Consider the following 72,089-nt stretch of genomic DNA (forward strand, 5'->3'; position numbering starts at 1 on the left):
AATCAAAATGAATACGAGTTCAGCGGAAGCAATCAAAAGAGTTATATTATTTTCTTTCCAGGTTCCTTTTCTAAAGCTAAATAATGTTTTTCATGAATCTCTAGAAAGGGGGTCCTCTAGTTCTTCTCCATTCGTTGAGCGACCTGTCTAACCACTTTTCGTCTCTGTCCATCAATGGGTGCGATAAGCGCACTCCATGCACTCGCAGGAGCTCCCACACAGGCTATCTCCATTTCCCATTGTCGGTGCCACATCCTCTTCATACGGGAAGGTTCCTTTATAGGAAACCAATCCATCTTCCGACACAACTCCCCCATCTGTGCAGGCTAATAAAACATATACAAATAAAGGAGTGAGTTCTAAGGAACTCAGTAAGAACAATTACAATTCCCATCAATTATCCAACAAAGCAGAAATGCATAAATGATATGAATGAGTGCAAAGTATGAATGATGCTATGATTCTAACTATGCAAATCTCTAACAACTGACATGCTTTAAGATATACACCAGCACTCCTCTGGGTAAGTCTAGTCACTCTGATCTGGCAAGGACTGGTTACCTCTGTAGGGATCCTGAGTAAAATGGAAGCTCCACACCTGGCTCTCAAACCATGGCTGGGGTTAAGTCAACACTCTCTCACCACGACCATTGGTAATGAGTACTGGCACATGTCGGGGTTTCTAATCCAATGCAAGGTAATACAGGTAACATGTCTACATGAAGTCCAGATACATCCCCTATGGCACCAACCAACTCGGTTCAGTATCCTTCGCAACCTAGGAAAGAGAATCCTCATGGACTGGCTACTATTGTTGGACTTCATTCCATAACCCTATGGTCATCCACATATTGTTAGGGCGCAATGCTCTCATGACTCCTCACGACACTCAGTCCGTTCCTTGAACGCCCATGAGCCCAACCCTAACATATGAAACCCTACCATTTACATGACTAACAGTGGACCAACGTCACATCACTGTCATCACGGGTCATCCGGTTTCAATCCCCCTACCGAAAGGGTAGTAGCATGTGGGGTACCTAGCCATGCAATTCTAGACTCTACCTAAGAATGTCATCTAATAGTCATGACAGTGCTAGAGACATCAGCAGGCATGTGTCCCATTCCACAACCTTCTGATATCTCAAGCTAAGATATCCCAAAGGAATACCTCATCCATCAGAACCTCATACTAAGCATCATCAGTATATGACATCCATTATCAACAAAGTATATATGTAAACAAGATAAACAGCAGCAATACAACAAGATTAGTATGTAAAACATGATTATAGCAGCTTATATAATGAAAGACTAATTCTAACAGACACTGGACTAGCATGTTTAAGTCTATTCATAAAGATAGGATTGAATGTCCTTACCTGCATATAAGTAAATCGTCTGTAAAACGGAATCCGTAAACTATTATAAGACTTTCTCTTCAAACAAAGAACACCTAAACACAGGGTTACAATAATGTATAAGTCAATTGAATCAAAGTGGATCAAAACCAAAAGTCATTTGGTCACTATTTACCAGCCGATCGCTCGTGCCGGTCACTTAAGTTGAGCGACCGCCACTAGTGACCGCCCCAAAAATAGAGAGTTTCAATCCAAAACTCAGGCTTCTGATCATCCGTTTTCAATCTGGATTTCGAGTGATCATGGCCTAAATCTCAAATCTAACACTCCTATAGCCAATGGGTGAAAGGAAACCTAACAATTACCATCATTGGATTACCCAGAACTCTCCCCTTGACTAGATCTATCCTTTTCACGAAAGCAGGGTTTCGTTTTCGGATGAATCACATCAAGAAGATTGGAAAGAGAGTTGCGATTGATCAAAAGGGTAACCACCATGATGAGGGGATGGGTTAACACGAAATTGAAAGACAAAGGAGATAAAGGATGAAGGGTGAATCCATTACCTCACCCGAATACGGAAACGAGGGAAGGATTGATCTCCAGATCACTAACAGCACTTCAGATCAGCTTTCGGCACTTCTCCGCAGCCGTCTAACCTCCAAAAACTGGACGAGGGTTACCTTTTATAGAAGTCAGGGGGAAAATAGGGCAAAACCCCCGAAAACAGACCAGGCGTTCGCTTGGTTTGATCGACCGCCACTAGCAACCGCCCCCATGTATTTTGCCATACAAGGGTGCTTTTGCTAAGGAGTTGATATCCAAGTACAACCTAGCCCTAAAGAAGAGATGGGAGAGATCTTTACCTTCATTCCGGACATCTCCAGACATCACTTGCCATCCAGAAGACCAACTACCAAGCAAGGCAGGCTATTCAGACAGAGGATCCAGATCCATGGGTTCAAGGTATGGATCATGGACTTCTATCCGGACACTCCACAAATTTACCCGACTAGACCTTCGGGTTCTCGGACCTGCAATACGGATCTCGGGTTAGAAATACGGGGGTTGTTACAGCAATAACGTTACAATACTCCTGGCCTTCACTCCTAGGATTTTATGTGTCACTTGGCAATGATCCTTGAGGTTGAATTCCTAGCTGTCCAACTTGATTCTCCAAATTTCTCAATGAAGATGCTTAACTCTGAATCGTTGCATCATTCTTTTGCCATATACTCCTTCAATAGAAGCTCTATTGATGAAGAGTGTTTCATAGGCTGAATGTTCACTTATGTTGAGCACTTGGAAGCTGATGAGGTCGAGGTGGGATGGAAGATGGGCCTACATTTTGTCCTTGAGCATTCCAAGAGTAGTTAGGGTGCTGCCTCCAACCAGGATTATAGGTGTTGGAATATGGGTTATTGGCATTGCTGAAATTACCAACATAGTAAACAAATTCTGGGTTAGATGGACAGCTATCAAAGACATGCTCCCCACCACAATATGTACACGAGATTGCTGTATTTTGTTGAGTTTGTACAGCTATAGCCAAGTTTATGGATTTTAACACACTAGTTAGGGATGACACTTGTGCAGTTAAAGTTGTCACTGCATCTAACTTATAAATCCCTGCCACTCTCTTATTTGCAGCACCTCTCTCAGCTGGCCATTGGTAGTTGTTGTTGGCCATTCTCTCCAAGATCTCATAAGCTTCATTATAAGACTTTGCCAATATAGCCCCATTTGCTGATGCATCCACTATGGATCGAGTTTGTCCACTTAAACCATAGTAGAAAGTCTCCATTTGAATCCAATGAGGAATTCCATGGTGAGGACAATTACGCAAGAGCTCCTTAAATCTTTCCCATGCTTCATGCAAAGATTCACTATCCAGTTGTTGAAAACTAGTGATATCATATCTGAACTTGGCATTCTTTGTTGCAGGGAAGTACTTCATCAAGAACTTCTCTACTAAATCATTCCATGTGGCTACTGATTGTGGAGGTAAGGAGTTCAACCATGCTCTTGCTCTATACCGCAATGAGTAAGGAAATAGCTTCAATCTCAAGGCTTCTTCAGTTGTTTCAGGTATCTTAAAAGAATCACTTACTTCCATGAAGAGTCTAAGATGGAGGTGAGGATCTTTTGTTGGCATCCCACTGATTTTCCCACAATTTGAAGCATTTGGAACATCACCGGCTTAAGTTCAAAATGTAGTGCTTGAATATCTGGCCGTACTATGCTTGGATTCAGCTCATGTAACATGGGGACATCACATGCTCTGATGGCCCTATCTCTATCATCACCCTTAGCTGCCATATTATTCTTATTATTATTCAACCGCTTTCTCACTGCTTCAGCCATTGTTGGAACTACTACTAAGCCTCGCTGCTCCCTTCTTCTAGCTTGAAATGTCCTTTCTATTTCGAAGTCAAAGGGTACCAACTCTTGATCAGGCAGCGTGTTCATACAAGGGTAAAAGCACCTGGGAATAAAAGAAAACTAATATCAAAGTAAAGAAATTTTAGTAGATAAAACAAAAACTTACTTCTACACTAATTATTAATGACAAAACTCCCCGGCAACGGCGCCAAAAACTTGTTGCTTGTGTACCAAGATGTTACGCAAGTGCATGTGTCGCAATCAAGTAATAAATGATAAGTAGAGTATCGATCCCACGGAGAATTCTAACCTTAACTTTCAATGTAAAAGTAAAACTGATTTAAACAAGATTAACAAGATTGATTTGTGATTGACTAACTAAATAACCAAATGACAAGTAATTAAAACTAAGAACTAAAATGGAGATTAAGCAATAGAAGGAACTTAGTGAGTGAAAAGAGTGTTGTGAATCAAGTTTCCCTTCCCCTAAATTTTATAATGCAAATATTAAAGTAATACTACAACCCCAAAATATATCAAGAACCTGGAATGAATGGCAATGTGGTATTTTCCAATACACATATGCTTAACATCCTAATTCAACATCTGCATATTCCTATGAAGAATTGAAATCTGAATGCAATTTAAACCCAATCCCAACCATGGCAATGTGAGGTAATTGGGTATTCCTACCCAACCTACTAATTAACACAAACTAATTAAAGATTATGCTAACTCACACAATTCAACAAGCATCTAGACTACATTAACTTCCCAGTTAACTCAATCATAGCAATCGTTCATCAAAGATTCATCAAGAACCGAAATTAATCAATATATATCATGCTGAATTCATTGAAAAAAGGTTGTATTGCAATAAAACTAAAGAACACATGATAGTTATATCTCAAAATTCAAGTTTATGTACTACTATCATCCCAACACAACACAAGTTTAGCCCATAACAGACATTAAAAACACAGCAGTAGTTATAGTTAACATTAAGTTAGAAGATGAGAAGATAAAGTTATAAAAATGAAAATAAACTAAAGCTTTAATGCTTCCACAAGAGCTCCAGCCTTCTTCTCCAGCAGATCATCTTCTCCAGTAGCCTTCCCTTGCTTCCGCACGAGTTAGTTCTGCCTCTCCTCTCCTCTCAGCCATGTCCTCTCTTTTTCTTGGATGTGTCTTGCAATCTCTCCTCTTTTGCCCACGTTTTTGCCTCCTTTTCTCCTCTTTTATTCCCTTCTTCTCCCCCAAAGTCCTAGGTTAAAATTGGCTTGTAGTATTAGAACATTTTCCTTTGATATCAACGGCTGAGATCTTTCATGGAATGACAAGAAGAAAATCCATTAAGTTAGCCGTTTTTGGTCATTTCCACTTGAATTGGATCTAAGAATATTCTGCTTCGTACTGCTGCAGCAAACTCTACAGCAAAGTTAGAGGACAGATTCTTCTTCTATTATGGATCTTCACCAACATTTTTCAAGAGAAAGAGGATTAATCAAATTCATCCATTAATTTGAAGGGAAATTCATGTAAGAGTGACAATAATGACCTATACAAGATGCAACATGTTAAGACTCAATAAGACAACATCTAATGAATACTAACACTAAAACAAAGATAAAATACTCCTAAATCAAGCCATCTCAAGTATAAAGTTACCAATCTTAACTCTATTTCATAGAGTTATCAATCCACCACTGACAGAGTCCTTCGAGGGACAGGCGGGAGAGGACACAAAACGACATGGCGAAATGTGTTCCTATGTTGACTGTGCCTGCGGTGTCTAGCCCTTATGAAGCTGTGGAGATATCATGGGAGAGGTAGTCGCTTTCGTGACCATTTCTTATTTGCTTTATTGGTTTATAAGGTAGAAGCGATACTTAATTTCTAATTTTTCCTTGATGATATTAGACTTCTTCCGTTGAACAATTACTTTTCTTAAACTCTAATTTGACTTCCAACTGACTTTGAATTTCAATTTATGGATGACTATAATAATAAGTATTACATAAACATTTGATATTATATTTCCCTTTTCTTCCTCTTGGATTTTGCTGTACCGTATTATTGTTAGGCATTTTCTTTGAGCTTGATCATGTAATGTTATCACCCCCATGGATATTCGGGTGAGTCTAGATCCGGCTGGGTGGGGTGTAATACCCGGCCCTAGACTTCTTTATGGTTTCTATATCGGCACCCACGTGGCCAATTGTGTTAACCACCTTCTCATCCTTCTTACCAGTGGCAATCAGAGCCTTCTTTCGGATCACAATGGGTTCCCAATCCTGCGTCAATGGACCAACTCAAGCCATTTTTTAACGAAAGACTGATATTTATTTGCTGAAAGAACATTAATTTTGTATGTACAGTAAACTGCAATGATTGTTTTGAGAAACTAAGACCACTCCAAATCTCTTATGCTCAGAATTGAAGCCAAATGAAAAAAATGAAGGAGAGACTTGGAGACGATAACAACTGATCTCAGACAAGACCGCAGATATAGGTTGCTAACCCACATATCATGGCATTCCAAGTAACCGTGTTTTTCTCATGCATCTTATCAAACAATCTTTGAGCAATTTGTATTGCTCCAATCTTGGCATACATATGTTGGACCAAGGATCACTACCAAATAGAAGCCAGAGTTGCATCTTTGGTTTTAGCCCCTTCTGACGCATACCCACTAACCGTCGTAGTCCAAACTACCAAAATTTTCTCAAGAACTTATTCAAACTATTGCCCGGTGTTGTTGATTTGATAGGGAGTGTTTCCGCGGTCTCAACCTGTTTTGGACTTTTTATTTCTTTTAACTCGTTTTAAATAGAAATAGGTTTTATAAAATTGTACCAAACGCTACATTTCTATTTAATTGGGTAAAAATAAAAAATGAAAGTCATACCAAGCACTGCCTTAGCCAAGATTTAAAATAGCATATGTGGGCAATGCATTGGACCGCTTCAATGGGAACCACCTTTCCTGCTATGGAGAGGAGTTTCTCTTTTCACCTTGCTAGTTTATTATCGAGTTTGTCATACAAGTACAAAAATCTGTCTTCGACTTACTAATGACAATCCCAAATATAGTCACCTCCTTGATATTCAAGAGAGAAGAGACATACCTATGGGTGTGTCGAGGTATAGCTCTACTGAACATGATAGAAGACTTCTCATGATTATTGTGTTGTCCTCAAGCCACCATGTATTCTTGAAGGATATATTAGATGATTTCTGCATTGTTTTGCTTGACTTGCAATCATTTGCAAAAAAATAAGTGATTGATATTAGGGGGAGATCTGGAAACTTTTATCCTACATAATCTAGGAATTCCAACAAAGGAGGTGAATCTCTTGGACATGGTGTCATGATATTGAATAACTTAATAAACACCCTTGTCTTAGACTCCTAGAAGGAGAGAGGCTGTTTGAGAGATGAACTTAAGAAAGGCAAAGAGGGATCATGTAGAAAAGAGTTTCACACTAGGTTTCATTGGGATGTAAAGTGATTTCAACAAGGGGGTTGAAATTGTAAATTTAAAAATAAAAAATCTTAAAAGTAAAAAAAAATATTTATATTCACATACATGCCTTACTTTTTTAACTCCTACTTAGGGGTGTCAACAGTGTGGCTTGGAGTGGTTTTGAGCTAGAGTTAACGGTTTCGGATTGAGAAACACTCAGTCCAAACATGGCCCATTAGGAAAATAACGGTTTTGAGCCAGTTTCGGTTTGGTGTGGTTTGGTTCAGGTTGACTTAACGGGTTTGGACTTGGTTTGGGTTAACAATTTAGACTAAATTAAAAGATTTTGAAAACAATTAAACTATAACAAACTATAAGACAACAAAGACATATAATAGAGTGAAAAAAGAAAATCATATATCTAACTAAGAAGCAGAAAAAGAATACACATCTGCATAGTTGGATAATTGTACTAGCAAGGGTGCTTAGAAGAGTAATAACCAAAAACACTTTAAATTGCATTTGAAAGACAACTGTAATCAAACATTTTTTGTTGTAATACTTGAGAATTTGCTCAGCAGTTTCAAATTCTAACACCTCCTTAAAATCAACATATATGATTCTTGGAAATTCATAACACAAGAGAAGCATATAAACAACATAATCACATAACAAATAAATAAAAAAATAAACAACTCTAAAACAGGGATATCCAAAAAAGTTATTCATGACAAGATGCATTCAACCAATAATCCCACCACCCCCCCCCCCAAAGGAGAAAAAAGTTACAACCCCCCCAAAGGAGAAAAAAGTTACAAAGAGAGAAAATTTAGTACATTAACTTAACCACAATACATGGAGCTCACACATAATAGTAGTAAACCCTGTGGTGTGCTCTTCTTTTTTGTTCTTTTCTTATTTCTAATTTATCATGCATAGGAAGAACTATAAAACTATAAAACTATAAAACGGACTATAACATGGGTTTTAATGGGTTGCAGTTTGGGTTAGGGTTGTTGTGGACTCCGCCCCCTCAGCCCAAACACAACCCATTTAAGGTTGTTTCGGGCTATAACGGGCCGATGGAGTTAGGTTTTAATGGTTCGAGCTGTAAATTGATATCCCTACTCCTACTGTTTGATCCAGTTATTAATACATGACAAACATTTAATGGTTCCATAAAAAAGGACAAACATTTAACAATAGGAATTGAAGAAAGAAAATAGAAAAATAATAACAGTATTTTAGTTGCTAAAATAACGTTACGTCCTTAGATTATTTTTTTCAGAACACTGGCGAGGTAAATAAATTTTTTTTTTTTTTTTTTTTTTGAAAATGTGTTAGGATCAAAACCTCAAAGGTCCAAATAAAAATTAGCCAAAGTATATTACCTTTAATTCGTACTGGTTTACCAATATTGCATGCATTAACTTCAAATTGAGATTTTTGTTTTTTTTGAAATAGGCGATTTTTATATTTAGGATGGGAATATTTTATATGCCGTCTTTAACCCCATGACTTCACCGTTGAACCCCAACACTTCTTTGATAAGAGATATCAGTCTAACCAATCGACCACTCATGCATTGGCTCAAATTGAGATTTGTTGTACTTCTTTAAAAATAAATTAATTAAGATTTGAGATATTAAATGGAAACCATATATATCATTTGAAGCTAGGAATAGGATACCCATCCTTCAAACGATAATGCAACGGTCAAATTCACCCACATTAGCAATGCAGACGTGAAAAGTTAGTGTTGGGATAACACCAATGTCTCTTAGTAAATAGGTCATGGTTTGACTTTTGCCGATTCATATGTAATATTTCTGTCCACCAAATTATCATATTATAGCATATTGCTATTATTAAAACATGAATTAAAAAACTATGGCTATATTTTTTTTTCTTAAAATAATCTTGCATATTCAATTAATTAAATCTTTAAATTATTTAAGAAAGGTATCAATTATAATTATCATTCATAAATATATTATTTAATTAATAAAATAATAATTATCGTTAATTGCGCATGAAATCAAAAGACGTATTTTGCTTTTCAAAGTACCCATGACACGTGTTCAATTCATTAGATTTTTAAATCATTTAAATATTAAGAATGACGTCCAGTAATTATCACTCACAGAGCCGCCATTTTCACTCCTCTAAAAATACTAATTGACGATTGACGGTTGGGTTTTCCCTTCCAGAGCTCTTACTTCGCACCGAAGAAGCCACTGAAGGACTGCTCTCTCTGTTTGTATCTGTCCGAATAACCACCAGAATCGGCAATGGAGGATTCGATGAACAGGGGTTGCTTTCTTTTTCTCAATCCATGGATACTCCACTTGCAGAAGATGCGTCTAGAACTCAAGTGTCTGCTATGGTATCGTTCGATTTCTTCATTTCCTGGATTTTGCTCTATGTAGTGTGATGTTTTTGGCTGCGGAAGGGATGGGCTTCAGATAATTTGTGATGTTTTCTGTTTCTGTATTTCTTTTGTTTTCCATTTTGATACAGTAACTTCGGTGCCAAATTCTCTTGTTGCAGCTTGAACTTGCTGGACCGACCATTATTGTTGCCATGCGATCACATTTTCTGCAGGTCATTCATCTTTTTTTTTTTTGTTAAAATCTTTTTTTTCATGAGTTGTTTGTGTACTTCTTTACGTTATAGTTTCATTTGGTTCTTATTTATCTCTATCTCTTTCCCTAGTTCATGCGTTCCTAGATCAACAGGGTTCGGTTCCGTGTGTCCCGCATGTAAATCACCTTTTGTTGATAAAGGTAGAGTAACGAGCGAGTCCCCTCCTTTTTTTTTTCCGGTTCAAAATTTAGATTATGAAATCTACAGGCATTCTTCAAATGATGTGGGTGAGAATGGTTGTTTGCAGATTTAAGACTTGCTCCTTTCGTGGAAAATATGCTTTATCTCTATAAGAGTATGAATGCTGCCTTCGGCGCTAATCTGTTCCACTGGATACCTCAAAGTCAAATTGATGCGGCTGGTACTGTCATGTTTATTCTTACTATTATATTCCCCCAAAAGAAAAAAAGTTCGTCCTTATGGGATTCTTTCTGTTACTGTCTATTTGCACTTCAAGTTGGTGATCTTATTAGGGTGTTCTTATGTGTTTTGCATTTTGATCCTTGAAGATATGGTAAGGGCATCGGACCAATTCCCAGTTACATTTACTACTCTTATAGAGGATAGGTTGAGGAAGGAACCGGATAACAACAGGCAAACGGGTACCTCTTGCAACCCAAATTTGTCCCAGACATTACGTGATAATGAAGGAGCTAAAGTTCCTTTGCAACATTCAGAAGTCAAAATTGAAAAATCTACAGTTCCTGATGAATTTCATGTACCAATTAATGGTGGGCTTCAGAAAGGATTAATGCAATCACTTGGGGAACAGAGGACCCTTCAAAGGGAGGGCAATGCTACATCATCTCAGGCTCAGCAGCTTAGAGATGAGCTACATGACACAGGCAGAGCTCCAGAAGGGTATTTAAGTCCATTCACACAAATACCTCTGGACAGCCCTCCATCTTTTGGTGTTGGGAAGGATTCAGATGATGATAGCAGTTGCCATGGTAGCCAGCATGTATGTTATATAATCAAATTGTGGCCTCCAGGGTTGTTGGATATTTTATTCTTGATATATGGAAAGTACATGAATCATGAGCATATGGACAAGAATCTATCATGACCAATAATTTACCACTAATTATTGTGCTCTCATTTTTTGTGCTTAGCTTTTTCATGTTACAATGTTCATTTTGAGATTGTGTCTTCTCTTTTTCATATTTGAAGGCTGCTTTTGGGACTTAATAGCCTGTTTTATGAGATAATTATTATTTTTGTAATATTTTGTAGTTTGCCAAACTGGACTTTGTTTATAAGATGCGCTTTTGGTAGACATGTTGATTCCTAGTGGTTGAAAAACACAAGAAAGTTGAATCAGGTTTTATGTGAATTTTGGTTGCAGTTTGTAAATCATAAAATATGCTATTTACCTTTTGCCTCTTGAATCTATCATGTACCAACCGAGTGGAATTCTAGGAATTCTGCTACAAATGTTGAGGTTGTTAGATGAAACTTTCATGAAACAAATTTCTGTGAGATACTCCCCTCTCCCTGACAGTAAAAAGGGAAATAAATTATATAAGTTATCGGATAGGCTTTTCATGAAACAAACATGTGTGACAGACTCCCTTCTAACTTGAAAGAAAGAAAGGAATTGAGATTCTATCTAGGTGATAAGTTTGTGCATAAAAACCCAATCAAAGCTAATTTAAAACTATTTTGGTGGGTCTTTAATCTGGGAAACATGCAACCTATTGTGTTTTGGTGCTGTTTTTGACTGTTATTTCTTTATTTGTTTCAAAATATATTACTTTAGGAAGGTAGGAAGGAGGACATTGTTCATTAAAATGAAATGGAATATCATAGTTCATATTTTCATCATAGATTATTCATATCATTTTCTCTTCTTTTTTAAACTTCTGTAGGAGATTGGAGTTTTATGTGGTAAGTGTGAATTTTTTGTGTGGTAAACCTTGTGCACTTAGAGCACTCTCAGAGTCTCAGATGGTTTGCTTGTGATTATAGGCACATTACTGAACCAAGTAAATATGGTGCGTCTTGGGTGTTCCTTCAGCATCTGTTCTTTCCTTGCTACTGATTATATTCACAATAGTCTTGACAAAATTGTGAACATTAACTACCCCCTCCTCTTTGTCCTAGCAAATATGATCTTTTGTTAGAAGTCTGAGAGACTCAGATATTCCCATTGTCTCTGTTGAGTAATCTTCAACTGGTCTAGCATTGCAGCGCGGGGGATCTAGCTCCTGTTATATCTCATTTGTTCTGACTCTCATATCTGCTGGAAACTTAAGTAGGCAATTTTTTCAGTCTCACATATTTATTTTGTGAAAGATTTCTTTATTTTCTTAATTTGGCATAATTTAGGTATATGTGCCTTTATCATTTCCTTCCCATTCTCCGTGTGTGCCGGTGGAACTTGATCATAATGCATACCACTTGTTGACAGCCTCTTAACAGTTAACTTTAGGTTTTCTTTGTAGATTGCATAGCTAGTCCACATAATGGCTTCCTTGATATTGCTCTAATAGTTTTAATCAAATATTAGCTGGCAGTTACATGTATTGAATAATCAATACCTATTCAAGTATGTATTAGGCTGTTCATATTTCTCAGATTTGTGGAATCTGTAAACTTCTGCAGAGTGTTGAAAAATTCTTTGCAAAAAACATGTGGAATAAGGAATCACTAAATGGAATTGAAACAGAGATGGGTCAAGGACCATTAACTCAACCTGGAGGAGAACATGATAGAGGATCAAAGAGAATGAAGTTGAACTATGAGGCTAGAGATTTTGCCCCAGAGAAGGACATTCATAAGTCATCTTTTATTGGTTCTGAGAGTACAATGACGTCTAAATCCATACCAACAAATTGCTCATCTCCTACCATGGAGTCATCAGTTCGTCTGGACGGTTCAGATTCAAAATCAACTATGATATGTGCATTTTGTCAGACATCAAGTTTGTCACAGGTAATCATGAAATTTGGATAGTGCCTTCTTCTTTTTTTGCCATGTTTCCTAGAAATCATAAATTGGTTTAATGCAGCACTGAACTCTATTTTGTACTGTAAGGATTGGGGTAGTAGTACTTGATTGGAAGACCAGCATGACCATTTCTGAAGGCCCAAACGCAGACAGCACTGGTTCAACAATGGCTGGAAATATTTACTTAATTTTTGTCTTTATTTGCTTTGCTAGGATATGAGGTAGGAGTGGCTGGTTATTTTATTTAATTTATAGTCAAGTTTTCGAGTTGGATTAGGAGATACATTTACATTCCTACTAGGATTCTTTTGATTTACGCGTATTGTAACCTGTTTTTTACACTGACTTGATAGAAATTTGAATTGGCATCTGCTCTGTGTGAGTGTGTGCCATCTCCCCCCCCCCCCCCCCCCCCGTTTTCCTTTTTTCTGTCTGCAGATGGGATCTTCTCTGGAATCTTCCATCTGTGCCCTCCACCATCAATAGAAACATTGACCATACAATGTCTCAGTTTCAACCCAACCCTCCCCTCCCCTCCCCCCCCCCCCCCCCCCCCCCCAAAAAAAAAAAAAAAAAAAAAAAGGCGTTTAATTCTAAGTCTTGTTGAATTGGTTTCTTCCAGTATACTGGTCCAATGATGCATCTTGCCAATGGGAAGGAAGTAGTGGCAGATAATGTGGCACAACTCAATGTTTTGCATGTACACAGGAGGTGCCTTATATGGTAAGCCTTTGTCCATGATTTCTGATTATTATAATTACAGGTGCAAATTATTATGTCTTCCCCCTAACATGTCTTCGTGTATCTTTGTCAGTTTTCTTACCCTCTTAGTTTAGAGACAAGCTCAGAGGAGTGAAGCATTTTCTTAAGAGAGATTCACTAAGTGAATAACTGGTATAATAATATGGTGGCTGTTAAGTACATGAAGGGTGGATTATGAAGAAATGATGTCTAAATGATACAGGAAAAAATCTCTATCTGATTTTTTTGAATTTTTAAGAATTTATAAACACAAATAATTAATTTTATGTAGTTTAGAACAGCTTGTTACAGTTGAGCATAGCAATCTTTAAGGATGTGCTGATCCACATCCTGATAGACAAATTCCATATTTTGATGTGTTGGTTGCTAGTGCTTTCCTTTCCTTATTTATCTTACTGCATGTTATTCTGTGCTTGCATAAGTTGGCTGATTCCAAAATGCTGTGGGGGTTGGTCATCATACACATTAATCTTTGTTGTCTGTAGGGGGATTCTCTGGTGACAACACCTGGTGAATGTTTTTTGAGGGGTATGTTGTTGGGTTTTGCCATATACTTCATTCTCTGTAATATGTAGGGAAATGTATGAGGTCAAGAGATATTTTTTTCTTTTGGGGGGGGGGGGGGGGGTGTGTGGTTCTGATTAGGGTTTGAGGATGGTGGGATGGGGCTGTAACTTGTATCAAGTAAGAGGATAGGTATAGGGTGTATGTGGTTCCAATCTTTGAGGTTTCTAATGATTGGTTGGCTCTAGATCTAAGTTAGAAATTAGGATTTCTTGGAACATCTGAAAATTCAAGAAATGTGCTAGTTTGTATAGTTTTAATAATCCAATGGGGATGACAGGGCTTCAAGGGAATGGTGTGCTGGCCTAGGGGAAGATGAATTTCTGTCTATTCTGATGGTTGGATGTGAAAACCTAAAAGTTAGGGTTGTTAGAGAAGAACTAGGAACAATAGGTCAATGGGGGTTTTTAATGGGAGTTAGGGGCTGCATTTGGATCGAGTGATAGGGTTAAGATGCTGTAGGATTCCTCCAGAAAACTTCAGATTCTAATGGTGGATGGCTGAGATTGATGGTGGACAGGTTAGTATTAGGGTTCTCTGAATGGTGCAATGTAATTTCAAGCAAAATAAAGCTGAAAAAATAAGGAGGGATTGAAGAAAGGGGAGGGGCACTGGCTTCCCAAGTCAGTGCTTGCTTTGCTGATCAGCTTAAGAGGACTGTCCAACAGTCAGTCAAGGAGCTAAGGTTCCAAATGTTCAGCTCCAACAGTATGAGTTCAACTCTACTTGCAACCTCTCCTAGAAAGACAAGGGCAATAGATGAAGCTTTTGAAAGCTATCAAATTAATAATCAGTTAACTATTACATCCCATGAGTGGGGTTTATGTATAGGCTTATCAGCCTTACAATCTCAAATATAAATGGGAGAAAACCTCTTACTAGTAGCAAAAGTTTTTTATTTATAGAACAAAATAAATTCATTATGTAAGAAAAAAGGGGGGCGGGTACAAGTGGACCAAAGGGCAATGCCCAAGCAAAGGCAAAGAAACCAACAAGAGCCAACGGTGTATGCTGTAGGGCTGACTGGCACCAATGTAACTATTTTATCTGTCATTGTGTTTGCTCTTTTGATTCTAGTAATTAAATCTTATTAGTGTTTCCCATATTCGATTTATGGGTCCCTGACAAATTGGTATAGTTTTAGGGCCTTGGGATCACTCCACGTGGAGGAGAGAGAGAGAGAGGGAACCAATTGCTGGCTAGTGGGTTATAAAAGGGGGGAAGATGTGAGGAAAGGCATCAAATGTCTGTGTGAGTGTTTGGGCAGCCTATGCCTGAGGGCCAGCATGTGTTTTAGGGGGTTGACTGGCACCAGAGTACCTGTTATTGTGTTTGTTCTTTTGATTGCAATAATTAAATCTTATTAGTATTTCCCATATTTGATTTATGGGTCCCTGACAAATTGGTATAGTGTTTGGGCCTTGGGATTGCGTCATGTGGAGGGGAGAGAGAGGGAGCCAATTGCTGGTTCCTGGATTATAAAAGGGGGGAAGATGTGAGGAAAGGCATCGAATGTTTATGTGAGTGTTTAGTCAGCCTGTGGTTGAGGTGCATCAAATGCTGTAGGGGGTGACTGTCACCTGTGTAACCAATTTATCTGTCATTGTGTTTGTTCTTTTTGTTCCAATAATCAAATTTTACTGGTGTTCTCGTATTCGATTCGCAGGTTCCTAACATCCACCATCAAAAGTAGGCCAGAATATATGGCAAATCAAACATCCATCAAAACGATCTTGAGAGATCCTCAACATCGTCCATCAATTGTGAAACAAACCAGAATCTCCTACTGAGGCATAGTAATAGGTGAGTAAGTGAAACCAGAAAATTAGAGAAGAAGAAAAGAAGAGAAGACGCAAGGGGTAGAGAATGCTTCAGTAGTCTGCGTCTTTGTTCCAAGAGCTTTATTTATACATGAGAATTACAGCTTTAATCAGTTACTAATTTGAGTACATTCTAAAAATAAAACACTGCCTCTCTAAGTTTCTAGAAACAACTCTCAAAAAGGAAAGAAAACATAAACTAAAGCTATTAGAAAATTAGTAACTTTCTAATTTTATAAGCACACAGTACTTTCAAAATCTGTAACTACTTTTCTTCAAAAACAGAATTTTCTATTTCTGATATAACTTGTGCACCAAGAAACCACAACTTGCTCTCCAAGTTGCAAACGAGTGATTGTAACACCCCCTCAAGTTGGAGAGTATTGATCACCAACTTCCAACTTGCGGCATCCTTCTACAAAGGCTGGACTAGATAAAGACTTAGTGAAGATGTCTCCAACTTGTTCATCAGAAGCAGCATGTGGTGTAGCTATAACTCCTCTCATGACTGCATCACACACAAAATGCAAATCCACTTTCACTTGTTTGGTCCTCTCATGAAACACTGGATTACTAGCAATATAGATGGTTGTCTGATTATCACAAAACATTTCAACGGTTATTCAACTTCAATCCCTATTTCTTTCATGAAAGACTTGATAAAAAAAACTTCAGATACTGTATGAGCCATAACATGATATTCAGCTTTAGCACTAGACCAAGCCACTGTAATTTGCTTCTTACTCTTCCAAGTAACCAAATTCCCTCCAAGGAAAGTACAATGACCAGAAGTTGACTTCCGATTATCTTGCGATCCTGTCCAATCAGCATTTGAATAAGCACATGACTTTAAATGAACATTTTTTTGGTACACAAGCCCTTTTCTTGGAGCATTTTTAAATATTGTAAAATATGCATCACGACATCCCAATGAGCTTCTTAGGTGAATGCATAAACTGGCTAACAACACCTATAACATATGACAAATTTGGACTAGTCGCAGTAAGGTATATAAGTTTCCCTACAAACTGTCTGTACCTTTGAGGTTTCGTTAAATCCTCTTCTTCATCCTTAGTGAGCTTGAGATGAGGGTCCATGGGGGTATCAACAGGTTTACACCCAAGCATACCAGTTTCGGTCAGCAAGTTCAGCACATATATTGATCCCATGACTCCTTTGAAGAATTTAAACTCCAAGGAAACATTGCAGTGCCCCAAATCCTTTATCTGGAACCACGCACTCAAAAACCTCTTAACCTCATCAATGCCTATATTATTACTTCAAAAAACAATTATGTCATACACGTAAACAATTAGTACCACAATTCCAGACTTTGTCCTTCTTACAAAGACAGAATGATCCGAATAACACTGGGAAAATTATACTTCAGATAGTACGGAATTAAAATTTTCAAACCATGCTCTTGGCAACTGTTTCAACCCATAGATGACTTGTGAAGTTGATACACTTTGGTGGATTTCCCTTTTGAGCAAAAAACCCAAGAGTTTACTCCATATACACTTCTTCTACCAAGTCTCTATCTAAAAAAGCATTTTTTACATCTTACTAATGAAGAGGCCATTCTAAATTAGCTGCCAAGGACAACAAAATATGCACAAAATTTAAACGAGCTATAGGAGAGAGAATCTGAAACAAATCCACAGCATAAGTATGAGTATACTCCTTTGCAACCAACTGCCCTTTAAAGCACTCTACAGAACCATTAGCCTCATACTTAACCACGAATACCCAATGACATTTCACAAGATCCTTACTTGGAAGCAAATCCACAAGAGTCCAAGTATCCCTAGAGTGTAAGGCCCTAATTTCAGATTCCATACAACTTTCCAACCCGGATCAAGAGAGAGCCTCGAGTATGTAGATGGAACAGAAATAGAAGACAAAGATGTGGTAGGGGTATGATACTGATCCGGCAAGTGAAGAGTAGTAACATAATGAAAAATAGGATATGCCACATTAGACCGTTGGGAACAAGAACACTTACCTTTCCTCAAAGCAATGGGAAGATCTTCAAGATTACCAGACGGTGGAGGAGGATCCGTAGAAGAAGTGATATTGACAGCTGTATCATCTAATTGTTTTTATTTCATTCGCTAATGATAGACTTACATTGGTGGAAATTGATTGGCACCTCATCTATGCCAGGAAGTACGACGGGTTCCTTAGGAGTTTCATAGTTTGGTTCTTCCTTAGGCATCATAGAAGGAAACGATACTACCACAATGGGGGGGGGGGGGCTTAAACCTATCATCTTCAGACAACTGACTAGGGTCATAATACGGTGTATCTTCAAAAAGGGTGACATCCACTATGATGAATTGACGTTTGGTCAAGGGATAAAAAACTTTATATCCTTTTTGGGACCAAGAATAACCTTAAAAAAATGCACTTATGAGCTTTGGCTGAAAACTTATCCTTTGGTTTGGGTAAAACATGAACATAACATACACAACCAAACACTTTAGGTGAGACAAAAAGCATAGGTAAACCTGGGTACACATTTTGAAATGGTATTTCATCTTGCAACATTGAAGATGACATTCTATTTATTAAAGTACTATATTTCTATTTATTAAAGTACTAGCTTTAAGGACAACATCACACCAATATTGCTTAGGTACACTTATATGGAACATAAGGGATCTTGCTACTTCTAACGAGTGCCTATGTTTCCACCCAACTACACCATTTTTTTTTGGGGTGTGTGAATAATTGGATTGATAAAGAATACCTCTAGAAGAACATAGATCAAAAATCACATTTTGCACATACTTCAAAGCATTATCAGTATGAAAAGTCTTGACAGATGTACTAAATTGAGTAGAAACTTCAGCAAAAAAAATTTGTTATAATTTTTAAAACTTCACTTTGATCCTTCATTAAAAACAACTAGGTAAATCTGGGGAAGTCATCCATAAAAATGATAAAATACTGAAAACCAAAACGATTAGGGATACGATTGGGTCAAGAACATCCAAATGTACTAAAGAAAATAAACTTGTACTCCTAGGTTCAATTATAGTGGGAAAACTTGTTCTATGATGTTTACCTAACTCACATGCCTCACACTTTATTGACTTAATATCCTTATAATTAGGAACAACCAACTTAAATTTACTAGGAGAAAGATGTCCCAAACGATAGTACTAGTCCAACGGGGACACAATGTATGTTTTCGAATTGGAAGTGTCAAAATCAGTGAGATAGTACAATCCATCTTTCTCAATTCCTCCTTCTGGTCCGAAGATTCTTGAAATTCAAAAAAAGACAGGAAAAACAGCACAAGACAATGTAAGTTTCTAGCGATACAATTGACTGAAATAAGATTTATTGGAAAATGTGGAACATATAAAACAAATGAAAGGTTCAAGTCTGGTAAGGGGGACACACTCCCATTGCCTATAGTGGAAGACTTTTCACCATTAGCCATAACAATAGGAGTAGGGTTAGAAAATTTAGAAAAAATTGAAAACACATGCCCGGAATCCCCAAGGGGGCAGCAGTGGGGAATCTTCGACAATGGGCGAAAGCCTAATCCAGCAATATTGCGTAAGTGAAGAAGGGCAATGCCGGGAATCCACCTATCAGACTGGGAGAAGGTTGTGTTAGGGCAAGTTCTCAAATATAGAGAAAATGTTGAATTTCATCGGGCCATAGAGAGCAATTTCTCTCTATAAAGCTTCAATGGTGTGAAGGGGAGCAGAAGAAATGGCCTACTATTTTGTTGGTTTTTCTATCGATTGGATGGATGAAATACCTGTTATATGTTCATGAATCCGAAGCATAAGACTTAATAAATATACTTGTTTGGGCAAGATTGGTGGTGGATGTGTTTTGACTCTACTTTAACTGTTATAGGCGCTTTAGGATTTGATTGAGGTCAACACTAGGAGACAAGGAACTTGTAGACGCCATTGGAGCGGATACAGATGAGTTGTCATTCGTATTCTCTCTAATAGATGTTGTCAACATAGTTTTCTACCCACTCTGGCCGGCTATGTTTGTCAATTTTCTTATGTATGATTTTCTTGCCACAGTAAGAGCACACTTGATTTCCCTTGGATAAATTTGAAGGGGAGTTTGACCTCCTCCCCTTCCTCTGCCTCGAACAATGCCACTTCCCCGTGAGGGATAAGAGCCATGGCCATGACCTACAATCATTGCTGAATTCTCCTTGCTTCCTTGTGTACTCTTTTGTCCACTAATATGTAACAACCTGTAGAAAACATCCCTTAAGGTAGGTACAGTTTCAGATGTTAAGATTTGAGTTTTACCCGTAAAACTTTTTGGATCCAAACCAACTAAGAATTTGGAAACATAGAATTCAGCTTGTTGTGTCTTTAAATTTCCAGATTAGTAGTAAGAGGCTGATGTTGTTGCAATTCTTCAACAAGTCCTTTAAATCCACTATAATATTCCATCAACGAACAACCATTTTGAGAGTAATTGAACTTCCGATCATAAACTTGCAAAATATTTTTTTTCTTGACCAAAGGGATCATGTAAGTCCTCCCATGTTTGCTTAGATGTGTCAAAATATAATGTTATTTGCAATAGGAGAATCAACACTGTTCCAAATCCATACCTTGACTACAACATCTCCTCGAGTCCACGTTTCATATGCAAAAATAGTGGTTGTATCCTTCGAATCAACTTCTGGACAATCTTCTTTTAAGTACTTTGATTTTCCTAGGTCATGAACAAATGCATACGTTGGCTTCACCCAAAGAGAATAATTTTTGGCTCCAGTCAACTTGATACTTGTAATTTGGAAGGGCATATCTTCATTGGTCAGAATCTTTGAAGGATCAACCATGACGAAAGCTTACACTTTAACGATTGATAGTACGAGCAACTACAAGCATATAAAATGTAATTATCTTCTTAGATTTTCATTCTTGTAACATCACAACTACGGTTGCAGCGTAAGGCTGCTGCTGCCCCACACAAACCACAAAAGGAACACCAAGAGATGGAAGGTGATTTAACCACGACCTCAGTAGGAAGGCTTTGATGCCATGAAACAAACCAGAATCTCCTACTGAGGTGTAGTTGTAGGTGAGAAAGTGAAACAAGAAAATTAGAGAAAAAGAAAAGAGAAGAGAATGAGAAGATGCAAGGGGTGGACACTCCTTTAATAGTTTTCTTGTCAACCCCAAGAGCTTTATTTATAGATGAGAATTACAGCTCTAATTGTTTACTAATTTGAGTAAATTCCAAAAATAAAACACTACCTCTCTAAGTTTCTAGAAACAACTCTCAAAAAGGAAAGAAAATATAAACCAAAGCTATTAGAGAATTAGTAACTTTATAATGCTATAAAGCACACAATACTTTCTTAACCAGTGACTGCTTTTCTTCCAAAACAGAAATTTCTATTTCTGAGATAACTAGTGCACCAAGAAACCTCAACTTACTCTCCAAGTCCCCAACAAGCCACCATAACAAATTGGTACCAACATTCCTCAAACAAACTTCAAATTACCTGCTTTGATCATGAGTAGCAGATTTACATTATTATAATTTCACCAAGAAGTTACTGATACAGCTATGCGGGTGAAAAACCACCCCTTTTTCTGAAGTTGTACATTTTAGAAAGTTTTATAGAGACCATGGCCTGGAAGCAAAGAAGAAAACGGTGAAAGAAGAGGCTGGAAATCAGATTAACACCTTAGGGATTGACTGATGTCATGGTGGCTTTGTTACCATGTCAACCTAAATATGGAGAAAAGAGAGAAAGAAGAAGAGAAAGAAGAAAGGAAGAACAACCAAATGAGGGGCTGAATATTGTATTGAGAATTAAAGGGGAATACATCAGCATTTTATAAGGCAAAACTTCCAAAAATAAGACAAGAATAAGATCCTGTGAGATCTCGAGCTGGTGCTAATGAGCGCCAGCATCCCGAAATCCCGAGGGGAATATTCTTTCTAACATCTCTTTTACGTGTAGCTTCAGCAATATTCTCCCAACAAACTTGCTAATCGTTCTCAACCATGTGTCTTTCTTGGATATCCATTCATCTCACCTTGGGCATTTTTTTTTTTGATCTTGCAATTGGGACTTCTTTGTTTCTCACCATGTTATATTCATGAGTCTCATTTCCCATAGATCCTTCACACTCCTTCCCATTATTGTCCTGTAAGACATGGTTTTCTCCATCTCCTGTTGTTTTACTACCCTACACCAGCCCATCATCACCACACGTACCTGTAGGGTCATCTCCACTGCCTACACTGGAGAACCCCTTTCCTCTGCCTGCCTGCACTTGCAGTCGCATCTCCACTACCTGCACTTGCAGGCCCATCTTCCCTACCTGCACCGATTGCAAATGTTGGCCCATCTTTTTGATTGGCTTTGTTGATCCATCCGACCTGCTTCATGTTTGTCACTTGCATTAAGTCTCTCTATGATCTGCAATTAAAAATTTGGGGCCCATTCATTATTGTTTGGGCATTGAATTTCAGTGCTCCTTTGAGGGTGTTTCTCAGCTAGCATAAATATATATTGGATCTTCTTCAGCAGACCCAAGTGGTCAATTGAGAACCTGTTACTGGCCTCCATGGTAACAAATCTGTCTCTGTTTAAGCAGTTGTTCTTGTCTCCCAAAATCCACCACTTTTTGTTGCGTTGATGGTTCTTTACAATATTTCTCCATCACTAGGCCAGATATTGGTTTTGCCATTGGGTGTCTTGTTCAATTTATACACAGTTTGACCAATCTTCACTGGTCTGCCGCCAATAGAGTTCTTTGATATTTGAGTGGAACTGCTACTGTGGTCTCTTTTACAACCACCCTCCTTGTGCTGGTGCTGTTGCTCTCAACACTTACTTGGACTGACTGGGGTTGTTGCCCCAATGACTGCCATTCTACCACCGTCAGTGTCATTTCTTGGGTTCTCATTTGATCTGTTGAGGATCTAAGAAGCAGTGCACTGGGTCTCGCTCCTCTACCAAGGCTGAGTATCGTGTGTTTGCTGCTGCTGCTATTGTACTTGCTCAGATTTGTTCTCTCTTTGGGGAATTATGGGTCTTTCTTCCCTCATTCCCTGCTTGTGGTATGATAATATTGGATCTACTTAATCTCCCATTCGGTCTTCCATACTCGCACCAAACCCTTGGATATTGACTTCTATTATGTTTGCAAGCTTGTAACTGGCAGGTTGCTGAGTATTTGTTACATTTGTACTCAGGTTTACTAACAGATAATCTAACTAAAACTCTGTCCATTCTCAGTTTCTTACTCTTCCTCCAAGTTTGTGGTTCTTGACTCACTTCACTTGTGGAGCGTGTTAAAGAGAAGACTCAGCATAGTTATTAGAAGAATATTCTGTTGTAACTGCTTCAGTTTTTGTGACTTGAAAGTTCCTACATATGTGTACTGTCTTGTTATCTAAATCATAAGAGAATCTCAAGAACTTTATCAAAACCTTTTGTCCTTGCAATAATTCAATGATGTTTGGATACCCAGGTGGCTGGTGCTTCTGCTGGGTGCTTCCTTGAAAGACACTTTTCAAGCTACAAAGCTGCTGTGGGCATCAACACAGGATGAACCAGTACCCAATAGGGCTTGCTTTTTGCAACCACTTAAAAGGGCTGGGCATCCCACTTGTCCAAACAAGATATTAGCGTAGGCAGTTTTGGCCATGAAGAGAGCCATTGTGTACCAAATAATGTATTACCAGTTCAACTAAGAACCACGTCCACATGAGGATTGATAATTTAAGAATCCACCACTCTCAGCTGTAATATCAAGCCTTCAATTGTCTGTCAATTGCAGGTTAACTTGCTGAAGAATACAATAAAAGACGAAGAATAAAACAGAAAATAGGGAAGAAGGTTTATATGGTTTGAGCCACTCTCTTGCACCTAATCCTCTCAGCTCACATGTCACCCAGAGTCATTGGTAAAAAAACAGAATCCAAGCTTCATTTTATTGCCAGAAGGTTTTTAAATGGTTTATTTCATATGTGGTGATAGTTGCTATTACTATGAAGCAAGTAAAACAAAATGGAAAGTCTCTTGCAAGTTGCAAGTCAATACTGGGACTTCTGCATCAACAAAACTGAAAACAACTTAACGTCCTTGTTTTTACCTCAAAATAGAAAATACTGACAACAATGAGGAAATGAAATTTAGCTATTAAACAAGAATGAAAACGAAATCAACTTAGAAATTAACAAATTAGAAAGTAAGAAGATTGTCCACAAAAATAAAAACTAAAGACCAAATATTATCTTCTAGAAGAATTCATGAAGGAGACCTCCACTCCAGTGGCGTTTTGGTCCTTTCATTCTTCATGTTTTGATCTGCATTACTGAGGGTGAGACAGGTAAGCTGTGGTCAACTAAATTATTATCAACCCAATTTTTGAAACTCATTGGGTGGACTTGGATAAAGAGGGATTTAAAACTACATTTGTTTATTGGATGAATACTTAGCCTTGTTCGTCATCACAAAGATGGAAAGTTTATGAATGTAAATTTAAGGCTATTTTCCATCATCATAGTGGTAAAATTTTCTTTTTAATTATGGAACTGGTTCTGAAGCCTTCTTTGTATTTTCTAACATTCTTCTCTTATGCCTTTTTCATACTACTGGCCTTTGTTTTGGATATGCATAACATATGATTTAACATATTATATTGCATATGTCTAGCATATGACCTGTTTGCTAGATGTGCATAACATATGATACTACAGGACACCCCAGGTGTATTTTGTTGGTGATATTGTTTATAACTTGGAGAAAGAGATTTCAAGGGGTGCAAAGCTTAAGTGCAGCTATTGTGGGCTGAAGGGTGCAGCTCTTGGCTGTTATGTAAAATCCTGCCGAAAGTCTTTCCATGTTCCCTGTGCAGTACAAATTGAAGGTTGTCGGTGGGATATTGTAAGCTATCCATACTCTTTAATTTTGTGCCGTTGGCAGTTCTGTTTTTAAGTCTAAAAACAGCCTATCTTTTAAAGCAGGGGTATGACTGTATATCATGTCCTCACCAGACCCTGCAGTGACAGGAAAGCTCATGCGCTGGGCCCACTGCCCTTTCTTAGGCAGTTTTTCTTGGAAGATAGTGTTTCTTTAAAAAAAAATTAAATACTAGAATTTCAATTTTCTAGCTGTTTTTGTTTGTTGATTTGTTGGACTTGTCACAGGAAAATTTTCATGTGCTATGCCCTACTCATTCTTCAAAAAAGTTTTCTAATGAAATCTCCAAGCTTAGGAAGAGAATGGGAGCATGCCATGTTTCAGAAAATCAAGTGTAAGTATCAATATATATATTTTTTTTCATTTGACCCACTTCTGTGTGATGCTCTCCCCAATCTTCGACATTGTTCAGATTCCACTTTCTTACTGAGAAAATGATGTTTAAATATCATTATGAGGTGGTTTAAGTGCTTCCTTTCCTTTACTTTCCGGTTTTTTTTAATGAGCAAGATACCTTTGCCTGTATGTAAATGGGCAGGGTTTCCTCATATGATGCTTGTGTATTTGGGCTCTGTTTATATTATTTGTTAAACTGTCTGTAATATCTGAGTTCCTATATCTATAATATTTAGTTTTTCTGATGCATGGATTTCATTGTTGGGTCCCTGAAATGTACTCTTATTGAGGATGTATATCCTTCTTTTGACAGAGACAATGGTCAAGATATCAAATTTGGGGAAACATTGGTTGGCAATCATCAAGGATGGGTTCTGTGTGGATCTTCGCTCTCTATTACAGAGGAGGTAAGATAGAGTTGATGTCTGGGTTTGTGAATGTTTATTGTTTAGTTATTCTTCTTAGGACTTTTGCGTGGATGAGATATATTTCTTTGTTAATGAGATAATATTAAGGGCCCTTGAAAGTGTGGAGCAGCACTATTCCTTAGTCTGATCACAGATGTTGGGATAAAAAGGAGGAAAATGATGGAGGGAAGTGGAGTCCCTACTCTGAGAGGATTCAGAAGTTTGATGCTTAGAGGCAAAATTTGCTAGGGCACCTGCATCCAGATTACCCTGCATATATCAAAAAGTGAAACAGAACAGAAACTGAGATTTTTACAATTCACAAACAGGGTAGCTAGGCTACACAGTACGTCACTTTCCTGATCTTACAGAAAATCAATGTCCGCTTAGAATCCCCTTCTAAGATTATATGTTGATGCCACTTTTGTATATCATTATGTTATACAACGCCAAAGCAATAAGGACTTAGCCTCATTTGTCAAGCTGTTAATGGATCAGGTTATCTCAATGCCTCTTTCAGTCTTGCATGGCCCTATGTCATGGGTTTTTCATTTTTGGCACTGTATTACATAAAAGTCTGAGAAAAGCTTTTTGTTCATTGGTTGATTCCAGCATCTTGATCTCCTTTTCTTGGTTGTCCTTTGGTTCTCTAAAGACACTGATATGATTTAGCACCAATAAATTATCTAATTTCTGCCTTTGGTTACTGTTATGTAGAATCTTTTGGATAAGTTGGCAGAACTGATTGGTGCTACCATCTCCAAGGTTTGGAAGCCAAATGTCACCCATGTGATTGCAGCAACAGATGATATGGGTGCTTGCAGCAGGACTGTAAAAGTTCTTATGGCCATCTTGCATGGGAAATGGGTCCTAAAAATTGATTGTGAGCTGTCCTTTGCTTCTCTGTACTCGGCTACTCTGCTTTGGACTCTTTTTACTTCCTTAAAATTTGCCTAATCAATTTTATGTAGTGACATGAAGTTTGGATCCAGTTGTCTGGTTTTAGGCACTGGATTTGGTCCAGGTTTATGTTGCATGGACATTCTGTTTCTCTTTTGTTTGCTTTGGTGCTCATCTAGTAGTTTTTATACTGCTCTACTTAGTGTGTGGATTCCTGTTCCATTGGGGCAATTCTGACGTATATGCACCCATGCTCACAGATACTGGATTTTTTGGCATTTTATGTTTTCTTCTTATTCTTAGGTCCTTTTTATTTTAAAAATATTTCTTAGGTCTTTTTTCTTTTTAAAATAAATAACTTAGTTGGAGGTGTTTTTGCCGCAGAAGTAACACAATTTCATGTTTTTCAATTGTCACTGTGTCGTTGTCGTGTTGGTTTTCCTGGAGTTTCTTCTCTTTGTTTAGTATATGTCAATTCAAATGCTGCTGGACAATAGCTTGCCTGGAAGCTTTATCATACTCATGGTTGTTCAGGTGGCCCCAGAAATGGTTGCTATCTCATTAAATGAATTTAAGATGTATGTATATGGACCTTCGATCTAGGTTCGATTTTGGCTTCTGGATTTGTTCTTTAGATGCTCCCCATTGTGCCTTACCTCAATGTCTGGAGGTTTACGTGCACAGAGTGACCTCTTATGTTCTTTTTGGTTGACTGGGAGAGGTTTTGGAGTTATGGGACGGATATTGGAGGTTCTTCTTTGGCAATGCTGTCACCATGTTGTGTTTTCCCCACTAGTTTTTTGTTTTCTTCCTGGTTTTGTTCTTATTTCAGTTGCTCTTTCCAGGGTTAAAAGCATGCTTGGAAGCTAGGTGTCCTTTGTCTGAAGAGCCTTATGAAGTTCAGCGTGACATTCATGGTTGTTGTGATGGCCCCAAAAATGGCAGACTTAGGGTATTAGAGAAGGTAGTGCTCTCTCAGTGCACCTTAAATACACATAATTTGTTGTGCACATTGCACTGTGACATATGAATGGATTATATTTGGCTGAGGTCTAGTGATCTCTTCAATTGTTGTTTAGGCACCAAGGCTGTTTACTGGCCTCAACTTCTACTTCTTTGGTGATTTTGCGCACAAGGAATACCTTCAGGATCTAGTGTTGGCTGCTGGGGGCGGCCTTCTTACAAACAAGGATATGTTGCTTCCTGAAGATGGTAAACATGGAACTTCCTCGACATTCGTGGTTTACAGCCGTGATCTCCCACAAAGTGGCATTTCAGTGCGGTATATGGATCATAGGTTTAAAGAAGCAAACGATTTTGCTGCTGGATTTGGATGTCAGGTCACTGGCCATACATGGATTTTAGAATCAATAGCTGCTTGTAAGATTCAAGCTCTGAGATTCTAAAATGCCAGCTACCCACGTCCGGTGCCACCACCCCACATTGTGAGAACCTCCCAGAACCTCCCAGATAGTAACTCTTCATACATATTTTCTCCTGCTTGCCGGCTCGGATGTGTAGGAGATTCTGCTTGGTTGGTTTTCGCCATGTTGGCATACACCTCTCATGGTGGAAGATCTGCACTTTTTGTCAGGATCAGTCTGTGCTTTTGGCTTGTGTACAGAAGTTTGCTTTTAATATTTCGTGAATGAGGTCAACTGACCATACTTCTGTTTCCGCTTCCCTTACACTGTTACACACTGTAGTACCAATATATGATCTATGCTAGCTTCTTGCCCTGTTTATTTTTCTTTAAAGGTTTATTCATGAGTTGCTACAGGCTTCAGTGCACAGGTTTTGTTCCAAACATCTGTGAAAAAGTCATTAATGGGAACATTATAACAATTTTTTAACATGGTTTGTGAGGTGCAATAATTCATGTTTTGTCATTTATGAGGTGCAATTATAATTTCATAAATAATATAGCCCTTTTAGTAGTTAAAACTTAAAAGGTGGGAATAGTATTTATTTTTTATTTTTTTATTTTATAAAAAGAATCTTAATATCCCCAAATTCGAGGAGATAAAATAAGAGACATGCTTTAACTTTTGGTAAGCCAGATAAATTTCCCCAAAAAAACTAAGTCCCTACTTTTAGGAATCGTTTAAACAAGTATCAACTACGATGATAGTTACCTTATTTGAAAAGTCTTTTGAATCTTCCATATTAGGAAATAGATGTAACTCGTCAATTATTAGCAGCAGTCATGGTTTCATAAGCAGAGAGAGCCGAGCAAGAAGTAGCGGATAAAGTTATTCATGGCTCGAGAAGAAGGGCGTGGTGAGTTCACAGAGGATGGAACTGTGGATCTTAGATACAAGACAGGAGGTTGGACTGCATGTTGGTAATCTCTCTCGTTATTATTATTAGGGTAAATTTCATCTCGACCCCATGAGGTTTGGTCTATGTCATTTTTAGTCCAAAAAAATTGAGACTTTGCATTTGCCTCCCGTGTACTATAGAAAAAAAATCAATTTAAGGACAAATTATCACTTTTAAGACGAATTTGTCCTTATTCATTTTTTTTTTAATTTAAATTTTTTTATTTTTACATTTTAAGGGGTTAAAGTTTATTATTTTACAAAATCAGAACCTTCTTCATTGTCCAATTCCCGAATCTCTGGTTCTACCAATTATAAATCCTTATTTTTCAAATCCTAATTGAAGATTTGGAAATAAATTAATGGGTGGAACGTACTCGTGAGCAAAGAGGTGTTTGTGTTTTGGGTTCGAGAGAGAGAGAGAGAGAGAGAGAGCCCAAAAGATGGAATTAAGGTACATACAAGAAGCTCAAATCATGAATCCAGATCTTGAAACGCAAAGCTTAAAACCAGATCTTGAAAACCAGAAACTAGCTCAAACATGTTGAAATCAGAAACCAAAAACCAGTTCAAACATGCTGAAATGCAAAAACCAAGAACATGTCAAAACAAATCTTGCATTGAGAAAGCCAGAAACACAGAACCAAAACGCCGATCTGAGAAGATGAACTAGAAGAAACTATCAGCTCAAACGCTGATCTTCCTCTGAAACGCTGATTTGCATCTAAAAACAAAGCAATGCAAAGACGGGAAAATTATCCGTAAATCTCATTGGAAAAGCTAAAGAGGTCCCCAGAAGAAGAGGAACGCAGATCTGAGGAACGAATTTCACAAATCAAGAAAAGGTTCAAGAACAGCCAATTCTTTGAACCACAGCAAGTAAAACGAAGCAGGTAATATTGAGAGACCATGTCTATGGTCTTCTTTTCTTAAAGAGACAGACACGATTTTCAACAGAGGCACCATCTATCTAAAGGTTCCTCAAGGCTCCAAAGCCATTCTGCTGAAAGATATCTACTTAGCTTGTGATCCAAGACCAATTTGGTCGAAGAACCTATCGAAACATGTAGAAAATGCAAGCGAGGCTGGCTCGGTGTGACTCAATACTTCTTGTTTCAATTTAACCAATTTCTAGTCGATTTGGTTTCAGTGTTCAAGATTTGAGCTTTTTGTAAATTAATAAACTTTAACCCCTTAAAATGTAATATAAAAAAAATAATAAATTAAAAAAAAAGGACAAATTTGTCATAGAAGTGATAATTTGTCCTTAAATTGATTTTTTCTATTGTATAGGAGAGGCATATGCAAAGTCTAGTTTTTTTGGACTAAAAATGACATGGACCAAAACCTCAGGGGTCCAGATAAAAATTACCCTTATTATTATTATTGCAGTGAAGTTGGCCATGTAACTAAAATGGACTCTTTTTGGTTCCAGCAATGGTGGGTTTACACCTGGAAATCTTAAGAGGACACCAAAAGAGACAAATGGTTAAAGCAACTACATTTCAAGGACTCTTCTGTTTAGCTTGAGTGCCTGCTTCACCAGTTTTCAGAAATTGCTAAATCTCAGACTCCTAGGATGATTTCGTCCTGCGATGAATCATTATTTTGCAGATGTCCATTACAATGAGAATTCAGAAGAAACAACATTAGATGAGTAGATGACAATAGTTTCAGAATCTTGGGCACTTGAACATTAATACGATTGAGTAATCTACTCAAAAAAGAACATTATATGAGTTGATGACAAGAGCAATAATGCTCTTTTTGGCATCAATCATCATTCTCAATTATAAGGTTTTTTTATTATTTTAATTTGTTTGGCATCTATTATCAGTTTTCTTTTTATTTAAAATAATAAAAAAACTTTCAAAATTCATAATGAACTTTTTGTCTATTATGAATTATGGTGAGAATTTCATTATCTTCATTTATGCATAAGTTTACTTAAAATTTTATGGTTAAGATGAGGGTAAAATAGTTAATAAATATTTTTTTTTATAAAAACCATACATTTTCCCTCTTTTATCACTTGCTCACTATTGTTTACGTACAATTTTATATTTTGATACCAAACTTATTTTTTATTCCATAATATATTTTGAACAAAATTCACCAAACCATTTTTCATTCTTGACCAATAATGAATTCTTGTACATATTTCTTTTAAGTAGGCATAATAGAGAATGATAATTGATACAAAAAAGAGCCTATGTATGCAACTAGCACGGGAAGTAAATTGAAAAACCATTTTAGGGCTTAACAGTCACTCATGTTTTCTCATACTGTGTTGGGCATAAAGTTTTTAATAGATTCAGTGACTGGAAAGCATTTTGACACCCATTTCTCTAATTTTCTCCTGAAAGCTTCTTTGATAAGGGACTCTTATAAGCAAAAAAAGACAATGGATTCTAGTATCTAGACCCATAATCCCTGATGAATACAGCCTATGTTTGTGGTAGTTACCATGGACCCTAGCCCCATTGCAACGGAAGAGGTCCCTTCAATGGTTTTAATCTTTCTGTTAATTAAGCACTTCAAATTAGTTTATTTTCCTTCAGTTGTGTTACTAATTTTGGATAATTTGTTTATTTGATTTTGGATCTCAACTGAAGTGTATGAGGTATTCGAAAGGATCGCTTACTATGAAATAGCATCTAATCTGGTGCTCTACTTGACAAACATGCTTCATCAAGGAACCGTCACCTCTGCCAACAACGTTACCACTTGGAACAGTTTCATATGGATAACTCCAATCCATGGTGCTTATATTGCTGGGGTTGAATAAGACCATGTCGAACCTGATCACGAACCACATGACAATCAATCTCAATGTGCTTGGTGTGCTCGTAAAAGACTGGGTTCGCAGCAATATGTAAAGCAGCTTGATTGTCACAAAATAAAGGTATTGGTCGAGGGACCATGACGCCAAAATCTTTTAGCAATGTAACTAACCACATGATTTCACAAGTAGTGATAGCCATAGCACGATATTCAGCCTCAGCAGATGAGCGGGACACAATAGCTTGTTTTTTAGATTTCCAAGATAAAGGGCTGGAAACCAAGAAATACACAATATCTAGTGGTAGATCTTCGAGTCATAGGGCAACTTGCCCAATCTGAGTCACAATAAGCACGAAGAGGTAACTCACTATTAGTAGATAAAAGAATCCCTTGTCCTGGAGTGCCATGGAGGTAACAAAGTAAACGATTAGCAGCATCCATATGAGGTTTACGAGGCTCATGCATGAATTGACTAAGAACATTCACAGTGTGAACAATATCTGGACGAGTAATTGTGAGATAAATAAGTCTTCCCAATAACCAACGGTATGGTGTTGGATCAGGTAAAGGCTTACCATCAGAAGTAGTTAACTTGAGGTGTTGTTCCATTGGAAATTGAGTCGGATTAGCACCTGTGAAACCAATATCAGTTAAGATGTCCAATGTGTATTTTCGTTGGTTGATGAAAATACCTTTCTTGGAACGTGCCACCTCAAGACCAAGGAAGTATTTAAGCAATCCAGATCTTTAATTCGGAAACGTTGCTGAAGAAGTGATTTTAAGTTGGAAATCACAGTTGTGTCAGACCCAGCAATTAAAATGTCATCAACATAAATAAGTACAAAGGTAGATGAAGACTCTGTAAGTAGAGAAAATAGAGAGTAATCTGCCTTGGATTGTGAATATCCAAGATCAATAAGGGCACCAGAAAGCTTGGAAAACTAATTACGGGATGCCTGCTTAAGCCCATATAATGATTTGTGCAAGCGACAAACCAATTTCTCCCACTTTCGATGATAACCAGGTGGAAGTGTCATATATACCTCTTCATCAAGATCGCCATGGAGAAAGGCGTTGTTCACATCCAATTGATGCAATGACCATCCTTTGATGGCAACAATGGCGAGAAGTGTTCTGACAGTAACCAACTTAGCAACTGGGGCAAATGTCTCATGGAAATCAACCCCCTCAATTTGAGTATAACCTTTTGCCACCAGACGCGCTTTATAACTCTCAATTGACCCATCTGAATGCCGTTAAATTTTGTAAACCCATTTACAACCTATTGGTTTCTTGTTTGGGGGTAAAGGTACAAGAGACCAAGTCTTGTTAAGGTCAAGAGCTGCAATTTCATTGTCCATTGCCTCCTTCCAATCATGTGAAATAATAGCCTTAGCAAAGCTAGTAGGTTTAGTTATAGCATTGAGGGCCTTGAAATACCTGAAATGGGGTGAGGATAATCTATGATAGGATAAAAAACTATTTTCAGGAGTGAGAGTACCTGTGCATGAAGGAGGAGCTTGGGCATCCATGGCGTAACAATGATAGTCTTGAAGATGGGGTGGCGATCGATGAACCCGAGATGGCCGAGAGATGGTAGTGGATGGGAGGGTGGGTGAAGAAGGTTCTTCAACCGGTTGGGGAGAGCGTGTGGTGGATAAGGGCGGGTCTAACAAGATGGGTAAACTATAAATATCTGAAGCTGCAATGGGTAAAACAGGCAATAATGGGGATGACAATTTTGAAAAAGGAAAAGAATCTTCAACAAATGTGACATCACGACTAATGTAAACCTTATGTGTTTGTAAATCATAAATCGTATACCCTTTTGTGCATATGGATACCCAATAAAAATACCTGGAGAGGCTCGGGGATCAAATTTATGACGAATGGATGAATGGTTATGACCATAACAAAGGTATCCAAAAGTTCGAAGATGAGAATATGAAGGGATCTTGCCAAATAAAACTTGAAGTGGTGACTTACCATGTAACAGCGGGGTGGGTAAATGGTTAATTAGGTAAACGGCTGTCAAAACACAAGGACCCCAAAACTTATGAGGTAGACTTGCTTGAAAAGATAGAGCACGGGCCAAATTAAGAAGATGGCGGTGTTTGCGTTCAACAACCCCATTTTGTTGGGGTGTATCAACACAAGTATGTTGATGAATAATACCATGGGTTGTAAAAAAGGCATTTGAATGGTGATTAAAAAACCACGACCATTATCAGTTCGGAGTTGTTTAATTTGGTATCCAAATTGGGTTTTGATCATAGCAAAAAATTCCCTTAATCGGGACCAAGCATCAGATTTGTGATTTAACAAAAACACCCAAGTCATCATGAAAAATCTTCCACAATAGTTAAAAAATATTTTGCACCACAAATTGAGGGAACGAAATAAGGTCCCCATATGTCACAATGTATCAATTCAAAGCAAGAAGTGGTAGAAATTGTACTAGATGGAAAAGGAAGTTGAGTTTGCTTAGCTAAAGGACAAATGGAGCAAAACACAATCTTTAGGAAAAGAAATATTAGGATCCAAATGTGCAATATAACTAGAAACCTTTAAAGATGGATGGCCTAAAGAGAATGCCAAAGGTCTTTGGCGAGTAAAAGAATAGCAACGACGGGATAATCCAACTCCAAATAATAAAGTCCATTGTACGCCTTGCCTAGCCCAATCCTCTTCTTCGTGCGTAGGTCCTGTATCACACAATGATCAGGATAGAAAGTTATGAAACAATGAAGTTGTTGTGTAAGTTGGGTAACATATAATAAATTAAAACCAAAGGAAGGAATATGTAATACGTTCATGAGAGGTAAAGTAGGTATGGGACTGCAATTCCCAATATGTGTAATGGGAACAAAACCACCATTTGGAAGGCAAATAGATTGGGTGTGTGGAACAAGACTATCCGAATGAAATAAAGATAAGTCGGAAACCATATGAAGACTGACACCCGAATCAATAACCCATAGAGAAGATACTTTACCTACAGCACTTGCCAATGGTGGAATGTTACCAGATTCCAACAGAGATAGAAGTTTATGGTATTGATCGGTGGTGAAAGATGGTGCAACAGCTGAAGGGATCACAGTTGTAGCAAAAGAGTGAACCGTATGAGAATAAACCATTGAAGACGTAGTATCGGTAGCCATTGAAGAAGAGGTGGAAGACGAGGAAGAAGAAGACGTGGCTGATGAAGATGTAGAATCGTATGTTAGGCTAATACCATATTAAGAAACAATCTCAATGGGAAAAATAGTTGAATGATTTCATATGACAGAACCTCAAATATATAGGCAGCATACATCCCATGCTGTTAGGTAACTATGAACAATAAAAGAAAGATATAAACATAGAAATACAATATATGGAAATGTTTGTATGTAAATATAATAAATGGAAATGTTTGTATGGAAATTATTTAATAGAGAAACCTAATCAAGCCAAAGCCAAATTAAGATATTGATGAAATGGAAGGATGAGATGGTATGGAAAGAATTCAAATGTAATGAATGATGAATGGAAGGAATTCAAATGAGAGGAGTGATGAATGGAAAGAATTTAAATGAGAAGATGAAATGATATGGAAAGAATTCAAATGAGAGGATGAAATGATATGGAAATAATTCAAATGAGAGGAGTGATGAATGGAAAGAATTCAAATGAGAAGATGAAATGATATGGAAAGAATTCAAATGAGAGGATGAAATGATATGGAAATAATTCAAATGAGAGGATGAAATGATATGGAAAGAATTCAAATTAGAGACAATTAGGGAAAGGATTCCTTCTTACGCCTAATAGATGCACTTCTTGGCTGCCACTGGACTTATGTCATTTCTTCTGCCATTATGTTTTGGTATAGTCTCTCTCTCATTTATGTTTTGGTATACAGTCTCTCTCTCTCTCTCTCTCCAATTGAACTCGGTTAGAACATTTTTCTTCTTTTTTTTACCAGCACTTGCTGAGACCCCCTCCATGTCAGGATGTAGATGTACAGTCATGCAAACAAGCTTCATCATTACAATTGGGTGTTTTCTTCTTAGCTCTATATTTATTGGCAATTGGAACTGGTGGAACCAAGCCCAACATCTCCACCATTGGTGTTGATTAGTTTGACAGCTTCCACCCAAAGGAGAAATTTAGAAGCTCTCCTTCTTCAACTGGTGGATGTTCAGCATCTTCACTAGGACACTATTTGCCAATATCTTTCTAGTGTACATTCGGGCTGGATTCTTGGTTATGGGCTTCCTACACTAGGGCTTATTATATCTGTACTGATCTTTCTTGCTGGTACACCCTTCTATAGGCATAAGTTACCCACTGGAAGTCCCTTCAATAGAATGGCTAGAGTCATAGTGGCTGCCTTAAGGAAATGGAGAGTTCCCATCCCTTCTGATCCTGAACAACTTTATGAGCTTGATTTACAGGAATATGAACGTGAAGAAATGTGTAGGATAGATTCCACAAATAACATAAGGTTGGTAGTTAATGATTTCAAATACTTGATTGCTATCTTGACAGATTTCCTAGTTCAGTTTTAATCTATACATGTAACATGTAGGTTCCTGAACAAGGCCTCTGTGAGAACAGCTTCAACTTCTCCATGGATGCTATGCTCAGTTACCCAAGTGGAGGAGACAAAACAGATGCTGTGCATGGTTCCAATTCTTATTACAACCTTCATGCCAAGTACCATGATTGCACAAGTCAATACCCTTTTTCTCAAGCAAGGTGTAACCCTTGATAGAAAGATAGGGAGTTTCTCTATCCCACCTGCAAGCTTAGGTGCTTTCATCACGTTATCAATTCTCATCTCTATTGCAATTTACGATCGATTTTTCATCAAAATGATGAGAAGATGAACTAAGAATCTAAGGGGAATTATGCTTCTCCAGCGAATGGGGATTGGTATTCTCCTTCACATCAAAATCTTGGTAATTGCATCTCTGGTTGAGAGGAGGCTAAGTGTGGCCAAACAACATGGTTTGGTAGAAAATGGAGGGGTAGTTCCTGTGACACCCAGCCCAAATCTAGCCCGAAGACCCGATCTGTTTTGGGTGAAGTAGGGTTTGTTTAATGTTGACTTTGAAGTTTGACCGTGATTTCAGTTTTACTATCTTTTAAAATCTTAGGAAGCCATGTCAGACATTTCCCTTAGAGTTGATCCAATGTCCCAAAATGAAGGATGATGTCTTTGTGGGCCATCTCAGTAGAAGATATGGTGTTTGACCCAAAACCCATGGATATTGATGATGGTGTTTCCTTATGGAAACCTTATTTGATTTGGTGTTGAACTATTTATTTGTGAAGAAGAACTTGGTTGATGGACCTAAAGCTTAGTTGGACCTGGTTTGAAGACATTCCTCCATACTAGGTAAGTAGTATGATGTGTTGAAAGAAGCCCATCCAAAAATATTGAAGTTAGGCCCATTAAATCCTTTGTTTTGAATAAGCTGTTCAGGCAGTGGCATTTTGGTAAATATCTGTTTTGAAGGTTTTCAAAAGCTTGATTTCTTTTAATTTCGTGGTAAACTATTCCCATTATATTTCTAAACCTCTAGATAGTGTGGGATCGAAGTTTGAACTTCCTCTTTGGCAATCAATCAACCACCGGGGGCAATTTGGTCAGTTTGGTGAAACCCTAGTAACTCTTGAACTCTTTGTGCTATTTAAAAAGGGGAACTCCATGTGTTTCACTCTCAATCTGTTTCTAAGTCTTTGGAGAACGTGGGAAGATCCCTAGAACCTCTCCTTCGAAGCCAAGAAAGATCCTCAAGTATCTATTCAGGTTTCTTCAGCGGTTTCTCTTCTAAAAGGTTGGTATTCAATTCGTTTCTTCTTTAATTCATTCTTTCTTCTCTACTTCTGATTTTCTGATCATGAGAAGGGTATTACACTACTGTAATGACCTCTTCTTTAATTCTTTTAGCCCTAGAGTGAATTCCACAATTCAGTCTATGTTCATGAAAGCCATATGGCGATGATTCTTGAATTTGATTCCACCAAAGCTCTTAATGATACTTTCCCTAATTTTCTACCTATCTTTATGATTGTGGGGAAGGTCTCATATTATTACCATGACCTTCCCTTGTGTCCTCATGATTCAGGGGTTGATCCTTGTTATTCCTTGGACCATTGGAAGCCAAAAGGGAGAGATTTTGAGGGGAAATTCTTGGGTAACCTTCATGAGAGGGTAACCAATTGGCAACCCTTTTATTTTCTATTAATTCATTGGACCCTCCCCAAAACATTTCTTGATTGTAAATTCTTTGCCCTAAGGGTGAATCTTTATTCTCCCTAGTCTTTTCGTGGGATACACGGATTCTTGTTAGTAAATCCCTAATTATATGATTTGAATTTCTTTCCCTTCACTTTAATTGAGAACCTTAGTTTCTCTCATTGGTAGACCCTTCCTAATTCCATTCTTTATTTTGAAATACTAATGAGATGTTCCTTTATCTATCTTGGGTTGTTTTTGTGAGAGTTATTTATGGGTAACTCTCATGGGAGATAACCAACTCTCATGAGAGGTAACCATATCTGAAACCCTAATGTTCTTTTATCTGTTGGAAACTTCCCAACACTTTTTCAGATTGTGCATTGTTTGTTTCTCTTTCCCTTGGGTGAATCTTGATTCTTTGTTTCTCTTTCCCTTGGGTGATATATGTGTTAACCTAAACTTGATCACTATATTTTCTTCATGATCCATGTTTAACCTAATTAGGATTTCTAATTATTCTTTCTTCGTTCTTGTTCTTGATTGAGATTAGGAAAAAGATGATGCATCCTTGCAACCATCTATTCCATGATCTCATTCTATTCTTTGAGATATATGATCATCATCATGATCTTAACCCTAGCTAATAGATTCTTGAAACCTTAACCCTAACCCTTGAATGATCTTTCTGGAAACCTTTTGTAACCTTCCATGTGAGGAAAACCTCATGGGTAATATTTCTATTAACCTAAACTAGATTTCCTATGATTTCTTGTTATTTTCTTGATAACAATCATTCCCTCTCTTTCCGTGATCATAGCCTTTCCATGAGAGCCATATGTTATATTTGATGAAATCCTAACCCCTTTGTTATAAACCTATTATGATTGCTGATGAGCACATTTATGTGTGAAATCTTAGGGCATAAATCATGCATTTTTAACACTTTGAGTGGAGCTACCTTGGGTTTTATGTTGTTTTTGCAGATTTTATGAATTTCTAGGACTTTAGCGAATATCTGGAGTTTTGGGTATTAAACATGCGGTTTTACACATCAAGAGGTCCGTTCAAATTCTCAAGTGCGAAAGTGGGCCTGATTTGGAGCATGATGGGCTAGAGATGTAATTATGGGCCAACTCCAGAATATCTTGTAAAATTAGATTAGGATTTTTATTTTATTTTTGTTTATTGTAATTGAGAATTGTATGGGGCCTACAAGTAGTCAAAAACTAGGATTTTCTATTTTTTAGAATATTTTATTTTGTTAGATTTTATTTATTTCTCTAATTAGTTTTTTCTCTTTCTTCCCACTTTCTATTTTATTTACTTTCTTATTTCCTTAATAACCAACCCACCTATATTTTTGTTAACAAAATATATATATATTTCTTGTTTTATTTTATTTTCTTTCTCTTTCCTTCTTCCACTTTTCTTTCTTTCTTCCACCTTGTCTCCACGTGAACTTCAAAAGCAAGTTTTTATTTTATTTTATTTTATTTCTCCACTTATTCTCTCTCTCTCTCTCTCTCTTTCTTTCTAACGAATTTTTTTTGCTCCTTCTTTATTTGTTTTTTCTCTTTCTATTTTTCTCTTATTATTATTATTATCATTATTTTTCCTTGTTTGTAAATTATTCTCATTCTTCTATAAATATTACCTCCATCTTAGGTCTAACATACTTGATTTTCTCTTTAGTTTACACACTTTACTTTCTCTTTAGTTTTACTTTAGTCTTGCACTTTCTATTCTCTTTAGTTTGCTCTAGTTTTCTCTAGTTCTTTGATTAATTTGTGGGCTCTAGTTCTAGTTTTTAGATTGAATGTTTAGGAAGATTGAAGTTGTGTAATTTTTCTTTTATGCAAGTGTAATTCCTTTAGTTTTATCAATGCAATTTCAAGTGTAATTTCAAGTTCAAGTTCAAGTTTCAAGAGGATTCGCTTTCTCTCTGGGTCTAGCAATTGCAGATCTAGTTTATTCTAGATCTGGTTGTTAGGGTTGGTTGAGATTCGAATTGTTTATTCAAGTTTTGTTTAGAAGATACAAGTAAGTAAGATTCTTCAATAGTCTTCTCTCCTCCCTCCATTCCCGCTTCTATCTACCCCTCAATATTCTTAATTTAGGATTTACTTTCAGCATTATTTACTGTTCTCCCTTCCCCTGGATCCTTGATCAGAGATGCCTACAGTCGTGCCTCTCTTTGGTTAAGGCTTCCTTTTCCTTTTATTGCTTTGTTATTTACTTTCTGTTATTTACTTTATGCCTGTTCATTCATTATCTCGGACCACATAACCGGAGCAAGCCTACAGTCGTGCCTCTGTTTCTGGTGACGGGTGGTGTTGCATCTGCATTTTTTTTCCTGTCTTTTATTTATGCATTAGTTATGTTTGCTTTATTTTTTTCGTTTCAATTCGATTGCATTAGATGTATGGATTAGGATCGTTGGTTTAGTTTAAGTAATTAGTTAACAAAAATTGAATCATTCCACTCTCGCATTACTATTAAGAAGTTGAATTCTAGGTGGCATATCTCCCTGAGATCGACCCGTTAGCTACACGATACTGTGCGCTTGCGGTTATTTTATTTTGCAAACAATTGCTTTTCGGTCTAAGATCTTCCCCATGTCTTCATTTGGGTTAGGTTGTACTTGGTCTTCAACCCCATGAGCAAAGCACCCTTGTATAGCAATATACATGGGGGCGGTTGCTAGTGGCGGTCGATTGAACCAAGCGACCGCCTGGAGCGACCGCCCCGTCTGTTTTCGGGGTTTTGCCCTATTTTGCCCCCTGTTCGTTATAAATAGCATCCCTCGCCCTATTAACGCATTATCATGTTCGGGATTGCTATTTTGGGCAATTAGGCGGCTGTGGAAACGTGCGGGATTCAGGTCTGAAGTGCTGTTAATGATATGAAACCTTTTCTCTTCTTTTCTTGGTGATTCTGATTAAGGTAATGAATCTCTATCTGCAATTCTCTTCTTTTTAACCTCTGATTGATATGAACCCATCCCCTTTTTGTTAATGGTTACCCATTTGATTTGTTGTACTCCCTTTCCAATGTTCTTGATGAGATCCTGTCCGGAAACGAATCCCTGCATTTGTTAATGGATAAATCCAGTCAAGGGGAGAGTTTCTGGGTAATCCATTTATGATGTTTGTTAGTTTTCCCTTCACCTATTGTCTTTAGGAGTGTTAGATTCGAGACTTAGGCCATGATCACTCGAAATTCGGATTGAAAACGGATGATCAGAAGCCTGAGTTTCGGATTTGAAACTCTCTGTTTTTGGGGCGGTCACTAGTGGCGGTCGCTCAACCTAAGCGACCGGCCGGTTTCCAGTGTCTGTGTAAGTTTGATTTTTGAATTGTTTTGACTCTTGACTCTTATACATTCTTGTAACCCTCTATATAGGTGTTCTCTATTTCAAGTAAAAGTCTTATAATAGTTTTTGGATTGCAAGTTAGAGGACTTCTACTAAATTACAGGTAAGGACATGCATTCTTATTTATATGCAATTACATATACATGATGATTTTGTTGTTCTATTTACTATTCTTTGATCATGTAACTTGCTGTAATTGTATAAAGCATGTGAATCTTATTGTACACTTGCTGTTTGTGGTATTCCTTGATGTACTTCATCTTTCATGATATTGCACAACTGTTCATGGTATGATAAAGAGTGATTGTAGTGTAGTTGTGATGGAAGGGGTATTCCTTTGGGATATCTTAGCTTGGAATATCAGAAGGCTGTGGAATGGGACACATGCTCTTTGATGTCTCCAGCAATATCATGATTACTGGATGACATACTTAGGAGTGTCTAGAATTGCATGGCTAGGTACCCCACATGCTATTACCCTTTCGGCAGGGGAATTGAAGCCGGGTGACCCGTGACAATGGTGACGTGACTATGTTTCATCCTACAGCGGTAACCAGTCCTTGCGGAGACTCAATGGTCCACTATTGGTCATGTAATGGTAGGGTTGCATATGTTAGGGTTGAGCTCATGGACGTCCAAGGAGCGGACCGGGTGTCGCGAGGAGTCATGAGAGCATCCGCCCCAATAATATGTGGATGACCATAGGGTTAAGGAGTGGAGTCCAATAGAGGTATCCAGTCCGTGAGGATTCTCTCTCCTAGGTTGCGAAGGATACTGAACCGAGTTGGTTGGTGCCATAGGAGAAGTATCTGGACTTCATATAGTATGTTACCATTATGACTTGCATTGGATTAGAAACCCCGACATGCGCCAGTACTCATTGCCAATGGTTGTGGTGAGAGAGTGTTGACTTAACCCCCAGCCATGGTTTGAGAGCCAGTGTGGACTTACCCCTTTGCCCAGGATCCCTACAGAGGTAACCAGTCCTTGCCGGATCAGAGTGATGAGACTTACCCAAAGGAGGGCTGGTGTATATCTTAAAGCATGTCAGCTGTTAGAGACTTGCATAGTTAGATCTTAGTAGCATTCATATTTCTGCATACCATCCATATCATTTCATCTTTGCATTCGTGGATTGTATTGACATATATATGAGAATTGCTTGTTCCTTACTGAGTTCGTTGGAACTCATTCATTTCATTGTATGTATTATATAAATTGTACAGATGGTTGCACAATGTCGGAAGTTGGAGATGATTCATATGAAAGAGCCTTCTCGTATGAAGTTGATGTGACACAGAAAGTGATACATGAACTTGCAGAGCATGAAGCCTTCTGAAGATGAAGATTATTTAGTTATTTATTTTGCTTCCGCTGATCTCGATATTACATTTGATTCTTGATTCTTTCCTTTGATTATTTCTTAGATATTTATCGGAGTATTTGGACTCCTGTAACCTTTTTATTAATTATTGCACTATTCTTGCTCTTGATTATCTGTATTTGTTTTATTATTGTTGATAGACTAAAACCATGGATCCTGTGACGGTTCGCACCCACGGGTTGTCGGGCAGTTAACCGGGCCCAGTTCCACTATCTATATTCATCTTACTCCCCCAATTCATTCTTATGGGAACAGCTGATGCATTTTTGGAGGTGGCAAAGCTTGAATTCTTTTATGATCAGGCGCCGGAGAGCATGAAGAATTTGGGGACTTCATATTCAATTACAAGTCTTGGGATAGGCAATTTCATTAGCACTTTTTTTCTATCAACAGTTTCTAGCATTACAATGAGCAAGTATGGCAAGAAAGGATGGATTCTCAATAATCTCAATGCCTCTCATTTAGACTACTACTATGCATTTCTTGCATTACTAAACGTACTCAATTTCCTCTTCTTTGCTGCGGTGAGCAAGTTCTATGTTTACAAAGCAAATGTATCCAAACAGTTTGATGAAAATGCTTAGAGAAAAAGCTACGGATGCAAGAAAGAATACCAAACCCCTAGAAGGAAATGACTTGTAAATGACTTTAGATGTGTTATGTTTAGGTTTATTCCTAGATCTAGGAATTCCTTTGCTGACTTCCTTGCTAAAGGAGCAAACCAGTTTAAACTTTTTAGGCACTGGTGGGGGATTCCACCGGCTTTTATTGTTTCACCCTCCTTATTGTGTATTGGGTCTATGACCTTAAACTGCTTTACTTAATGAAATATGTTTACTGTTGACCAAAAAAAAAGAAAGAAAGAAGGAAATGCTTGCAATAATCCTATGGATCAATGGGAAATTTCCGGTGCTACCCTCAAATTTTCCACTAAATTATTCCACCTCCCAAGTTATCCAATTATCATTTAGACCCCTTATTACTAACAATTGTAGTCTCAGTTAGTCTTTATAAATTCATTTCCAATATTGCTCACACAACCTAAGGGAAGAAGATGGAGAAGGAGATAAAAATGGAAAAAGAAAAAAAAATTTCCATAGGAGAATAGAAATTGTGTAGAAGATGCAAGAATAGAGGAAAATGAGTGGTTCCAGGCAAGGTAAGTGTTTAGAAACATAACCTAATTGCAGCAGAATAGATGCAAGAATGAAAAGAAAGAACAAGACACAACATATACTTGGTTCGGTCAGTAAGACCTATATCTAAGGATGAGTTGTGAACTCATCAAGTCATGTAATAATCCAATAGCAAGAACCAGGTTACAACCCTAAGCTTCTTAAGATAAAAACTCTATACATGGACTAAGAGAGTAGAATACATCAAGTATAGAAATGACTACACCTGAAACTGAGATTGAACCAGTCACTCCATTCCTGCGCAAGCCAAGAACACCAACAGCACCTTAGTGTCTTCAACGCACCAATAGCATCAACTATTCACCACCATGAGAGCATAATCCAAGAAGAAGAAGTAAAGATACACACTAGGGCATAACCAGAGCCACACTCGCATACCAGAGAGCGAGAACCAGACAGAGTGAAAGAGAAGAGCTGAATGAATCAATGCCCTAACCCCCAAATTACATAGCATATAAACAAAAGATTGAAAAGACCAATCTGCCCTTCTATCATTTACATAAGACACCTAGTCCTAAATAGAAAGACAAATGACATATATGCCCCTGTTACATATACAATAGTAAGAAATATCGGTAAAGTTCAGTTTTTCGTTGGTTACCGAAATGAGTAAAACCCCAAAATTTCAGTGATATTTTGCCAACATTTCAAGGTATATTGATCAGGGTATCGACTCTTCAGAAGCCTTGACGAGTCTTCTCTCTCTGGGACCACATTTGGCTAGTCACCTGAGCACATGCATGATTAAAATAATAAATAGGTTACATCATTGATTCACTTTATGTATTTGGTGTTTTGTGTAATGAGGGTTTAAATCTTTAAAATAATCAATTCAAGATTCCAAGCGTGAAAGGTGAAACCCAAGTTTTGATTTCTGAGCCACTGTAGAGATGAAGTTCATCAGTTACTTCATAGGTTTAAAGCAAATTTTTGAAGCAAAACCCAATTGCTAACGGGCATAGAGAGGAAGTTCATCGTTGATGGTGGAGCTAGGCAAGAAGAGTTCGTCGGTTGACGATGGACCAGTTTAATCCGGTAAACTATTAGTGGAACAAAGCAAGACAAGAGAGGAGAAGAAGACAATGGAAAGCTAGTGATCAGAAAGTAGAGATTTAGGGCTTTGGTGCGATTAGACTTCAAAGCCATTTTTTTCTTCTTCTTCTTAATTAGAAAAATTGAGAAATGAACAGGGGTTTCTTCTTGTAATATGCTTCGATCTTCTCCATTTTTTTAGGGCTTTGGTGCGATCAGAGCCATTTTCTTGCACTTCTTCTTGATCAGAAAAATTGAAAAACAAAAAGGGTTCTGTAATCGTTAGGTAATAGAAATTAGGGGTATTTTCTTGCAGATTTCAGAGATGGAGATGGTTCGAATGAAAGAAAGAGACATCCGGTGAAATTTCTGCGAAAATTTCAGCATTTTTGCTTGTATTTCGCCAGTTCGACGGCGGGTGATACCAAATAGAAGATGCGGGGTTTTCTTTTGTTTTTTTAATTTTTTAATTTTATTTTTATATTCAACAAAGAAACTTATTTTGATCTAAACGCACGATTTGGCCACATCCCCTCCCCCCCCCCACCAACCACGAGGTACATAAGAGCCCCTTACATCACAAACGACTGATCAATTAAGATTTGCCCAGGGTGGAAGTGCTAGTGGGTACAAATCTTCCTTTTTAGGGTTCTTTATATCAAATTATTGAGAATATGTGGTGGGAATTCTATTAGGGGATATCGACCGTAACCTTTCCGGTTTCCACCAAGGTTCGGCATGTCGGCCCGTGTCGCCGTGTCTGACCCTGGCGACACGGCGACTTGGGCGACATGTCACCAAAAGTCGCCCGACTTTTGGTTGTACATCGAACCCTTATTTTGAAGGGTATTTCAGGTCATTTTGACCTGAAATTTGATGTTTAGCCTAATTTGAGGCTAATAAACACATTGTGAGTGTTATTTTGACCTAAAACATCACCTAAAGATGGGGGGGTTGTTGGTTCAGTAACTTCTGTTACACTTGGTGGTACTGGTGGTGAAGGATCGAATGCCAATCCTCGTGTGAACACCTCACAATGTCAAGTGAGTCTAGAACTGGATTACTCATTTACTCTGGTGTGTTCTATGAATCACGCGATGATGATGAATCCATCAGCAACCGTAAGGGATCCTAGACGACGAGAGTTCTCTGGATTTAGTACTAATGAATCCATGGGGTTTGTATGGATGGTTTCACTTACTTTATGTGATTAATCTTAATTTGTGTTCGTTTCTATACTTCTTATAACTGGGATATAAAAATGTACTTCAATTAACCTGGATTTAATTTCTATTTCATGACTGTAACTTGTTATTCAATTTGGGTTAATGCTAGGAATGCATCATGTTTTAAATTAATCAAAAAAAACCCAATTCAACCACTACGGTTACCTATTAATTTCTCGGAATCATTTGCCTCCCTCATACTTGTTTGATTATCATTGCAGGAACCGTGGGAAGGTCAATAACAGTCTAGTAATGGTGTTTTTTGCCTGACTTTCCCTATTTATCGCTAGAAGTCGGCGACATTTTGAAAAGTTGGCGATATAGCACCGACTTTGGTTAATTCGGTGTCGCTGGGGGGTGTTGTGTCGCCCCCCAGCGACATTGTCGATTTTTCGCCTTATGTCGGCGATGCCCCATGTCAGCGATATATCGCCAACACGAGGAACCATGGTTTCCACTGTGAGGCGTTGCCAACTGACGGACCTTCCATGATATGAAAGTGATACAATGACAGTTGTTCATATACATGGTTATGAATAGCATAATAACCGTCGATGAATGACATGTAGAATACAATAAGACATGCATAGATGGGCAACACGTGAACGGTATCGGGATCCCTGCTTAAAAGTATGATGGCGTTCTCGTAATTAAATGCCTTTAGAGAGAGAAAGGCCCTCTATAAATAAATAAGATAGCTTGAGGAATCATGCATGGTCCAGAGAAAGCTATGGCTGAAGAAGGGCGTGGTGAGTTCACAGAGGATGGAACTGTGGATCTCAAAGGGAACCCTGTCCTTAGATCCAAGACCGGAGGCTGGACTGCCTGCTCCTTCCTTGTTGGTAATCTCTCTCTTTCTCTCTCCCCAACACGCTTTCAATTTGCATTCTTGTTGCAGTGGTAAGATAGTCTCTTTTGCTTCATGAAATGGTGGGTTTAGACCTGAAAATTTTAGAAGACACTGAGGGAGACAACTGGTATGTGCAAGTTCCATGCATTCCTCCTTTTTTTCGGTGAAAAGTTCCATGTATTTCAAGGAGTCTTGTATTTAGCTTGAGTGCTTGCTTCACCAGTGCTTGAGAAATCGATAAACCTCAGATTCTCAGTGATGAATGATTTCGTCCTGCAATAGACTTTCTTTCACTGTTTTTCTGATGCCCATTACCATGCGAATTGAGAAGAACAGCATTAGACGAGTTGATGATAGCAGATGTTTATTTTGGTTACTAAAGCATTAAATGGATGAATGACACGTTTCGATTGCTGCGTAGTAACAGCCACCAAGTCGTAATCCCATTAGACTTTTTATTTACTTTTTCTGCTCTCCTAATTAATGTTCAGATTTTTTTTCCATAGTATCCTCACCTACTTCCATGCGTGCATCAATAGCTCTTTTATTGATTCTATTCTATTACTATGTGTGCTGTGTTCTCAGTTGGGTAGTCACCTATCCAAAACAGTACACTCTATTGAGTCTGAAGTTGGTCACAGCACAAAACGGTTCTCTTATGATGTAATCCAGCATTGTTGAAGTGAAATGAAATCTGTAGAATAAGTTAACTGTGTGTCTGGAAGAAAAAAAGAGGCAATTAAGGCTGGTTCCTTAAATGGATTGAATATAATCCTGTATTAATTTAATTTTCATGCATCCAAATTAACTACTCGCCAAATTTTCAGATATCTTTACTTTTATATTAATTTAATTTTCATGCATGCAAATTAATTACTCTCCAAATTTTCAGATATCTTTACTTTTATTTTCCTTTGGTTTATTTATTATATTAATTGTGGATTATTTTTCATTTTGACTGTGGGGATTGACTGAAGTGTATGAGATATTTGAGAGAATGGCTTACACTGGAATATCATCTAATCTGGTTATCTACTTAACAACCAAGCTTCACCAGGGAACCGTTGTCTCTGTCAACAATGTTACCACTTGGAGTGGCTTCATATGGGTAACTCCGATCCTAGGTGCTTATGTTGCTGATGCCCTTCTCGGCCGCTATTGGACTTTCGTCATTGCTTCTGCCATATATGTTTCGGTACACCTCTTTTTTAAGCCTCTGGTAAAGTTATTGGAGAGTTCAATCTATTGATCTTTTGAAAAAAAAAGAAGAAGAAGAATACTCTCTCCTTCAATACACCGGTTCCAAACAACTAATTAAAATTCCAATTAAACCTGGTTAGACCGGGTTTATATTTTGGACAGTTGGGGTGGGTAAGAATTTTTATTGAGTTTGTATGTTTAACCTATTGCAGGGTATGTGTTTGCTGACTTTGGCTGTTTCACTACCAGCACTGAGGCCCCCTTCATGTCATGAAGTAGATGCACAGTCATGCAAAGAAGCATCACCATTACAATTGGGTGTTTTCTTCTTAGCACTATACATATTGGCAATTGGAACTGGTGGAACCAAACCCAACATCTCCACCATCGGTGCTGATCAATTTGATAGTTTCCACCCAAAGGAGAAGACCCAGAAGATGTCCTTCTTCAATTGGTGGGTGTTTAGCATCTTCTTTGGGACACTCATCGCCACTACCTTTCTAGTGTACATTCAAGACAATGTGGGCTGGGCTCTTGGTTATGGGCTCCCAACAATTGGGCTTATTATATCTTTGCTGATCTTTCTTGCTGGTACACCCTTCTATAGGCACAAGTTGCCTACTGGGAGTCCCTTCACTAGAATGGCCAGAGTCATAGTGGCTGCCTTCAGGAAATGGAGAGTTCTTATCCCTTCAGATCCTAAACAACTTTATGAGCTTGACTTACAGGAATACGAATCATCTAAAGGAAAGTATAGGATTGACTCTACAAATACATTAAGGTTGGTAGTTGATGATCTCCATGACTTGCTCTCTCTGTTAGCTACTTAGCTTCCTACTTAATTCAGTTCTAATACGTACATGTAACATGCAGGTTCCTCAACAAGGCCTCTGTGAAAACATCTTCAAACTCACCATGGATGCTATGCTCAGTTACCCAAGTGGAGGAGACAAAGCAGATGCTGCGCTTGATCCCAATACTTACTGCAATGTTCGTGCCATGCACCATGGTAGCTCAAGTCAATACCCTTTTTCTCAAGCAAGGCGCAACCCTTGATAGAAAGATAGGGAGTTTCTCTATTCCACCTGCGAGCTTAGGCGCCTTCTATATAATATCAATTATTGTCTTTGTTGTGATTTACGACCAATTCTTAGTTAAAATGATGAGAAGATGGACTAAGAATCCAAGGGGAATTACACTTCTTCAACGACTTGGGATTGGTCTTCTCCTTCACTTCACAGTCATGGTAGTCGCATCTTTGGTTGAAAGGAGGAGACTAAGTGTGGCCGATCAACATGGTTTGGTGGAAAATGGAGGGACAATTCCACTATCTGTATTCATTTTACTCCCTCAATTCATTCTTATCGGAACAGCTGATGCATTTTTGGTGGGGGGAAAGCTCGAGTTTTTTTATGATCAGGCGCCGGAGAGCATGAAGAGTTTGGGTACTTCATTTGCCCTGACAAGTCTAGGGATTGGCAGTTTCATTAGCACTTTCCTTCTATCAACAGTTTCTAGGATTACAAAGAGAAGTGATGGCCAAAAAGGATGGATTCTCAATAATCTCAATGCCTCTCATTTAGATTACTACTATGCGTTTCTTGCTGTACTAAACATACTTAATTTTCTCTTCTTTGCTGTGGTGACCAAGTTCTATGTTAATAAAATAGATGTATCCCAACAAATCTATGGAAATGCTTGAGGAAGAAAAGCTCCGGAATGAATAAAGGATACAAAAGCCTTAGAAGGAAATGCTTGCAATAGTTTTAATATCAAACTATCCTGTATTTGAACTTGATCTCGGTCAGAAATTAGGGTTGAGTTTAGATAGATAGATAGAGAGAGAGAGAGAGAGAGAGAGAGAGAGAGAGAGAGAGAGAGAGAGAGAGAGAGAGAGAGAGAGAGAGAGAGAGAGAGAATTGACGCTAGGGGTTATGTGGTTCAATTGTAGCGTGTAAGCCTAAGTTCAAGGGACCTAGCTCTTCTAGAGACACAGTCCTTGATCAAAATGAATCAGAATAGAAGACAAGATACACATCATTATCACTACAAGAGTTGGACACAACAGTGAGTTGCAATAAATATCTGGAACAAGCAATACATTTGGTAATGCAAATTACAATCACAGTACAAAACAGATAAGGAGCCAACTCTATTGTTACGGATGTTTGGCTCAGACCTATGGGCCCATGTGAACCAACCAAACCAAACCAATGCTTTGGTTTGGTCTTGGTTCATTAAACCCTGGTTCGTTGGTCTCATAAGGCACTTTCCGGCGAGGCACTTCTTAGCATAGAAGATTGTTGAGAAGAACGCCTTTTAGTGATAATCAGCTGTCACAACCCTCCAGCTGGTACCCTATCTGGAATACCCGGAGGTGTGATCCACAGCCCCAAAGATCAACTTTAGGAACGATCATATCCACTTAGCACAATAACATAATCAAAAGCAAGAACAAATCATTGTATTCAAGTAATTTAATAACAAAAGTTAAGAAAGGATCTCAGAAGGATCAGAAAATAATATCAAAGTGCGGAAATAACAATACCAAATAAAAGACAACTATAGAGTTGATGCGTCCAAAATCTGCTCAGCCCTTGGATCTCCACGTGATGTCGGGGGGCGCGCAAAAAAAGCGGCGGGGGGGGGGGCGCGGGGGGGGGGGGGGGGGGGCGCCCGCGCGGTAGGGGATGGGGTTTATTTAAACACACACCGCCCTAGAAACACAGAGCTAATGAATGAAGAAACGGGAAAGGTGATCTAGATAGCAGGACGCTGATAGTTTAGGTCTATCAGTATGTATCTGAACCTGAGTGTCAAATAGTATTCTCCTTGATCGATTGATCCGTCCCTCACCTTGTATAGTAGTGAGGTTTATATAGAGTGTACCTTCAAATCTCCTTCGTTGGATGCACTCGAGCCTTCTTCGGGTAGTCGTTGGATCTCATTAGTAAGATTCGTTGAGCGATAGACTTCTACTAGTTTGGGCTAGTAGAGGACTCCTGAGATAACCGTTAGGTTATGCGATAGTTATCCCTTTGATGATGATTATCCGCAGCCGTCGGTTTGAGTCTCGTTGTCATCGGGGTGATTACCCTAATCCATAAGTAAGATTAGGCCACGCTTGCAGCAGAATAATCTTTCTTCTTCAAAGAAGCCATCTTCCGGATCCGGTTCGCTCGGGAGCGATTCGGTTTTCTCCGTCTCGACCGGGGTCGGGGTCGGACCAGGTATGAACCCGGTCTGATCATAAACTCTCCATATCACGAGCCCCCCGACACAGCGTTCGGTCGATCCCGAGGGCTTGGTTTTTAACTTGGTTCGTCGTCAGGTGATGATCTCTGCGTGCTTCATAAAATCTCATATCACATTTAATGCGGTGGTCACTTTTCCTCGAGCGTTGTGAGTGTAAGGCCACATGTCTTTGTTGCAGTTGATCTGTCGTGGCTCACGTCATCCAAGCGACGGTTTCCGAACGCCTATTTCGGATTCGTGAGTTCAAACTTTCAAAACGTCTTTGAATCTTGATCGTCAATTTTGAATCAATCTCGATCGTTCGGATTCCCGAACACTCGTGCAGGGAGTTTTAAAAGCGGTTCGTTGTCTTCGTAGGTTTCATTCTTCCCGTCTGGAATTTGAACCTTTGTCGCTCGCTTCGCGCCTTCCCGCTTCTCAAGCTTCCGTCTCATTGAATCAGTAAGTTTACTGGTCTTTTCTTTTTGTAGTTTACTGAAACAAGTAATGGCGGACGATAGGGCTTCTTTAGTACCCCATGTTGGTGATAGCAGTGATGCTTTTGCTTCTCCTACTCCCGAACAGTCGGATAGTGATAACAAAACCCTAACCGTCCTCTCCGGGCAGAGTTCGCTGAAGTTTCTCAAAAAGGTTTTGAAAGAAAAACCGAAACTTCTCCCCGTCCTTGTCGAGTCCGGATCTTCCAAGATCGTTGATTCCTCTAGGCAACCTCAAACCTCCGGGTCCAATGGTGGGCCTGGCTCTGTTCCCTCCATTTATAATGGAGAAACTCTTCTTTCCGCTGTCCAAGATTTTGACCTTCCTTCCTCATATCAAGTTAGGGCTCCCCACCCTGATGAGAGGGTTGATTCATCCCTTTCGGGTGAATTTTCTCTGTACATAGATACACTGGAAAGCGGGGTTCGCTTTCCCTTTTTTAATCCTTTACTTTCCGCAGTTTTGAATCACTGGAACATTTGTCCCGGAATGCTCCTCCCCAATAGCCGGCGTCTCATCGTCGGCTTCTTGGGCTTGTGTTTTGAGCTTGGCATCACGCCATCTCTTTCTCTTTTTGTACATTTTCATGTTCTTTCTATCTCCCCATCCTCCCGGATGGGTCTTTCTTTCCAAACGCAATAGGGCTGAACTTGATTGGAGGGGCAGCATCCTTGCCAAAGGAACTTGCCCTTCTAACCACAAAAGATGGCGCGAACGATATTTTTTCTGTCGAGCGCCTCCATCAGATCTTAACTTCCCGACCACCTGGAGGAGGTTTACTTCTTCGTCCGAAAGTAACCGGGGCCTTCCCTTATCCAAAGAAGACGAGGCGGCCATCATGAAGATCAAATCCATTCCGTGGTATCAAGAGATACATGGATATGAAATGGAGTATAACTCCATCCTTCAAGATCGGGGCTTGGCTCATTGTGAGCTTCTAACCATCATCCTTTGATTTGACTCGAAGTGATATGTCTTGAATTCTCGATTCTTGTCCTTCTTCTTTGCAAGTGCCTCCCGTAACGAACCCCGAAAGCCTCGCGGGTGAAGGCCGCTAGAGCCGTTGTGACAGCCGAGCAACGATCGCCTGTGGTCTTGATCGTAGATCAAGAGGCTTCTCTTCCCTCTCCCGACCCCTCTTACAGGGGTATCAGGAATATCGGGCCTGCAGCTGATGCTTCGGGTAAAGGGAAGAAACCAATGGTGGAGAGGGCCACCGTCTCCTCCTCCGTCCGAACCAAGAGGAGGCATGACACAATGGATGCTCCCTCCAACAAAAAATCCAAAGCTTCGACGGATGGTGAGGAAGTCTTCCTCCCCCAGTGGACCCTGAAGATGACCGACAGGTCACTCGGGATCCCGAGAAAGCCGCAGAGTGGAGCTCTCTCGCCTTGCTCCTTCCCGATCGCCAGGAGTTTGAAGCCCCGGATGACACCTCCCTTGTGAGTCAATCTACAAGGTAACGGTCTTCTTGCTTATTTATGTTTTCATAATTTCTTATGACTTCTTCTCGATGTCTTCCATCTTCCCAGAATGCCGTGTTGAGTTTTTATCAACACATGGAAGCATTGAGCCGTGTTGGTCGCACCAGCCTCCTTGCCGCAAACTTGTGAAGAGAAATTGGCCAAGGCCAATTCTGAAATAGACCACTGACCGCAGCCACCGTGGAGCTGCAGAAAAAGCATGAGGAAGAAGTGACCTCTCCTCAAGGAAGCCCTTGAAGCTTCAAGAATTCGTGTCTCTCCGCCGCCGAGGCGAGGCCAGAAGCAAAAGGCAGCTGCCACGTTGTTTGGTGACAGCCTTGAAATTAAGAGTAGGGATCTCGAAGAACATCTGAGTTGGCAATCCCTAGCAAGCCCGAGCATATAAAGCCAAACCTTCGGAAGGAGTGCATCCGGAAATACCCGGACAGCGTACCTTTCTCCGAATTGCTAGGTTTCTACAACATTCAAAGCTTATCGCATGGGGCGTAACGACGTTTGGGGAGCAGATCCTTGGAACGATCCCCGACTTCGACACCGCTCCTTTTCGTGAGGTATGCCACCCGGAGGTCTTCGGGAAAGTTGGTATGGATCTCCCAGACCGGGCCCAGTGGAGTAGATGATCCTTTTCCAGCCTGACCCTCAATATGAGGCATATCTAGATGACGAGCCGGCACTTCCAGAGGAGAAATCACAAGCCGAGTCTCAAGTTGTTGCTGTAGAGGATTCAGCCGATGACATTCTTGAGGAAGGCTCTTCTCGAGATCCCGAGAAAAGTCATCCCGACCAGTGGTCCCTCGGGCAACAATGAAGAAAAGGCTTAGGGTGTTGTTCCTTTGTAAAGATGTACCCTCATTTTAATGAATAGACATTTCTTTATTCATGTTGGCCTCAAAATTTCCCCATCTCTTGCCGAAGTATTGCCTTGAATATCAAAGTATTAATGATAAAACTTATCACTTAACTCTTCATTCCTCGCCGAATAATGATCTTGTAGAAATATTGTGAAGATGTCGGAAGATGCGTTAATCTTCCCCACTTCTTCATTTATTGCAAAGTCCGCACGTTTCCCTTCTCGCGAAGTTCAAACGTTTTTCCCGCTTTTGTGTACCATTCATCGTTTCCAATGAATCGGAAATACCTCCATTATTTTAATGGCAAGGCGACGATTGGAGGTTTCTCTCGCATCAGGTGCTCGCTTCCACATGTTTCCATGTGGCATCCCTTCGACCGTTGATCTTGCTTTTTGCGGATTTCGAAGCGTCGTTTCGATCCGGGTCGTCGGTTGTCCTTAGCCTTCAACCGTCGCCTTATACCCGAGGCTATTTAAAGCCTTCGTGGGTACTCTCCATCTATCCCGACTTCGCAAGATAGATTTGCTAAAGTGCCAAAGCAACCTTTCGTCCTTCGGCCCGCCTCCGTATTCCTCGTACTCCGACGACATGCTCTATCCATTTCTCGAACAAGTGAGTTTTTTGATTTCTCATCTCTTTTCCCTCTTCTCCCCAAAGTAAACCGCACAGTAGTTATACTTGGGGTTTAGTTTGTTGGTCTGTCAGATGCTTTAGAAAACTAGGTTTCCCCATTGTTGCCGCCGTTTATTTCGACCGATATACTTTTTTTTTATTTTTTTTTTTTTTTTATAGTGGCTCCCAAGATCAACCCGCACTTTATCGAGCAAAATCTCGCAAGAATAGCGTTCCGTCGGTGGTGATTGGGGCCAGTGTGGTGGTTTCAGCTGGTGAATCCTCCAAGCGTAAGGCGATCGCTGGCGGTGAATCTTCAAGTCGATTCCCGCAGCTTCGTTGATGCCGTCCTCGCGCCTTCTTTGCCCGAAGTGACCGCTTGTCTTTCCCAGAAGATCTTGATCACTCCGCTGCCGATGGTGCCGGCGGCAATCCCGCCGGTGAGCTCGTTGGTGAGCCCCGGTGCACCCCCGAAGGAGACTCTTCGGGCATCCGAGGCAACTATGTTGGCGTCTCGATGAAGGTGTGGCCTCAGCAGGTGCTGCTCCTATTTCTAACTCTAGTGCTTGTTTGGCATCCTCCTCCTCTCCTTCCGAGTTGGAGGATTTTGCCACCAGGAAGCGCCGTCGGGGTGACAAGTGATGAAGCTCATCCTTCTCTTGATGTAGCTCATCCTTCTCATCCTTCGCCTGAATTAGTGTCAAACGAGTTTGACAAAGCGTTGGAATGGTGTACCGCTGCTCGAATGACTTCCGAGAGCGCAGCTTCTTTCCAAACTTCCGATGAAGTCTTTACGAAGTCACCGGTGATGTAAGTCTTTCTTCATTATCCTCTCGATTTTGAAAAATTACTTTTCGCTCCTCGCTAACTCGAAAGTTGTTTGCAGGAGTCTTGTCGGTAACTTCCACAACCAAGTGGAAGCAAGCATTAGACTCAAGAGGTTGAGCAATGAAGTTTCTAGGCTTCGGGGAATCTCTCGAAGCTAAAGATGTTGAGATTGCTCGCCTTCGGAATCTAGCTTGGGAGGTGGCAGGAGAAAAGAATTCGATGATTGGTCGTCTTCGGTCGGATTTGGATGATGCCAGGGAGAAGATCCGGCGATCGGAACGGACAGTTGGAAAGTCAGAGCTAAAGGATCTCAAACATTACCCGAAAGGCAAGTCGTCGTTCCTTTGCCCGAATCCCTTCCAACCGATGTTCGCAGACCTCGCGTCTTCAAGTATTTACACAAGAAGCCTTTTGTTGATATGCTGAATGCTTATAACTTGCAAAGCGCATCGGGATGGTGAGAACGAAGTATGGGAATCAATATTAAGGAAAGATCCTCATTTTGATACGACTCCCTACAATGCCGTTTGCCATCCCGAAGTATTTACCAACCCGGGTATTCCTCCTCCCGATCGGACCAAGGATAAGATTGATCCTCCACCTTCCGATCCAGATATTATGCAATATCCGGAAGATTCTCCCGTTTATTCTCCGCCGGAAGAAGTCAATTATGACGAGCTTGTGCCGAATGCGAGTTTGGTCGAGGACCATTCTTCTCCCGGACAAGCTGGGCAAAGAGTATGAAATTGCAGAGGATTTTATGAATATTGAAATATTTTTGTAATCCTCATTTCCTCTTTTCCTCACCAATGGTTGACTCATATGTTTGTTCTAGCAAAGTCGCGTCGATCTTGTATAACTTGTTAACAACACCGTAATGACTTTCTTCTTTGATCGAGATTATATCCAGCTCTTGTAATTGTTTTGATACCGGCCTCTTTGGATCTTCTCAAGAAATAAGAAATTACTTTATCTTGAACTTTGCTAGCCACTTGAATCGCCGTTGCATTAGGTCTTAGTTGTCCCCAAACAATGCCTACACTTAAGGATTTCCGGAGAAATACAATAAGTCCGAGAAGGAACTCACTCGGGTTTTAAACCGATGCCTTATACTTAAGGATTTCCGGAGAAATACAATAAGTCCGAGAAGGAACTCACTCGGGTTTTAAACCGATGCCTTATACTTAGGGGGGGGGGGGTGTTAGGTCAATTCAAAAATTCAATAAGTCTCGAAGGAACTCACTCGGGTATTAAACCGACGCCTTGCAAAAGGAACTCACTCGGATTTTCATCCGATGCCCCGACTTAAGAAAGTTCGAAAGATTTTCCATAAGTGTTGAAGTGTTGAAGGACCCACACGAATTTTCATCCGATGCCTTATAGTTGGATCTTGTTCTTGAATGTGGTGTATGATGCCCCCCAATCAAAAGATAGTTTGTTGAAAACCAAAAATTGCATTGATTGAGTTGAAAATGATTACATCACGAACAAAATTGAAATCATCTTCAAGGATAAAACTTTTTGAGATGCCTAGCATTCCACGAACGATCCAATTCTTTTCGGGAATCAATGTTCTTCAGCTTGTAAGCTCCCGAACCGACCGGTTTCACAACCATATAAGGTCCTTCCCGAGAAGGGTCCAACTTTCTTTGGTGAGGCGGGTCGGAAGCTAGGGTGTTTCTCAACACCAAATCTCCGGCTAAGTACCGACGATTCTTCACTCGAGTATTATAATGAGACGCTATCCTTCTTTGATAATGTTGAGTTCGTGCTATTGCCTTTGCCCGAACTTCGTCCAACAAATCAAGACTATCAAGCAATCCTTGTTCATTTGCTTTTTCCTCGAACTCACGATCCCGTAACGTCCCCGCCATTATCTCCACCGGTGCCAATGCTTCGGATCCATATGCCAACCTGAATGGAGTTTCTCCCGTAGGTGTTCGAACCGTAGTTCTATAAGCCCACAAGACATTATATAGTTCTTCGACCCAAGAAGCTTTGTCACCTTCGAGTCTTCTCTTTATTCCTTCCAAAGAGCGTTCGGTTAGTAACCTCTACCCGGCCATTGCTTTGGGGGTATGCCACCGAGGACATACGATGCTCGATCATATATGTTCCACAGTAATTGCTCAAATTGTGGACAATCGAACCGAGTACCATGGTCGATGACAATTATTTTTGGAATCCCAAAGCGATATATGATTGATTCAAGCACAAATTTCTCCACTTTTTCTCAAGTAATTGTCGCCAGTAATCGGCTTCTACCCATTTTGTGAAGTAATCAATTGCTACTATCGATATTCCCGTCCGCCCGATGCCTTGGTGAATTTGCCCATGATATCAATTCCCCACATTGCAAAGGGAATAGGATTTAGAATTGAAGTCATAATTTCCGCCGGCGCTTCGACATCAGTAGCATGAATTTGACAGCTTACTACATCGACGAACGTAGTCCATAGCAGCTTCTTGGATCTTAGGCCAATATAACCCCAGCCTTAGAATTTTGTGGGCCAGTGGCTCGCCACCCATGTGAGCGCCACAAATTCCTTCATGAACCTCACCCAAAGCCGAGTTTGCTCCTTCGGGGCCTATACATCTCATAAGGGGTCCAAAGATAAGATCTTTTATATAGTCTCCCATTCTCGAATGACAAATCTAGCCGATCGAATCTTGATCAACCTTGCTTCTACCGGATCCTCGTGTAACTTGTCATCTCTTAGATATTCAATTATTGGATCCATCCAAAGAACGTTCGCTTCAATATAAGAAATTTCTTTCTCATGATAACTTGGAAAAGTTACCTCTTCAATGTAGACCGAAGGGTCTAGATTCTTTTCCTTGGCATTGGCTAGTCGGGATAGCTCATCTCGCCACCGAATTTTCATTCCTCGAAATCCGAGATATCTTCAAATTCGGAATTGGTTCTCAAATGCCCGCACTATCTCCCGATATTTTTGCAAGCGTGGTTCTTTAATGCCATACTCCCCCCGGACTTGGTTGACTATAAGCCGAGAGTCACTATAAATAGTAACATCCGCAATAGCTAATGCCTTTGACAACCGAAGTCCCGCTATTAGGGCCTCATACTCCGCTTCGTTATTACTTGCATCAAATGCGAATCTCAAAGCATATCGAATAATAAATCCCGCTGGACTTTTTAATAGAATTCCAAAGCCGCTCCATCTTTATTACTCGAACCATCGACATATACCTCCCAAGTGGTTGGTATAATGGGATCCTCAATAGTGGGTTCCACCGGTGCAAAGAGTTTCTACTACAAAGTCGGCTAATGCCCGAGCCTTGATTGCAGTCCGGGCTTAAAGCTCACTTGGAACTCACTTAGCTCAACCGACCAGATACCATCCTTCCGCACAAATCAGGTTTGTTAAGAACTTTACTAAGAGGAAAAGTTGTAAATACCTCAATTGGATGAGCTCGAAAATATGGCCTTAGCTTCCCCGGCGGCCATCATGAGAGCCGAGCCTCGCTTCTCAATCTGCGAATATCTCGTCTCCGCATCAAAGAACACGTGGCTTACATAGTAAATCGGCCATCGTTTCTTATCTTTCTCCCGAACAAGTACCGCACCGACCGCGGAAAGGGATGTCGCTAGATATAGCTGTAATATTTCCCCTTCTCTCGCCCGGACAGATCGGTGGTTGTCCAAGTGCTTCTTTTAATTCCTCAAAAGCTTTCTCGGCACTCTTCACCCATTTTGCTTCCTTACCGCCCTTCAGTCTTTAAGTGCCTTGAAGAAAGGCAAACATTTTCTCCGCACTTGGAGATAAATCGATTTAAGGCAAGCAACTCTCCCCGTCAAACATTGTACATCCCGAACGGTTTTGGGAGCCTCCATATCAATCGTAGCTTGTATTTTGGCAGGATTTGCCTCAATTCCCTCTCGTGATACCATGAAACCCAAGAATTTGCCCGAGGAGACTCCAAAGGCACATTTTTCGGGGTTCAACTTCATTTGATGTTTCCTCAGCATCGAGAAAACCTCACCAAATCTGCAATGTGATTTGCTTTTGTAAAGCTTTTCACCAAAGCATGTCGTCAACATATGCTTCAACGTTCTTTCCTATCAGCTCTTTGAAAATCTTGTTGACGGCCCTCCGATATGTTGCTCCCGCATTCTTCGTGCCAAAAGGCATGACCTTGTAATAATAGCTTTCACGATCAGTCATAAAAGCCGTATACTTCTCATCTTCCTTATTCATAAGGATCTCGATTATACCCCGAGTAGGCATCCATGAAACTTAAAGTTTCATACCCCGCAGTAGCATCTATCAAGAGGTCAATCCGAGGCAACGGGTAGCAATCTTTTGGGCAAGCTTTGTTTAGATCCGTGTAGTCCGTACACATCCTCCACTTCCCATTCGCCTTTTTCACCATCACCACGTTGGCCAACCAAGTTGGGCACTCGATTGGTTCTATGAAACCAGAATTTTTAAGTTTTTCAACTTCGTCTCCGAACGGCTTCATACTTTTCAATAGAGAAATTTCTTCTTTTCTCGTATCACCGGTTTCGCCTTAGGGTCTATCCGTAGTTTGTGCTCTCGCAATGGCCCGATCGATCCCCGGCATGTCCTCAGCAGACCATGCGAATACATCCTTATTCCGTTGAAGAAATAACTTCAATTCATCTTTAAACTCTTCCACTGCTCAGACCCGACATAAGTAATCTTTTTCGCATCCTCGGTACACACCTGGATTTGCTCCAGCTTTCTCCACCGGTTCGGGCCTTTGCATCTCCGTCTCTTCCCGATCATCTCGAACTTCTATGGGGAGGGCAAGTAACCTTCTTCGGACCCTCCTTGTCTTTTAAATAGGCAACATAACACCGCCGAGAGATCTTCCGGGTCGAGGAGACTTGACCGATTCCCATATCAGTCGGGAATTTTATCTTCGTGTGCTTTGTTGAAACAATAGCACCTATTTTGGATAAAGATGGTCGCCCAAGAATCATATTATAGGCTGGTAGTTCTCGAACCACCAGTAAAATTGATTCGGACAATTGTTTCTTTGGGAAAACTTCCAATGGAAAGATCCAACCGAACCGATCCTTCCGCTACCGCAGATGACCCCGCAAAGCCATATAGGTGTGTTGATGAAGGTTTCATCAAATCTTGATCCACCTTCAATTTTTGATACACTTCGTAAGAAATTAGGTCACTGCAGACTCGTATCAATCAATACTCTATGTACTTCCCGCCGTGCAATCTCTACCTTGATGACTATAGCATCATCATGAGGTAAACAAACATCTCTCTCATCTTCTTCGCTAAAGGTGATAGAATCTTCACCATTCAGCCTTCTTCCGCTTCTCGCGCTCTCCGGCTCCAACAAATTTGGATTTGGTTTTTAAACTCCGGAATGATTCGGGCTCTGGACCCCCCGAAGATGGTAAGGATCGGTGACCGAGTAGCAGCTTCAATCACCTCCTTGCCTTTTTTGGACTTCGGGCCTCTCCCTTGATCGTTCCGAACTAACCGAACGATTCCTTTTAGGGGCAGCCGCACGTGGCCCGCGTGGCTCCTCCCCTTCTCCCCGCTAACAAACCGGACAGATGTCCCCGAGATATCAATCTCTCAATATCCGCCTTCGTATGACGACAATCATTAGTGTAATGACCATAGTCCTTGTGGAATCGGCAATACTTTTCCCGATCCCGCCGCTCTCCGGGTTTCAAAAGAATTTTAGGCGGCCACTTCAAAATATTTTTTCTTTTGAGGATATTCAAAATATCGGCCCGAGGAGCATTCAATGGAGTGTACTCACTTCTCGCCAGGGGGGGATCTTTGGCGCCAAGGTTGGGATCTTCCAACCCGATCACGAACATTCTTCTTTGGCTTCGCTTTTCGCTCAGAGCCTTTTGTTCCTTATTGGAGACTTTATTATCTCCTTGGCGCGCATCTAGAATCTCCATGACTTCAGCCTCGCTTCTCGGCATCTCCGTACCAACTCAAAGCATAAGTCGTGGGTATATCCCGTAGTAATAACTCCAGGAGCTTCCGATTTGTGAGTCCCGTGAATAGAGCGGTTCAAGCCACTGCTCATCCAAGTTTTCTATCTCCATCGTCACTTTGTTGAATCTTTTCAGAAATTCTCCGATCGATTCGCTCTTTCCCCGTTTGACAAGAAACAAGGTTTCTTCCGTTTTCTTGACTCGTATCCCACTCGAATCGCCCTATGAATTGGCGTGCCAATTCATCAAAGTTTACGATCCTTCCCGAGGGGAGGTTAGAAAACCACTTTTGTGCCGCTCCGCTTAGAGATGATCCGAAACCCCGCATAAAATTTCATCGTAATTACCTCGAAATCGCCATGGTCTCGTTGGTAATAACCAATGTGAGCCGTTGGATCTCCGGAGCCATCGAATGTTGAGAAGGTAGGCAAACGGAAGTTATGGGGAAACCGATATCCCGCAATTGGCTCAAAAAAGGAGTCTTCCGAATGACCGAGTAAATATCCTCGCTATTCTTCCCTTAGCCAATTGCCCTAACTTCTCATTGATGTTGGCCAATTCTTGACCAAACTGGGTCGGGTGATCTTCAGCAATACGATCACGACCTCGATTAACACGATCATCACGTGCTACTCGATCATCACGAACAGCCCGTCCTTCACGAACGTTTCTCTCATCACGAATCGCTCGATCATCACGAACGGTTCTTCTCCGATAAAGGTGAATGAGTTCTTACCCTTAATCCAACCTTGTATTTGAATCGGTTGTACTCTCTTGCGGTCTATCGAACCGATCGCCTCGCCTTGGTTGATCATCAGTCCTCCGAAGTCCTCGGTCTCCTTCACGGAAATTCTGATCGACATTCCGATCTTCAGCCATTCTTTGGTCACGTGGCAATGCACGTCTCCCCGAGTCGTGTTGATCGGGTTCTTGTGGTAAAACCACTGCCCTGGGTGAGCAAGCGGAGTGCTTGGCTCACCTCCAAGAGTTGAATCTTTACCTGATCCAATTGATCTTGGATTGTATCGAGGAGGAAGATTACATCCTCCCCGGCCTTTATCCACTTCGATAGGATTTTGGCTTTCCGGGGAATATCCGGATTATTCACCCTGTATCCGAACACCGGAATTGCGTTGTGCAGCAGCTGCCGCTCGCTGATCTAGTCACCATGGCTTTTTCAAGTCTTTCCCACGACGGCGCCAAATGATGCGTCCAAAATCTGCTCAGCCCTTGGATCTCCACGTGATGTCCTCGCAAAACGAAAGCGTCAGATGTGGCCCGACCGCCGGGGTCGGGAGTCCACCTCCGAAGGCTAAGTCGCTTGATGAACTTAATCACAAAACGGCTCGCTAGAAACATAGAGCTAATGAATGAAGAAACGGGAAAGGTGATCTAGATAGCAGTGACGCCGATAGTTTAGGTCTATCGCATGTATCCGAACCTGAGTGTCAGATAGTATTCTCCTTGATCGATTGATCCGTCCCTCACCTTGTATAGTAGTGAGGTTTATATAGAGTGTACCTTCGAATCTCCTTTGTTGATGCACTCGAGCCTTCTTCGGGTAGTCGTTGGATCTCATTAGTAAGATCCGTTGAGCGATAGACTTCTACTAGTTTGGGCTAGTAGAGGACTCCTGAGATAACCGTTAGGTTATGCGATAGTTATCCCTTTGATGATGATTATCCGCAGCCGTTAGTTTGAGTCTGTTGTCATCAGGGTGATTACCCTAATCCATAAGTAAGATTAGGGCACGCTTGCAGCAGAATAATCTTTCTTCTTCAGCAAGCCATCTTCTGGATCCAGTTCGCTCGGGAGCGATTCGGTTTTCTCCGTCTCGACCGGGGTCGGGGGTCGGACCAGGTATGAACCCGGTCTGATCATAAACTCTCCATATCAAGAGTATAGTGGAAATATACCTCACAAAAAAATGCGGAAGGTAGATTAAAAATCTAAAGCAAGGCCTAAGTTATCACAAATAAAAGTAAAAGTCTTGAAGAAATAAAAGAAATCTAATCAACATCTTCTGTCGGCTCTTCTTCTTCTTCTTCAATCTTCATCTTCTTCACCGTCGGGTTATGCTCTTGTAGCTTCAGGTAAATATCTAAATCATGATCCCATCGGCGAACAAGACGATGCCAGCTGCCATCAATAGGAATCATTAGGGGCCTGTTTGGTTACATGAATCCAGAGATTTCAAATCTCTGGATTCATGAATCTGAGAATTATAGCCGTTTGGTTGTAAAAATCTCTAGATTCATGAAATCTAGAGATTCACCTTTTTACACTAAAAACGTGAATCTGTAGATTTATGGGTAAGAGGTGAAATCCAGAGATTTCAAAAAAGCTATACATTTGCACATTCACAAAAATCACGTCGATCAAATAGTTTTTTAGGATGAATTCACAGATTTCATTCCACAACCAAACATCTAATTTTATAAATTATAACTCCATAGATTTGAAATCTATAGATTTTAAATCTCTAGATATTTGAAATCTCCAGACTCTGTAACCAAACAGGCCCTAGAGCAGTCCAAACCTGTGAGCTAGCTGCCCCACTGGTCATGACCTTCTCCAGAGACTTCCGGAGCTACACCACATAAGGAAGGGTCCTCCATACTGTAGCACGGGTTCTCTTCTGAATCTACAAGGTCATCTAAAAATAAGTCCCCTGAATGGTAAGCTCAAAAGAACTTAGCAAGTAATCCAATCATAATAAACATCTTCACACACAATCAAAGGCAAACATAAATGTAATGATATGAAACAATATATGCAAGTATGTTTCTAACTCTATATATGTATGCTAGTCTCTATTGGTAGACACGCTTTAAGTCATAGCACCATACTCCTCTGGGTGGGTCTCAAATCACTCTCCCTCAGCCTTCTTGACATCTTAGGTTCTCCATTTGGTAAATGAGTCCTAAAACCTTCCTTGACATACCTTTGCTGGGGTTTAGGTTGACACTCCCTCACATCACCATTTGGCCTGAGTACTGGCGTGTATACAGGGTTAATCTTAGCCCAATGCAAGTTATCTATTAAGTCACATCTACTTAAGGATAGATACATCTATTCCTCGCTTCTCGCAATCCTTTCAGGTACCTTTCCCGCTAGAGTCATCGTCTCCTTCCCGGCTCTTAACCCTATTGGTCATCCACACATAGTAAACGGGAAGCTCGCATGTCCTCTCATGCTTCCCGCAATCTCGAGCGCCCACGAGCCCAAGTCTACCACATGCAACTCTACCAATGAATGGCCCCCACAATGTGATTCATGTCCTCTCATGTGTTCGTTGGTCTTGAGGACCCACAAATCCCCATTGTTGCCATAGGTCACTCGGTCTCAATTCCCCTTCTAATGGGGTCAGATATGACAAGGGTTTCCTAGCCAAACACTTTTAGACCAATCCTAGGTATGTCAACCAGTAGTCAGGGAAAGTGCCAAGGGGCACCATAGAAAGCGTCTCATACCACCTCCACTGGTGTCCAAAGACAGAAACACCAAAAGGGCATCCCCCATTCCACAACTACATCCTAAGCATTCACCTCATGTCATGATTCCATACATATCGCATTCACATTCATATTCACATCATTTAATAATCAATTCTTATATGTAAATCTCATTATGAACATGCTACTGTAGTTACAGAAGTAATATAATGCTAAGAAAGTAAAGCAACAGTAGTTAACTCATGCAATCAAGTCATATTATAACAAGGTATGTAAATATGCAAATTGTGAGTGGAATACTCACCTCGAAATCCGAAATTATAATCTTCAAGTAAGAGATCAGAGATCAATTCCAAAATCACCTAAACAAGCTTGAGAAAACATGTATAGATCATAAGACGTAAATCCAAGAGATAGGAGTTGAAACAAAGAAAAATTGGAGTTGCTGACTCAGTGGGTCGATTGCTTGGCAGCCTGGCCCAGTCGACCAAGTGAAAAGTATTGAACAGCAAACCCTAAATCGGTCATAACTTCTTCGTTTGAAGTCCGATTACTCCGAAATTCAAAGGGAAACTCCATAAAAACATACTAAAACTATCTATGAAAGTCTAAGCATCAATAAAGGTCAAGGAAATAGAGTTATAACAAAACCCCTATTAGGCTAAAACCACGGATCAACATAGAAAGGCTAGAATGAATAGGGATTCATTCAAAGAGGTAGAAGACAGTAGATTAGTCATGGAAAATTGATAAGAAACAAGTCTAATATATATTAGATGGAAAACTACAATAGGATTAGATCATGCTATTAAAATCAATCAAAATCAATGAGAATCGCCATATGGCTTCAAGGAATGCATAGAGTGAATGGAGACTCACTCTAAGACAAAAGGAGATCAAAGGTTGGTTCATTACAGTAGTGTAATACCTTCCTCATAATCAAAACAATAAGAAACAACAACAGAGAGAATAGATTAGTGAAGAAAGAGGTAGAATACCAACCTTGAATGAGAGAAACCAAATAGAAACTTGGTAGAATGCTTGGGGATCTTCCTTGGCTTGAGGAGGAGGCTCTAGGGTTCTTCCCACGTTCTCCAGAGGTTTTAGAAACAAAAGAGGCTGAAAATCAAGTAGTCTCATTAAATAGAGCATCAAAACTGTCACATCCTCCCAGCCGGTACCCTAACTGGCATACCCGAGAGTGTGACCCACAGCCCCGAAGATCAGGTATCGAGGAAATCATCCTCCCACATATACAATAACATAATCATAAACAGGAAATAAATCAAGTTTTAATATTATAAACAAGGTTCAAAACAAAAATGAATTATCAAGTATACTCGAGTGCGAAAAGATACCAGATATCCAATGATATAAAAAAGGAGTAAAGTGAGGCGGAAACTTGCTTCACCAAAAATAGCGGAACGTAGTATGAAAATCAAAAGGAATTACAACTGAAACAAATGTACTAAGAAATAAACTAAGATCAAGCGTCTTCAAGTTTATAGATAACGTCTTCATAAGTATGGACTTCATCAATCCAATGAATCCGTTCTAACTCTATGCAGTTCTCAAAAGTAGTACGCAGCTTGATCCGCCGGGGAATCATCAAAGTAATCTTGATCGTTGCCAGCACTTTGCGTGTAATACGCTTCATCAACTTGTGCTTCGTTGTATTGCTCGTCATGATAATCTATATCTGCAGGATAATCTAACAAAAAGAAATATACAAAAGGAATGAGTTTCGAAGAAACTCAGTAAGGTAGTTAATCCATAACAACATAAATAACATGGAAGCAAACCATAACAAGATGCAATGCAATATGAAACAAACAATCTATGTATGCATCTAAACTCTATGTATGCTGGTCTCTAAGGCAGACATGCTTTAAGTCATAGCACCGTACTTCTTTGGGTAGGTCACGCATACGGCTCCTGTTGGTAGTGGGTCCGGCATCCCTCTCAGACAAACCATGGCAGGGGGTTAAGTCAACACACTCTCTCACAACCAATTGGCATAAGTACTGGCGCATGTCAAGGAAAAGCCTAGCCCAATGCAAGTCATCTACTTAGTTACATCAAGTCAGTTCCAGATACTTCCATTCCTCCCCTCTCGGGATCCTTTCCGGTATCCTTCACACTAGAGTCACGAATATTACTCACCGGACTCATCAACCCTATTGGTTATCCACATATGGTAAACGGGAAGCTCTCATGTCCTCTCACGGATATAACTCACAGGTCTCGAGCGCCCATGAGCCCAAGTCCATCCATATGCAACCCTCCAATAAATGGCCCCCACAATGTGATTCCCGTCCTCTCACGGATATAACTCACCGGTCTTGAGTGCCCGTGAATCCCCATTGCTACCACGGGTCGTTCGGTCTCAATACCCTTCCGAATCGGGTCTGATATAACAGGGGTGTATCCTAGCCAAACACTGCTAGACATCCCTAGGTATGACAACCATTGATTCGGGAAAGCGTCGATGGGCAACCCCGGAAACATCCCATACTATTTCCGATAATGTCCAAGGACAGAAGTGTCAAAAGGACACCTCCCAATCCCAAACCAAACTTAGTCAAACACATTCTCAGATCAGTCATGACATACACAACCAGTAGTTCATCATATAAAAGAGAATGTAAAAGCGACATCAGATTAAGCAGTAATAAGTAATTCATATAACATAAATAATGGAAAAGATGATATAAACAAGTGCTACTGTTCCCACAGTAGGAGATCAGAATTTAATATACAATAACAGTAGGTAATCTCATAGTTTCATAAAGTAGAAACTAGAGAACAAGTAATCTATGCAGTTAAGGAATTAACTGTCCTTACCTTCTAACTCGAATAGAAACTTAAAGAATCAAGTATGATCTTGACAAAACCTGAGAAGACAGTCCTAAACAAGTGCACACAACATGTTAGGAAAGATGCATAAAGGAAAAGATCATAAATCAATCGAAACAGACCAAGATTGAGGTTACTATACTCATTGGTCGATTGATTGGTCTGCTGGACCAGTCGACCAATGAGTCGACCAATGCAGAGAGTGGCTTGCAAGAATCCGAATTTTGAGAATCCAAAACCGAATTCGATGGTTCAAAAGGGTACAAATCAGAGGGGAATTATCATGGTAGTATTCTAGGGTATAGAGGATATCAAATCATAAATCAAAACAAGTTCTCAAGTTACAACCTAGAAATCATGAGGTTAACCTAATTAGGTTGAACATAGGTTAGGAGGGAAAAATAGAAAAGTTAAAGATAATGAACTAGGATATGAAAGAATTTAGATCTAGTAAAGAAAACATAATAATTGGGTTAACATGATCAACAAGGGGGTTCCTGGGTTTGATCCAAGAAAATTAGGGTTTCACCCTTTTGGCTCCCTGGACAAATAATTGTGAGATATGAATGAACAAAGACAAATCAAAATAGGAAAATATAGATGATTAAGTTTTAGGTTAACATAATGTCACCCAAAAAGGATTTCCCTTTCACAAGGTAGGTTACCAAAAGTTCTCCAGACAATCACACAGGTTAGGGTTTCAAAGGATTAGGGTTAGGTTTTCAAGAATTCAACAGGCAGGGTTTAAGATCATGATGATGATCATGAGTCTTAAAGAATATGGTGAGATCAGAGAATTGATGATTACAAGAATGCTTCATCATCTTTCTGATCTCAATGAAGAACATAATAAAAGAAAGAAAATCAGAGATAGAAGAGAGAGTGAGTGAAATCATACCTTTGCCAAAGGAAGATGAAGAATTCTTCAAGTCTTTGCGAGAAATCACCAAAGAATGCAAGGGAATGGGTTAGATTAGGGTTCTAACTCGTTCCAGAGGCTTAGGAGGCAGAGGAGGCGGAGTATTCCAGAGATTAGACTTAAATAGAAGAGACAGGATTCAAATTTCAAAAACAGATTCAATTGGTCGATTGATTGGCCGATTGGTCCAATCGACCAATGAGTCGACCAATCAAGACAGCAACTTCAAAACAGGGAATTGAAGGCTCAGATCAAGTCCAAACATCAAGGGGTTTTGCACACACCTAGAGTGACATACCTAGGAGTTAGAAATGCCTTTGAATCAATACAGAGACCACTCCAAGACCATCAACTAATCCAATCTTCATCCGGGTGCAGTTTCCACCATTGGGACACTAGCATCAGCACTCATGGATTCCAATCCAGCCATCAAGTCTTCAACAGAAATGGCCCAAAGATGACTTCTTGCCTTACTTCGGGTCACTGGACCTACAAATAACAAAGTTTCCGGATTAGGGTCAGGGCTGGGTTTCACAAAAACCCTAAACAGATGATCTTAGCCAGATTCTGTCATCGTGGGTCAATTGCAGGGTCTACTGGCCCAGTCGACGTAGGCTGACAGCAAGTCCATAAATAGGGATTTCAAGCTCTAAACCTCAAAATTTTTGATGGGGCTTCGCCCAACTCAACAAGCAACTTACCTAGCATTGAGGGACCTTCCAAAACGTGTCCAACTAGGCCTCAAGTCCATCAACCAAGCTCTTCAACACCAAGGTGTAGTTTCTTCTCCAAATTAGACAAGGCTTCCAAAAAGGGAACTCCATCATCAATCTCCATGGGTTTTGATTCAAACACCATGCCTTCCACTGAGATGGCCCACAAGTCTTCTTCCTTCACTTCAGGACTTCGCGTCTACACTTAGGGAAATGTCTGACTTGGCTTCGTAGGGCCTTCCAAAGATAACAACACTGTACTCAAGGTCCAACTTCAAGGTCCAACATCAAACAAGCTCTTCCTCATCCAAAACAATTAGGGTGTCCATGTCACATCCACCCAGCCAGTACCCTACCTGGCATACCCGAGTGTATGATCCACAGCCCCGAAGACCAAGTATCAAGTAATCAACCTCCCACATAGACAATAACATAATCATGAACAATGAACAAAAGATAACCAAAGATCCAAATAAGGAAAGAATAAACCATATATAATCAGAGTACGAAAGACAATCAGAATGTCAAATCAATAAAGTAAAGTGAGACAGAATCCCACTCTACAACCAGCGGAAATGTAGTACAAAAAGAAAAGGAAAGGAATGAAAACGAATCCCAGTAGCAGCTACAATAAGTAACTAAATTGTTCTCGATCTTATAGACAACATCTCTATAAGTATAAATCTCAAAAATGGCACAAGGGCACTTCCACTCTATGGTCGAACTAAGCATCGTACGCAGCATAACCACCTGCGGAATCTTTAGTGTAATTGTCGTAACCGCAATCACCTTCCTGGAGATATGCCTCTTCTCCTTGGGCTTCTTCATACGAGCAGTCATGATACTCAGAACTTGTAGAGTAGTCTAACAAAACATTGTACAAAAGGAATGAGTTTCAAAGAAACTCAGTAAGGCAGTTAATCCATAACAACATAAATAGCAGGATCTCAAAGCAAAGTAAAATGCTATATGATATGAAACACATGATGCAATATGATTCTAACTCTATGTATGCTGGTCTCTATTGGCAGACATGCTTTAAGTCATAGCACCGTACTTCTTTAGGAAGGTCTCATCACACAACGCCTTTTGGTAGTGGGTCCGGCATCCCTAGGGACATTCCATGGCTGGGGGTATAGGTCACCACTCTCTCACATCACCATTGGTCTAAGTATTGGCGCATGTTAGGGTCAAAGCCTAGCCAAATGAAAGTCTCCTACTCAGTTACATCAAGTCAGATTCAGATACGTCCATTCCTCGCCCTTGGCGATCCTTTCTGGTATCCTTCACACTAGAGTCCTCATAGTCCCTGACTACGGACTCATCAACCCTATAGGTCATCCACATATGGTAAACGGGAAGCTCTCACGTCCCCTCACGGGTTGGTTACCGGTCTTGAGCGCCCGTGAGCCCAAGTCTATCCATATGCAACTCTACCGATAAATGGCCTCTTTCGAGTATCCACAATGTGATTCCTGTCCTCTCACGGGTTGGTTACCGGTCTTGAGAGCCCATGAATCCCCATTGCTACCACGGGTCGTTCGGTCTCAATACCCCTCCGATTATGATCTGACATAATGGGACATCCTAGCCAAACACTACTAGACAGTCCTAAATATGTCATCCAACAGTTTAGGAAGGTGTCCAAAGGGCATCTCCGGAAACATCCCATAATATTCTCGTAGTAGTCCAAGGACAGAAGTGTCAAAAGGGCACCTCTCCTTTCCAAACCATACTTAAGCATACACAAGCATCAATCCGTAACATCACATATATGGTAACTTCATATATGGAAAGAAATCAATAATAACATCCAACTTGTATACATTTGGTAAGTAAATCATACATGAGTCAATTTAATATAAACAAGTAATGCTACTGATATCAAGATAGTACAACAGTAGTATAACATTGTAAGAATCTAATTAAAGAAATAAACTAACAAGATTCAAATATTGAAACTAAGATATACAATTTATGTAGTTAAGGAAGTAACCATCCTTACCTTTTATAACTCGCAAAGGAATCTTAAGAAATCAAGTAAGATCTTGACAAACTTGAGAAGAAGGTCCTAAACAAGTGTATACAACATATTAGGAAAGATACCTAGAAGGAAAGATATCAAAACATCCAAAACAGACCAAATATGGAGTTGCTGTACTCATTGGTCGATTGGATTGGTCTACTGTCTCAGTCGACCAATGAGTCGACCAACCGAGACAGTGGCCTTCAAAAATCAGAATTTTGAGAATAAAGAACCGAATTTGGTGGTTCAAAAGGGTACTAAACAAGGGGTAAACTACAATGGCAGCATCCTAGTATATAGAGGACTTCAAAACACTAATCGAATCAAGTTTTCAAGTTACAAATTAGGAAACAAAAGTTACCATAATTAGATCAATCATGGTTCTTGAAGAATTCATAGTAAAAATCATGGACAAGAACAATAGGATGATGGATCATTGATTGTGATAAAG

The 72,089-nt window shown here is 39.7% G+C and overlaps 2 protein-coding genes, 1 non-coding gene and 1 pseudogene across 3 annotated transcripts; all 4 read left to right on the top strand.

Annotated features, from left to right (window-relative positions):
- Nucleotides 1-3,181: 3,181 nt before the first annotated feature.
- On the top strand, nucleotides 3,182-3,288 carry LOC149022572 (small nucleolar RNA R71). Its single transcript, XR_016172590.1, has one exon. It is a non-coding gene; the product is annotated as a small nucleolar RNA R71 (small nucleolar RNA).
- Nucleotides 3,289-9,368: 6,080 nt separating this feature from the next.
- LOC149022573 (BRCA1-associated RING domain protein 1-like) lies at nucleotides 9,369-28,060 on the top strand. Its single transcript, XM_089150619.1, has 13 exons — nucleotides 9,369-9,594; nucleotides 9,759-9,812; nucleotides 9,924-9,994; nucleotides 10,102-10,215; nucleotides 10,364-10,815; nucleotides 12,459-12,788; nucleotides 13,426-13,526; nucleotides 24,671-24,857; nucleotides 25,121-25,227; nucleotides 25,603-25,696; nucleotides 26,414-26,579; nucleotides 27,442-27,560; nucleotides 27,676-28,060. Exons 1-13 carry the CDS (start codon nucleotides 9,500-9,502, stop codon nucleotides 28,000-28,002), a joined length of 2,217 nt encoding a protein of 738 aa, XP_089006745.1. The 5' UTR covers nucleotides 9,369-9,499; the 3' UTR covers nucleotides 28,003-28,060.
- Nucleotides 28,061-33,294: 5,234 nt separating this feature from the next.
- On the top strand, nucleotides 33,295-43,274 carry LOC149022574 (protein NRT1/ PTR FAMILY 5.2-like; annotated as a pseudogene).
- Nucleotides 43,275-46,874: 3,600 nt separating this feature from the next.
- LOC149022575 (protein NRT1/ PTR FAMILY 5.2-like) lies at nucleotides 46,875-49,896 on the top strand. Its single transcript, XM_089147301.1, has 4 exons — nucleotides 46,875-46,986; nucleotides 47,972-48,189; nucleotides 48,407-48,975; nucleotides 49,068-49,896. Exons 1-4 carry the CDS (start codon nucleotides 46,875-46,877, stop codon nucleotides 49,894-49,896), a joined length of 1,728 nt encoding a protein of 575 aa, XP_089003427.1.
- The last annotated feature ends 22,193 nt before the right edge of the window (nucleotides 49,897-72,089 follow it).

The sequence above is a fragment of the Hakea prostrata genome, chromosome 3 (genome assembly GCF_041222555.1).
Source record: "Hakea prostrata isolate BN-2017 chromosome 3, UWA_Hpros_2, whole genome shotgun sequence".
NCBI lineage: Eukaryota > Viridiplantae > Streptophyta > Magnoliopsida > Proteales > Proteaceae > Hakea > Hakea prostrata.

Bases quoted from the DNA above. Each gene is read 5' to 3' on its own strand.
- LOC149022573 (XM_089150619.1), top strand. From the start codon at position 9,500: ATGGAGGATTCGATGAACAGGGGTTGCTTTCTTTTTCTCAATCCATGG. The intron at 10,216-10,363 runs GTACTGTCATGT...TGATCCTTGAAG, and splicing joins AAGTCAAATTGATGCGGCTG to ATATGGTAAGGGCATCGGAC. The intron at 25,228-25,602 runs GTAAGTATCAAT...TTCTTTTGACAG, and splicing joins CATGTTTCAGAAAATCAAGT to AGACAATGGTCAAGATATCA.
- LOC149022575 (XM_089147301.1), top strand. From the start codon at position 46,875: ATGGCTGAAGAAGGGCGTGGTGAGTTCACAGAGGATGGAACTGTGGAT. The intron at 48,190-48,406 runs GTACACCTCTTT...AACCTATTGCAG, and splicing joins CTTCTGCCATATATGTTTCG to GGTATGTGTTTGCTGACTTT. The intron at 48,976-49,067 runs GTTGGTAGTTGA...TGTAACATGCAG, and splicing joins GACTCTACAAATACATTAAG to GTTCCTCAACAAGGCCTCTG.